The sequence below is a fragment of the Podarcis filfolensis genome (genome assembly GCF_964270895.1).
Source record: "Podarcis filfolensis genome assembly, chromosome: 3".
In the NCBI taxonomy this organism is placed as follows: domain Eukaryota; kingdom Metazoa; phylum Chordata; class Lepidosauria; order Squamata; family Lacertidae; genus Podarcis; species Podarcis filfolensis.
The window spans coordinates 43,567,954-43,640,042 of NC_139606.1; the positions used below are offsets into that span (position 1 = coordinate 43,567,954).

The following is a 72,089-nucleotide window of genomic DNA, read 5'->3' on the forward strand; positions in this document are numbered from 1 at the left end:
AGATGCTTATGGACTAGCTAGAGTTCTTGGCCAAAGAGACCTTTGCCTGATACTGCATTTTAGTGTCGAAAAGCCATTTGTTCTTATTTTGGGACATGTTTCTTCTATTGCTCTCGCTGAGGGATGGGGGGGGGGGAGGCTTTCTCATGCACATTATAATTAACTTGCCTATATACATAATCCTTCCATTTTCCAAGGTGGAGGAACCTTCGTAACTCAGTCAGTAGAGCGTGAGACTCTTAAATCTCAGGGTTGTGGGTTTGAGCCCCATGTTGGACAAAAGATTTCTGCATTGGACTAGATGATCCTCATGGTCCTTGCCAACTCTACAATTATGTATTAACATACAAGTCTGAAAGTCAACAGTCAAAAAAGCTTTTCAAACTAAGTAAGGTTGCTGCAAACATTCCCGTGATGAATGCCACTAAAGTAGCAACAGGTTTCCAACCAGTTATCTCAGATCTGCAACAGCAGCAGCCCAAGATCGTGTTGTATTGTGCAAGATTTTGTGTAATTAAGCCAATTGCACAGCGCAGGGAAGCAATATCAAGCTGGTTAGCAATTGAGTTGGAACTATGATGAGCTGTAATTATACTGGCTGGATAGAAAATAGCTAGCTGGCCTTTGCTTTGAATGGAGAATGTGATGAGTACCACTTAGACCAGATGGAAACACAATGGATCGCTCATCTTTGTGTCTTTCAGTTGGGAACCATGCACAATTAAGCCAAGTCTCTGTGCCTTTAAAATAAGATAAATGTGCAATAATGCTCAGATCCAGACTTAACATGAGGAGTAATTAGCATTTTGACAATCCTAGCCATGAGAAAACTGTGTGCCTGATTCGTAGATTTGTCCTATAAGCACACAGTCTTAGTTTAGGGGAAGTTGAAATAGCTATAGAAAAAACAAAAAGGGTTTACACATCCCTAAAACCAGGAGAAGGGCAGAAAGTCTTGCTTTGTTTTTCTTAATGATATTGTTATCTTGCCTCCATGATACCACAAGATACCCTAAAGAAATGCTGGTGGAATGAGAATTCAGAAATCTGGGCAGGCGTTTAAAAATCTGTGAGGTTTGAAAAATGTTATGGAAGTAGAAAAATTAGACATGAGATCTAAAAAGGAATCTCCCGGGGACACCACATGACAATTTCATAGTTTCAGATTCAAATAAACATAATTTTACTTTGAATAAATAACAGTTTAATTACACTGAAGAAATAAAATATGGTATGGTAGTAATACATTGGTAATATTACAGAAGTACTATTCCGCTATAGGTAGTTTAATGGTAGAAGCTACTTTTAATGACAGTCTTACCAGTACACTTGTGTACAAAGTAATATACAAGTTGCCAACAGAAACATTGCAGCAGTTGCAAGGATGTTACCAGCTCAAACAAACATCTAACAATACAATATACTTCAAAGTGAAAAGTAATAATGTTAGATTTACAGACATTAAAAGAGATAGGCTCTCCACTCGGAAACAATAAAAATAAAAAGCTACAGAAATCCAATTTTGCAATTTCATATTATCACAAGGAAAGACTTTCCTTTCTCCGACATTGCATCCCTGGAACATTTTGAGATGTCACAGCAACTTAATTGTTCTATTCTACAAGTACAGACTTGATTATTATTATTCTTTTAGGCCACTGCTTGTATAGCTGACATTTTAAATGTTTTTAATTTTATTTACATACATTCAACCCTATATCACCACAAGAAAGGATTTATTTATGATACAAGAGGCATTTTAATCAGTGCAAGAAAAAGAAATCCATAAGTGATTGCACGGCATTGAGGAGGTAATATACAAATATACATCAAGACTGCTGAGAATCTAATATGCACATAATACAAATGGTCTCTGGTACAGATATACACAACATTTAAAGTTAATAAATACATAGAACTGTTAAACCACAGAGCTACTCATTTCATGAGAGTGGGTATGTGAGTAGTGAAACAGTGTGAAGATAAGCTGCCAGGCTATTCCCAAGGGAATGTGAACAATTGAAAATGGCATTATCTGCAGCAAGGGTGGGAATCTATGACCCTTTCAAATCCTGCTGTACAACAGATCCCATCATCTCTGACCACTGGGCATGATGGCCAGGACTGAAAGGACTCCAACAGCAGCTGGGAGGCTGTAGGTTCCTCATCACTGATCTAAAGGAAGCTTTATTTTCAAAATAAGCTTTCCTCAATGACAAAAACTGCCTGTCCATGCTGCCTAAGAATAGGGCAATTGCTTTAGTGGCTCAGACTAAAACCCATGGAGTCTATTGCTCTGTCTCCAGCAAGAGACCAGCTAGATGTCTCTAGAAGTTACAAGCAGGGCTTAACAGGTGTTGGTCATCCCTGTTGCTTGTGCTGAGCATCTGGTTGGCTGAGATTACGCATATTCAAAATTGGTTGATCTATTTAGGCCAGGTGGGAACCAGTGGCTCCAACAGATGTTGTTGGCCGTGCTGGCTAGGGCCAATTCCTACCCTTGATTTAGGCAGTGGTGAGCTGTGAAAATTGCAGCCGGTGACCAAGACGAGCAGGGGTGTCATGCTTTGGGTACCTGCTGAAGGCATTTGAGGGAAGGGGTAGCTTGCACAGCACCATGCAGGTGGCTGCTGGCGAATGGCCAGCAGTGCCAGGCACAGCTATGAGTCAATGTCATCAGTGGCACTTCTAACCATGTGGAGTTCCTCCACATGGCTCCGCTGCCTCCACCAGACACACCATGCAAAAGCTGCAGGGCTCCTTCCCTTCCTGGTTACCATTCAGAGGTGGCACCCATCTACTGCTTTCTGGTTGTTGCTGAATTTAGGTATCTATAGCGAAATGAAACCTCTGTGCCAAGGGTCACAGGTATTGTATCTCCCCAAACAGGATTAGGAAAAACACCACCATCACCTGCGATGATTCTTCATGTACATAAGTACTTCCAGACATAGACGTGGAGGCATGCATGTACAGAAGCAGCCTGCACTGGAATAGAATCCTCTTTGCATAAGAGCTCTGTGTACACCCTGGAATGTGCACAGAACTCTGACCATTCCATCGGCAATGCTTGCTTTTCTCAGCCTAGAAAGATACTTTAAAGTGCGTCCCCAAAAGGACGTACTGGCCACAATATGCTTTAAGGGTCCCAGATAACAGTGATGCAGAATCATTTTAAAAACACTCGCCATAATAAAAGGTGTCGCACCAGTCCCCAGAAGTGACAGAAGTGTCTATACATACTTTTAGTTCCAATAAATAGAAATAATAATGTGTTGGTTGGGAGAGGGTGGCATTTGACTAGCTTGTTTCCTGGCACCCACTGGGAGGGATCAGAGTTGAGTTTATACCTTCCCTTGGCTGAATGAACTTTCCTTCCCTAAGCAGCTTCCCAGCCTTAAGAACTACTATTCTAAAACATGGCTTAAGTGCAGCTAATTTATGCAGCGTATCTAGCAGCAGTTGCATTTTTGCGCTCATTTTGTAGGGACATCACCACCAGCTCGGTTGAAAAATGTTGTTAGGACAATACACACAGCTAGAAGCACTTTTCTTTAAACTCACATATGGGAATGAAATATACTGATGAATACATACTATTTCACAGAATGTTGTTTCTTATTATATCAAGAAGCACCATGTTTAGTGCCAAGACAGCCCCTTTGTCCCGTAGTTTGTTTTTTTAATTACATAGAAGTTAAGATCTTGTACATAAACAGAAACCCATACAGTGTGCATTAAAACCACAAGAATAGTTTCAAAAATGGCTCTTAAAGTTATCTTTTTTTCTTCTCCTCTGGGTTTTCTTTCCTCCCAAACTGTTTCAGATTGAAGATGTATTGTCAAAGGAAGAAAGTAGTTACAAACTACAGCCCATCATAGACCCAGCACCTGCACACCGAAGAATCCCTACAGCACAGGAGCCTATTTTATCTCCCCCTTCAGTATGTACACACAAGCAATTGAATGGGCTATGCTATTATGGGGGAGGGCCCTCACATTCTTTAACCAATCAGAAAGACAAGGTGCTGTATGGGGATATGGAGAGATAGCACAAGTCTCCAGTTCCACAGAAAGGCCTGCCACATGGGACTGCTTGAATGTACATGCTGCAGGGGAGGGGAAAATGAGGCTTATGCCCCAGAGAAACCTCTGATCATGTGCTGCATCCATGGTGGCCTGCACTGAGCTCAGAATATTCAGTAAACATTATCTGGAGGTACCCAAGTAGTTACCAGAATTATCTTTTCATTTCCTGTTTTTTAAATAGAGGACGATAAAAGTTTTCCACCGCTACTGAAAGTTACACACCCTGATCAAGTGTGCTATTTCAAGTGTGTGTGTGGGAAGTTTCAATGCACATATGGAGGATGCTTGCTTGCAAGGACTTGCGAATTTGCTTCAGTGGAGGGGGCAGCTCTGCAAATGAAATAAGTAACAAATGCACAGCTGCCCTCTTGGCAGAAGTCGTGGCATATCCCTCTTGTGCATGTCTTGAAGCAAACCAGAAATAATCCAGTCCCTTTTGATTGCCAAGCTACACCTCTCAGGAACATGCGTAGAATAGAACAGATCTGTTCTACACCAAGTCCAACATTTTGTACAGTATTTTGACATAGTTATGAACAAATAAGGTTTGCATTTTTATCATCATCATCTTGCCTTTTAGCAACTTGCCTGGTGGTTTTGGCAAGCTGTTCCCCTGGATGGAACTGTTTTATTGCACAGGGCCCAGAAGCTCTTTCTGATATTTTGAATTACCACGCCTCCATTGAATTGCATTGACTGTTTTGATGAATTTGTTACTTCTGGTTTGCTACTCTGTTTGATATTATAATGATTACAATGCTTGTTGCTTTTTAACGCTACTGCGATTATTGTGAGCTGTTTTGAGCTCAACACTGTTGCTGGAGAAGAATGCAAACATCAAATCAAATAGAATTCGTTCTGTAGGTGACCACCTAACTTACAATGCTGAACCAATGAACATGTTAAAACCTCCACCGCTGTGGCCCCTAGATTGTCCAGAAAGGACTGTGGCACTTCAGATGAAAAAGCTTGCCCACTCCATAGAGGTGGCAGAGCCATTTCTGGTGTAACACTTTCATTTCTGGAAAAGAACTAGTGTGAGCAGTGGTAAAATGTCAAGCACTTCACTCAGGAATGATAGCTCTCTTCTTTGCTAGATCCCCTTTAGTCATAGAACTTAAAAGCAGCATGCCACAAACTAGTATCTCTCTCCCTGTTCTATAGTCCTGTGCTTCCTTCTTTCTAATAGATTGGGGCTTCCAAGAATCACTGAGCCACCGCAGGCTAGGAATTCCCTACTGTACAATGTTACTAAAGAACTCCCAAGCTGTGAGTGAGGAGGTGTTTCCTTGCTTTCATTGCTAGATGCTCCTGAAACTTGTTCTTGTACCTCTTTCCCCATCTTACATCGAAATCATACTGATATCTAGTATAGGCAGGCTTTCCCCATATACTCTCTTTCCGAAAGGAGCCGTATTCTAGTAAAACTCTTCAGATGTGGAGCAGGGAGGAAGAAGACTAGAGATGGAGAAGTTTTTCATATCAGAACTGCTCTTTGATAACTTGCTCAGCTCCCAACCCTGAATAGGGTTGCCTTTCCTCTCTTGAGCATCAAAGGATCAACTTGTATGGTTTCTAAAAGCAAACGATTTGCCCTAGTCAGCTTCCAAAGTCATGTTACTCGGGATCTTTAGTTCTCGGCAGGCTACATTCTAGCTACAGCTTCAGTTTCACTTTACATTCTGCTAGACGATGGCATTAAGTTTGCATGTTCCTGGTTTTTAATTATTTCAGTGTCTATTTTATCTACTGTTGACTGGCCCCCACAGCTCTTCGTGATCTGCCTTCACGCAGATGTGTGACAGCACTAGATTCACACAATGCTGTCCATCTGGTGCTTGGAACGCAAGCTACAAGTTGCAGCCCAGCAACTGGAAACCCACCCCCAATCCTCGGTGCAAGATGCAAGGATCTAAAAAAGAAAACTACCCACGTTTGGTTCCCCACACACACTCATAGGACCTGATCAAAAAGAGGAATCTTAATATAGCAGTCTGCTTCTTTGTTTGAGCTGCCTTTGCTGGATCAGAGTAACCTTCTTTTAGCAACAGGAGGCCAACTATCTTACTATAAATGTGATTTAAGGTTGCTACCTTTCAGATGGTTGGCATTTCAATTTTTGTCTCCTGCATTCTTAGTTCTGGCAAAAAAAGAAGAAGCTACAAATGTGCAGCATCGAATTTGAGAGGGTTCTTAATTTTGTTGCAGTGGGGGCTTGATTCTGACACGAGTGGATGACTGTTTTAAATTTCCTTACATTTGTTCACAGAGACACTCGGCTTCCTCCAATCATTCCTGTCATTATTGTGGCATTATTCTGCCATCTTAATCAGGCTGCCAGCTACATATATTAAAATACTTCTCTTCGGTTATCATATTGGGTTGTTGTTTTCAGTATGATTTTACAAGTGTGCTCAATAGATCCTGCAAGCTCATTGCTGATTGGTTGGAAGAACTCACTTTTAGAAACAGAATTCATGTGCAAAGAATGCAGTAAGGAGTACAGAGAAAACATTTGGTCACAGTTTCTTATCTTAGTAATATTAATGTAACCACGGTTATTTAGAATACGTACACGATACACACAGCTACATAGATATTAATTAATTATATATACACATTCATTTTTTTAATCTAATACTAACACTTTATCCTCTTGTTACTGAAGACTGATGTTTTGGCATTTCAGGTTTGAAATCTATTTAAACCTGGGACATAGGAACGAAACACATTTTCAAGTATACGTCACAGTGATTGAACTTTGTACATGGAACCGAACACATGTTGTCTTCGCAAATCCAATGCCAGCAACAGACCAATGCAAAAGCAGTTGCCTATTAAAGACATCACTGCCTAATAACTTTCTTTTGGGTCATGTTGGCATTCACACAATTTCCAATAAAAAGCCAACAGTCTTATAGACAAAAGATGGCATTTTTTTGAGGGGGGGGGGAGACACACAGATCTTTTTCAGTCTGAGCCAGTGTATTTTTCCTTTTCCCCCAAAGGTATTCTATGTTCCTTTGTTTCTGTTATTTCCATATTTACACGTTTGTTTGTTTGTTTTAAAAAAACTTAATAGGGATTTCAAATGTGAGCAGAAGAAATGCAAAGCCTTTCCTTTTAAGTTCACTAAAAACCACTAAGAATGTAAAAATTTCAAAATACCTTATAGGAATTCTTCAAAATACAGGAAGTATTTTCATGGTGTGGGGGGTGGGGAGGGGTTACATCACCACATACTTTACATTACATCCACACAAGTCTACCTAATCACTTTGGTTAGACAAATATCAGTAACATACAGTAAAACATCATACATCTCACAAGACATGGTACAAAATTTCCTACAATCCAGTACTGCCGCTTTGGGTGTGGGGGAGGATGAAAACCTACTTACAGACAATTAACATAGTTCACACTAGAAAAAAACAAAAACCTATGATTACAAAATTTACTTTCTAATTAAACTGTTGTATGTTTCAATTTTCAATAAGCTTCCTAAAGTGTGTATATCTTGCTCACTGATTAATGTGATTTTTTTTGTATACTATAATAGCCATTATTAGTAAATTAGCATTTTGCCAATGGAAAAAAATCTGTTTTTAAAAACTTCAGTTGACTTCTTATTTGTAGAACTCAAAAGAGGGGGCTACGGCTCAAGACTCATAAAAACAGTCACTTAGAAATGATAAACTTAAAAAAAATGGTTACATTGGAGGAAACAAGCCATGAATTTCTCTTGCTTTCTCTTAATCTGTTCTCTTATGGTGTCGAGAGGTCTTTGTTTTACAGTGCCTCTGCAGTTGTGTCTGAGGAGACAGACATGGTCACTTTGGCAATCTTAACTGTGTTTTTAATACACCTTTCAGCAGCCTTGTGGACATTACCTGGGTTGTTAGCATGTCTGTGCTGGCAGTCAGACTCCAAGCTGTTATCAAGAGGCTGTGCAGTCCCATTGCAAGGTGGAAACATGCTCCTGAAAGCATGTCTCAGGTCCTTGCTCCTGAGAGCATAGATGATGGGATTCACGGTGGAGTTCAGCAGGCAGAGCATGCTGCAGAAGGCAAAGATAGTCTTCACGAGCTTGTTCATCTTCCCAAAGACATCATAGAGCATAATTGCAAGTAGAGGACCCCAGCAGATGATCAAAACCACAAGAATGAGGACCAAGGTTTTGGCCAACCTAATGTCCATACGTGTTTGTTCCGGCCTAGTAATCTGATGCACTTTACCATCCTCTGAAGTATGTATTATTATGCTCTTCTGAGTGCCGCGCTGGAGCATCCTAACAGCATGACTATGAGCCTTCCACAGTATGTACATATAGGCATACACAATAAAAAGCAAGAGTACAGTGGTGACCCCAATCCAGAACAACAGATAGTTCTCGTCTATTAGAGGAAATATATCTGAACAAACAGAATTGAGCATTTTGCAGTTCCAGCCCAGCAGAGGAAGGACAGCTATTACAATAGCTATGGTCCACATCACGCAGAATGCTACAACAGCCTTCGATCTGGTGACAATCCTCTTATAAGATAAGGGCCTGTGTATAGATATATACCTGTCTATTGCGGTGAGGAAAAGGCTGCCCACCGAGGCAGTGAACGAGGCTGTAACTCCACCCAGTTTGAACAGGAACACATTAGGGCTGTCTTTCCGATGGAAAACATGGAAGTCAACAAAACTGTAGACGAAGATTACACTGCCCAGGAGATCAGCTACGGCCAGGCTGCTGATGAAATGGTAGGAAGGCCTGCAGCGAAGGCTTCGGGACTGCAGGATGACAATCAAGACCAGAAGGTTTTCCAGAACAGTGAAGGTGCCCAGAGTAAGGGACAGTACTGCAATGGCCAGCTGTTGGCTAGGGTTCAGAATCATAAAGCACTCCATATCCATGAAGTTATCCCCACATTGTATATTATCCTCATTATCCTTGAAGGTGGTCAAGGTCTTGTTGTAAAAATCTGTAAGGTTGATCTGATCCTGTGGGTGCCCACCCAGGATGGCATCTTCTCCTGCAGTCATTTTTGGTCGGAAATCGCCTCGGAAAGAAGACAGAGGGAATTTCTGTGGATAGTATCCTAACTTGGAAGCCATGTCACTTTTGAAATCTTCGTACTGGATATCGCTGGAACCCATGTATAGAAGATCTGTCGTAATTGTTCTGAAGGTCGTATCTGCGAGGCCATCTAGGACTGACTTCATAACCCCAGGTGTCAGTTATGCAGGCTTGTGGGGGGGAAAGACAGGAAAAGGCAGCAATCCTAGTAGAGAGGGAAGAAGACCAAACTTAATTAGCTATATGCAAACTATGCAAATTATAGGAAAAGGGCAAAAAGTATTGTAAACAGCTTAGCTGACTAACATCCAACAATACTGCAAAGCTTATTTTACCTAATGGTGGATCTGTCTCATATTTTACATCAAGTGCACATTCATTCAGATGTAGAATGTCTAGACTGCTGGGCATGGTTATGCAATGCAATGACTGAAGGTAGAGCACGAGAAGTATTAGAGAATATATTAATTTTTATTAAATTATTATAGCTAGTTCTGCTGGATACATTTTCTAAATGGAACTTTGACGAGAGCCCCCTCAATTCCTTCATCCAAATCGATTAGACAGGGAAGTGGTATGCGAGCATGCACACCTCCAAAAATCTTGTCCAAATCCTTAAGCCACAACCAAATAAATTATCCAACAAACCAGGACTAGGTATCTGCAAGCCAGATTGCAGAAGTGGTAACATCAGATCAAGGAGGATGTTAGCATTTTTATCCTTAAAATGCTTAGTGAATTAATCACAGCAGATCACGGAGAGTTCTGTTGTATCACAATGCTGGCCAAGTTGGAAAAGGCCCAAATCACAGGGAAGAGCTCTACTGTGCAGTGTTGGGCATACATGACGATGGTAGAGAAGTATTGGGTAGGCTCACTAATGAGTGATTAATTGTGTTCAATCACTTACTCTAGCTACACCCTAGAATAAATGTGAATCACCTATGATTGGTCCACAACTTTTGATACTATTGATAGCAATGTTCTGATGCCTTATTTAGAATAGCTATAGCCCTCAAAGGACTTCAATGGTTCTATTTCATTCTTTCAGGCAAAAATCCCCAGAGGGTAGACTTGGCACATGCTTGCTGGGCATCTTGGGAGACATTTGTTCATAGTTCCACGGTGGGTAAACACTGACATGTATACTGTGCGATTTATAGCCAATGAATGAGATCATCCAGAACTTTGGAATGACATGTCACCAATACACTTGTTACAGTTGGGTCTCTACTATTCCAAACATCCAAGACCAGTTAAGCACATGAGGTCCTGCAGGCAGGGGCGGCCTGTCCTGTTTTGCTGCCTGTTATTGTTGTTGCTGTTGCTCAGGTGCTCTAAGGTGTTCTCACTCAGCCCAGCTCCAATATGGGGAATGAGCTGTGTGGGAGAAAGGTATTCAGAAGTGCCCCAAAACAGTGAAATGACACAAGGGAGGGGTTAGGTTTCACTCCCCTCTTCCACATGTCCATATTTACATTAACAGTAGACCTTTTGCACCAGCTCTATAGCAAATGGAGCGGAACAATGATTTAATCATTTTTTATCCCACCTTCTCTCCCAAAGGAGCCCAGGACAGCAAACAACAAAAGAGGAAAACAAAACAATTTTTTTAAAAAATAAATGAATGAATAAAAATTCTTAGCAGTCACATATTGTTATAGCTAATAATTTCACAGTTTCCAGAAAGAGTGATCAAAATGCCTGGAAAGTTTAAAAAATTCCTCCTGGATGTTAATAATGAGGATGACATATGTACCTCTAGGGCCGGGGGTGGTGGAGATGTATTGAAAAAAATGGAGAACTATACTGAGAAGGCCCAGCTATGGGTCAGAACCAAGTGGTCTGTGCCCAGCAGTGGCATACCAACTGGGCCTCCCCAGCAATCATAGGGCCTGAGATTGTTTATACTGAGGGAGGTACTTTTTGAGGTACTTGGCTCCCAAGGTGTTTAGGGTTTAGTAAGCTAGTACTAACACCTTGAATTGGACAGGAAGCCCAATCAAACCAACAAGGTACATTCTGATTTACCTGCAGCTTCCAGACCATCTCCAAGGGCAGCCCCATGTGCAAGTGCCTAACTGTAGTTCAGTCCTGGCACCATTCTTAAAAGATCTAGTGAGAAAGGGTGTTTGGTCACAGAACATGGCAAAGAAGACAGGCCAGCCAAGATGGGGGAGATCCTTTATTGGATCTCATGACACCTTAATTTTTACTGGAAAACATCCATGGGGGACTCCATGTTTTATGAAAACAGTGTGGAAAGGGGTGGAACTAACCACCATATCGTGTTCCCATGTAATCTGATGCTGCTATTAGTCCTGCGGCAGAACACATACACTTCATGGGGTAATTTAAATGGGGAAAGTAGTATCAGGGTAAGGTTAACCTCCCTTTCCCTTTACTGTCTCTGCTTGCTCTCATTTGGGATTATCCTTTGGATGCATTTAGGCAAAAATGAAAATGTTAGGAAATCCAATTACAAATGTCCTATGTCTTGTCAAATTTGAGAGGCAAGAACACAGTCTTCTACTTTATCGTCCCAAGGTTTAGGAACTGTCACCCCATTGATGTACTTGTGACTCTTCGCCTGCTTTTCGGGTGGAGGCAAGTAAGACTCATTTGCTCTAACAAGCATTTTTTATTGTATTGCGTTGTGGTTCTACTGTTTTAAATTGGTATTTTATGGTTGTTGTAAATGTCATTGTAATTTTAACTCTCATTTTTACTGTGGTTTTATTGATGTTTTATGTTTGGACTATGAGCTGCCTTCAGCAAATTGTTTAAAACAAGATAAAAAAAATTTAAATAAATAAACATCAAAGCAACAAAACATGGATTAATATTATTGGGGGGGGGGACGGGGAGCTGAGAAGAACAGAAGCAAATTACTTGTGCTTCATTTCCAGATACAGTAATTTGCGATGCGCTCCATAGATCTGCCAGTAAACAAAATAGGGAATTTGCCTTTAATTGCCAAGAGTATATATAAAAATAGCTAATCCATTCAATGTCATGGGCTGGATGCACAGGAGTGGTGGGAGGCACCAGCTGGGGTGATAGCCTGTAGCTTATTCGAATCAATATGTGGAAGTCTGGTAGCAGATACCCCTTAGTCTGTTTTTGCCTGTGTTCTTGGGTCACCTTTGCTCATTTCCTCAATCTTCCTTCTCCTTAACGTACACTTTCCTTGGATTCCTCTTTCTCTGTCAGTCCTTACTCTACCTACCAAAGTCTCTGGGCTTTCTTACACTTCATACAGCTAACTCCTTTCTCTGGATCCTGTGTAATGTCTTAATCCCAACAAAACTGGCAACTTCCCTTCCCTTTGCTGCAGTGCAAATTTTATGACAGATATTTGTCAGGGTAAGGTACTATTTATTTATTATTATTTATTACATTTGTATACCGCCCTACACCTGTCAATCTCAGGGCAGTTGGAGTGGGAAAACATTTTCAGCCCAAGGGCAGCATTTCCTCAAGGGCAACATTCTGGGGAGGCGGGGTAAGGCAAAAGTGGGTGGGGCCTGAGCCAAAATGTGGGTGGAGCAAAGGTTGTGCTTCTTACCCTTTGCATGGTAGGCTATATTCCAGCTGTACACGCACCTCTTTAAACGTCCTCTAGGCAAGCAAGGAGCATTAACATAGTTCAAGGACACATACCAACCATGCAAAAGTACTTGAGGAAGAGTCAGATCAGAGCCAGGAAGGGGTGTGGCCTGGAGAGAGGGGTGTGGCCTGAGGAGGAAACGGAGGAGGCGTGGCTTGTGGAGAATTCCGGGAGCCAGAAGGGCTACATTCCGCCTCCAGGCCCAAAGCTCCCTAGCCCCATAAGGAGGTTGTGGACTCTCCTTCCTTGGAAGTTTTTAAGCAGAGGTTGGCTGGCCCTCTGTCATGGGTACTTTAGTTGAGATTCCTGCATTGCAGAGGGTTGGACTAGATGACCCTCAGGCTCCCTTCCAACTCTACAATTCTATAATTCTAAGGCATGGGGGGGGGGAAAGATTGTGTGGGTCCTAAAGCAATATGGACATACATTTGGAAGATGCAAATGGAATAGTACCACCTGTCATTTTGACAGAAAGTTATTTTAAAATCTATACAACATGACAGTGGATTCAACGGAGAATAAAGAAAAATCAGGGTAGAAAACAGTAAGTGTTGCTAATGATGAGCAGGGAAGTCCTGCATATGACTTAGTGCTGGCTCAGCAAATCTTGGTTCATAATTAAGTCTTCCAAAATATAGAGATGGAAGCGTCTCAGAAATACTGTTATGGATAGACTCTGCTAAGATGGACACTTCAGCTGGTTATCACTCTGTATTTTTATTATGCTGTTGCTAACTGCATTTTGTATTATTCCAATTGTTTGTATTTTAATTCAATTGATGAGAAAGCACTTTTTACAGCTTTGTTTCTTGAGAAGCTAGAATGTTCACAAACATGCCATGTCATCACAGGAGCTCAGCCATTTGGTGCTGGAGCATTCATCACTACAAGAACAAAGTAACATATTTTTTTCAAAAAAAGCTCTGTACCATTGGTGTCCTTGCATAAAGTGCCAGGGGCTTTTGATCCAGTAGACGGTATCTTCTAATGGAGGAGGCGACGCCATTTTTGCCGATTCTGCCTCCTAGCAACAGCACTAGGCATGTCAATTGGATTCTACCCAAAGTCTGCTTTTTATGACACAAAATCCTGATAATGTGAACGGAAGCAGAAATAAACCCTTTTTAAACCTAAGTAAACTTTTAAAAGAGCAGATTTAAAATATGTGAGACTGAATTTGGAATCAATGTAGCATTTATCCACATATGTTCGTGACAGATTATACAGGTGATCAAACTTAATTCCCTGACTGCTATAATTTATAGCCATTCTTGAAGCAAAATGTATCAATATTTCATGTAGTGCAGAAATGCTAGAAAACAAATAGTTTTCTGGTGACTTAAACTGCCACACAGTTAAAAACAAAAAGCAAAAATAACCTCACTCATTTATAATACAGGCAGAGTGTTGTACATAATGTTTCAATTAACCATTTAAAAATTTATAGAAGTGACTTTACTTAAATATGTTTATTTCTATAACACAAGGGATTGCTATTTAAATCATTCAGTAGCAGACAGTTAGGAAAGTGTTTTTTAAACATTTTTCAATTTTTCATGAAGCCTAAGTATTCAGTGATAAGCTGCAGTGAGTATGATTTGTTAGTCTACTCAGAATAAATACCTCTTTCCCCACCTTTGAAGCACAAGAGTGTGTGAGATCGTATGTTTATTGAAAATGCTAATAAGACACTCTTATGTTTTAACAAACGTTCAGCAAAGTACTACTCTGTATGCATATGCTTTGCCAGAACCATAGTTAATGGGATCATGAAAAGCAAATCCCACCCTGCATTTCAATTCCCCCCCACACCCGTGCATTTAGATTTTTACAGTAATTTCCAAGTTATTGTATTTGCAGACAGAAATTCATTTGCAAGTACCAGGGAGTTCATTAGAACAGAGTTTAGACTTTGGAGGATGCTGCTGACATTAATTTTGTTTTGTTTGCTGTTGGGACTATCATAATTGCAAATCACTAGCAATGTGTATAAATGCACCTATTAAAATAGGAGGGAAAGTTTATTAAAGCCGGATCAAAACAAATTATACAATGAATTTGGGGGTTTGTTATTAATATAAATTAGGTACATATGCCTTTAAACTATGATATGTGAAGAATATAAGACCAACCCATTACTGGACTTGGGGATCCTTCAAAATACTTTTTAAAAAATAAATCATTTCTTAGTGCTTTCTTCATGCAAGCATACTCAAGTGCTAGTAGCGCTTCATCCTATCTCAAACTTGATGACAACAAGAAGGGGGCATCAAGGGGAAACCTGACATTTGTCACTTCAAACAAACAAACAACAAGCATAGCCTTCAAATAATTAAAGAAATAAAATAAACAAAGGGGGTTACATCCAGAAGTTCTCCTCTCTGAGCAGAATACCCTTTTTCCAACAAAGAAAAGATACTTACACAATAAAAAGGGAAATGAAATCTAGCAGGCATTGTGTATCTCTTGCCCAAGTCTACTTAGCGATACAAGCTTCCACCATTTGCGCTCAACAATGCCTTTCACTAGCTCTTGGGCAAAGGTTTGCAGAACAGCTTCAGCGCCAGAATTTCTTCTGCTTGCACATTTCTGGATCCAGCCCAAGCCTTACAAAATGGTGAGCCTTTGCTGTTGAGATGGGAAGCTTATGTTGACAGCTTTTTTGAAAAAAAGGATGCCTGAACTCTTAAGCATTTTGACCAGTACAGCATTGAAAAGTGCTCCAAACTCTAAAGCAGAGAGAGACAGAAAACTTAAAATGTGAGATTAGAAGAAATGAAAGATTTGGGGGGGGGGGGGGTGCATGGAAAAGTGAGAGTGTGATATGCAACTTTAAAAAATGTAACACTGTCAGCATTCTTACTTCTATGTGTGGAGAGGAAGAGTGCAGTAGACGGACAGAACAATGTGAACTAAAATGTATGCAAAACAGAAATTTTCATGATTGCCTTAAACACCACAGTTGTTATCAATAGTAAGCTGCATGGCTGCCCAAATAGCATTGGCTGGGAGAGGCTCAGAGGTAGGTTAAGGCAGCATGACCAGTTCAGTGCTGCTGAAATGTGAAAGACTGAAGTCCTCCCCTGGAGAGGCTAAAGGGTCCTGTGTAGATCAATCAAGGCTTGTTCCTGCATGCCTCACATCCTGCAAACTTCCAAACGTTGAAATGGATCTCTCCCGCACTTCACAAAATCAGCCCTCAAGTTAACTATCATGTGGTTGTGCAGGAAGATTCTCTTGGGTACTCTGTAAATAATTTGTGAACAATTCAAATTTGATGATCCCTGGCCAAATTTAATGATCTCTGGAGCCACTTCCCAATGCAGGGTGTAGTCATCCTGGCCTATTCATTTGGAGATCAGGAACAGGCTGTAGATTCAGCCCTCCAGTTTTCCTTGCCATCTCTTAAGTGCAGATTCCCTTCTTTCCTCAGCCCTATTCAGATGGACAAATCTAGAAATGCAACATGCCAGCAGAGTGTGGATGACTGTAGACTATACTGTATTTATGTTTAGAGATCAACATTTACAGCTAACTTGATAAACGGAGGTGAAGAGTTGAAAATATTTATCAAATGCCTATATTTACATGGTTGTTTAATGCACATGTATATTATCTAATTAATCTTTGACCTGCTATTAATTTATTAGTCTAATTACTTGGAAATTAGAAGACTGTATTACCGGTAATCTGGGGGAGGTAGTTTCAGATGGACTGTGTTTGCATTTAGATGAGGGAGGTGAGGAGTTTGTTCCTCCCTTTCTTTTTTAAAGCATCAGGACACCAACCAGGTCGCTGCTCCCTTTGAAAACAGGAGCTAGAATGCCCCATGGGAACAATTCTAAATAATGACAAAGTATAAAGTGCCTGAATTACTGACAGGCAGCTTTTGAAGGCACAGAAAAGCATTTTCATGAAAAGAAAACACCTGTAGCAGGTGTTGCTTTGTGTACCATATCTGCTGGGTTTCTTTAGGAGCTGACAACCATTTTGGTCTAGCGGTTACATTTTTAATTTTGAGACCACCATGGAGGGGGTGTGGCATAATATAAAATTAGAGAGACAACCACCCCTGGTAATCTTATGCCCAACATGGGAAGTCAGCTTTTTCCTGTGTGGGCTGACACAGAAGACAATTATTTTGTAAACCACCTGGTAATCATTGGATGAAGGGCAGAATAGACATTTCATAAATAATAATAACTCAGTGTGAGTTCTCTTATCCAGGAGTAGCTTGGGTGTCTCTTATCATCCTATAGTGGACGATAGCAATGTTTTATGGATGGGTTTCCCCCCTCTTTTATGGTCTTATTTTCTAAATTATGCCAAAAAGGCTGAATAAATTAAATGAGTAAAATTGTGGTAGAATGTGTGGCTTAAAAGAATCACCCATATGTGCTCTCTGCCACCTAAAACTCAGTGTCACTACCTAAGAATACTGGGTTTTTTGCACCAAGTTTTCCTATCATTACCTTTTAGCATTTAGTATATATTGGTGGCTTACCCACTTACCTGGGAGTAAGCCCCATTAAACTCAGTTGGACTTACTTTTGAGTGTGCACACATAAGATTGCACTCTTAAGTGCTTGGTCATGTCTTTCTTACCTTTTTCTGGTATGAACACCCACAGGCAATGGCATAATTCATCAGATGTATTATTTAAATATGGTACCATTATATATTATTTAGTGCGTTTTTGTTCTGCCCTTCATTCAAAGAGTTCAAGGCAGGATGCCTGTCCCTTAAAGATCTCCAGTGTTATTCTTCCATAATCTAGTGTCAAGTCTTTCTTTTTCAAAGAGAATCAAGCAGAGAAACTTTTCCTGAATATAGGCTTGCAACTGAAGATAACAATTCATGTATCTAAAGGGAATTGTACCCAACAAAAGTCTAAATAAGCTGTAATAAAATTTGCCATGAGTCACTTTGCTGTTATAGACCTATAAAATCAACTAGATAATCTGGGGAAATTTTACTTATGGTACCTAACTCTACAAAGCATCACAGAATGGATATGGGCTTTTTCACGATTATCCCTGCAGTGACTCATAAGATTAAACACTGTTATTACTTATTTTCTGCATTTCTTTTTCACATGGGGAAAGTATAGAGCATTTGGACACACACACACACACACACACCCCGTGTGTGTTATGTGGGGGGGGTGTGTGTGTGTGTGTACAAACTCATTCAAAATACTAGGGTCTTATTTAAATCTCTTACAACTGCTTATAGTACTGGGGAATGAAGGCTTAGTCAAAAACTGGAGGTTTTCTGATTTAGAAACTGTTCTGTCTTGAAGTTTTGTCTTCACTTATAGACCTGTCCTTTCACATCACATTTGACACTGTTAAATGTGACCTTAGAAAGTCTGGTGCAAAACAATTACAAGCAACAAGCATGCACTTAAAAGTTGAAGTGGTGTAGCAATAAAACTGCTAGCACATTTGCAAAGCTAAGCAGGGTCTGGTATGGTTTCAAATTGGATGAGAGAACGTGTGTTGAGATTCCTGCATTACACGGGGTTGGACTAGATTATGGGTAGGCAAACTAAGGCCCGGGGGCTGGATCTGGCCCAATCGCCTTCTAAATCCGGCCCACAGATGGTCCAAGAATCAGTGTGTTTTTACATGAGTTGAATGTGTCCTTTTATTTAAAATGCATCTCTGGGTTATCTGTGGGGCCTGCCTGGTGTTTTTACATGAGTAGAATGTGTGCTTTTATTTAAAATGCATCTCTGGGTTATTGTGGGGCATAGGAATTTGTTAATCCCCCCCCCCAAAAAATATAGTCCGGCCCCCCACAAGGTCTGAGGGACAGTGGACCAGCCCCCTGCTGAAAAAGTTTGCTGACCCCTAGACCAGATGATCCTTGTGGTCCCTTACAACTCCACAATTCTGTATCAGCTCTGTGTAAGGATAGAACACTGGTCCTGAGGTTGTGCACTCTGATGCTCCCAGAGAGCATGGTTGAAGTTAATAGTGGGATTATGGGAATAGAAATGCCCACCCACACAAAGTTAATCAAAGTAAGACTGCCTAAGAATGCCCTAATATTAGTCACAAAACATCTGTTTATTATTATTGGGGTGGGGGGAACTCTTTCAACAAAATTTAAAGCAGTGGTGAAGTCTCAAGCTTCAGCTATTTGCTTTATCTCTGACTAAAAAAGTTTGACTGACATTTTAAAAGTTGCTAACATATTTGTTGTACAAATTTACTGAGCACCAAAGTTGGTAGAAGTGAGTTCCACAGATTTTGTGCTGATGCAAACAAAGAAACAAAAAATATTCCAGGCAAAAATGAAGCAGGCCCGTTTTTTTCCAGCAAAAGTAAATAAATGTATATAAATGTAAAAAAAACTCACCACGTTTGTAGAAGCTGCACTGAGACCATTAAAAAAAACCTCTCTGCTATAGCTGTATATTTTAAAATAAAAAGGTGGGGTTTTACTGGCTTTAAAACTGAAAAAAGGTTTTTTATTATTATTTAGTACATGTATATCAGGAACGTCCAACTCCCAAGAGACTGTGATCTACTCACAGAATAAAAAACTAGCAGTGATCTACCCCTTTTTTGGGTGGGGGGTTCAGGTCAAAGTTATTGAGCATTTTTTAGGGAGGAAGGTCAAAGTTGTTGACCTTTTCGGGGGGGGGGGTTCATGTCAAAGTTGTCAATCAGGAAACAAATGACCTCACAGCGAAAACTATGTCTTCCGTTCTAGCGATCATGCGCGAATGGAGGATGGGCTGAGGGGGTGGGGCCGGGTCCTTTTTTCCCATGCAAAGGAAAAATCGACCACGATCGACCAACACCTCCCAGGAATCGACCAGTTGATTGCGGTCGACCAGTTGGACATCCCTGCTGTATATCTTGGAAGTCTTGATGGTGTACTTGTTGAGTTCCATAATGGAAGACAAGTGGGGTGTAAATGTACTAAAGAATAATACTTTTTAAAAACTCAGGTACCAAATATCTGAAGACTAGTGATATCAGTATGTTAGTATGAATCTCAGTGCTACATAGTCTGTTCCATAATGTGGATTTGTCTGTTCAGATCGAGGGCAACACAGTTGATGGGGAGAAGCAAGTAGAAAGGATCCCCCCCCCAATTAAATCAAAATGTTGATGGCTATCTAATGAGAACTGATAAAGTAAAAAGACAGCACCTGGCTAGACAGAATTTAGTCCAACAGTTGTAGTAAGGTTTAGAGGTATGAAAGCCTGGGGGAAACCCAGAAAAGAATAATGGGGCAATGGCTTTTCTCCCGTTTTTGCTTTTTTCCCTTTTTTTAAAAAAAATGTTTATTAATAAAAAAATGTCTAAAGCAAAGCGTAAATATATCTATGTCCTCAAAATGATTTTAAAAACTTTTTAACAGAAAGTATGTATAGTATCAGGTCATTACAATTCCTGAACATTGGGGACAAGCAAGTCCTGAGTTGTACACTAAGAGTACAACTTCTAAATTCTGGAGCAAGATGCATTTCTTCCTCTTGCAGGGCACTGCCATTGTCACAAGAGAAGGAAGGATTCCGTGCTTGTGGTCTTCCTCTTGTTGGCATAGCTGGTGGATCTGTTTCTCTCTTTTTGACTAGGCCTTAAAGGACTGGGAGACAGTACAAAGCAATTAATTTTGTTGCCATCTACTTCATGCTGCTGTAAATCTGTTGGATGCAAGATTCAAAAGCAGAAATGTAAGTGATCATAGCACTATTTCTGCATTTGACTGGATTACAAAACAAGCAGCACGCTTAGGGCTTGATGCTGGAAAGGGACTTTCAAATGTTGCAGACTGCAGAACATCCTCAAGTATTTGGCCAAGGAATGTAGTCTGAGATTCTGCCAAGCATATTCGTCCTGCAACATGGCGGCAAGGCCTTTGCACAACACAGCCTCCCAAATCTCCTTGCTTCTTACCTACTTTAGGTTCCTCCATCTTCTTCTGCATTATGTTAAAGAAAATGATCTATGTTTGGAAATACTAACACTAAATCAAAAAATAAACAAAAATGTGAAAAGGTAGGAAACTTTTTGAAATTGGGCAAACCTTCAGTTTTCAGTAATTCATGATAAATATGATGACAGTTATGAAGAAACAGAAATGGATAATGCTAGCTTAAAAAAAGACGCTGATTGAATTTCATGCAGTGGTCATTCAGTATTGTTTTCCCTCCCCTCCCCTCCTTTTATGAAAATGAATGATTTATGTCTGCTTGATACTGTGAAGGACTGGAAAGAGACAAAATAATTTGCAGAATAAATAATAATTTGTTTTACTATAACACTGTTGGTTTATATTTTTCTTGGGTTTTTGCCTGTACCTCGTAAACTGACAAAATCAAAGAGATTCTAGCTTCCTTAGTGCTCATCAACTTGTAGCTACTTTTGTAACAAAAAAATGTAAAGAATAAATTCAATTTGTAATCACTGTCTGAATTAACTGTACTTTTAATGTACCAGACAGGATCATTCTATGGCAAACCAAGTTATACATGATGCATTTTATGTTCGTCAAGTAATGAAGTGACCTTTGATATGTAGTGCTTTAATGAAATATTCAATTTTTAAAGAAATTTCTGCAAAATTTGCTTTCTTCCAGAAAAAAGATCCCCCATGGTTTCAAAAATTCCAGATATTTTACATCTTTAATCAAGCTGTTGAAGGAAAGAAAGAGGGAAGATTCTTGAGCTAGCTTAAAGTAGGTTGACAGGCGACTTTAAAAAGAGCACTTTTTAATTGAATTTTATAAAGAATACAGCGTATTTGAAGGTTTTTGAGGATATGTCTTCTCGTTTATTTATTTAGATCTAAGCTATATCCTATCTCAGGGGCTCAAGGGGGTTACAATATCTTGCAAATATTAAAAATGTAATATAAAAAGACACAAGACAAGTAATATGGAAAGATGGTAATGATCGAAAGTTGAACCTTTGACCCAACTAAACATGCTTAAAGATTAGAGTTAAAGCTTGAGGGAAACCATAAACCACTGTATTTCATTCATGTATAATTATATTTAAGAAATGACCCTTTTTCTGGACAATAATGTTTGGAGTATGGATATGGATTTCATCAGACAGTACAAATGAGATGCTGGAGGCCTAAGGTAATGTTGCAGATGAAGTAGTGAATTGTTTTATGTAGGAGGAAAGGAAGAGCCAGCATGATGGATGGTGGCAGGGTTATGGACGGAAGAAGAGGCAAGAAACACATCATGAATTTTGGAAACAACAGCCATTTTCTACCAAAAATAAAACTGAGGTAAAAAGTATTGACTACATGCCTTATTTTAAGCGTATACTTCAGAAGTCCATTTGTAGAATGGTTAACATATTTGATATAAAGTATCAGCAAAACTATAATGAGTATCATTGATTTCCCAGCCAGATTTGACATGGAGAGAAATATTTTCAATGTAATAGGTTTGCAGTGTACCAGTGTTTTTTCAAAGGGTGTGGTGTGTCGCACTGGTTTTGCAGGAGAGGGTGGCAAATATAATGGGAAGATTCAAAGGCAATCAATATTATATTTGGGAATGAGTCATGTTCCTACAAAGCTATTGTTTTATACTATCTGGATGTCCCGTGATCATATTATAAAGTGACTGTGTTCTGTGATATAACTCAAGCACTGCCGGGAGTTGTTTCTTGTTGTTTTCCACTGCATTTCTGATCAATTAAAAATTCAGCTGTGGTGCGAGCAAGTTTTCATTCTGAAACTGTGGCCTAGAAAAAAGTTTGAGAACCACTGCAGTATACTGTCAAATGATAAATGCAGATTGGTCTGATGAGAGGCGTGAAATGGAATCTGATGTAATAGTACCAAGAAAAAGCTGAGAAATAATTGTCAGTTTTCTCAAAGAAAGAGCTGATTTTGAAAGAGCACAAACTACTCATTAAGGAAATTGTTGGTGTTTTATGATTTTGGAGACAATCCAGAACTCAATCCACAATGGGAAGTTAAATTATTCATAGAATGATTAAATATACAAGTTTATATGTGAGACATGAATGGGCCATGAGGCAATACTGTAATGTAAAAGTTTCATAGACCCAATATCAACTCTGAAAAGGGTTTTGGGACAATATTTCAAGCCACATACCCTAGTGCACGTCTGTCAAAGAGGCAGTTGCCACAGATGCCATCTTATCCAAACCTCTTCACCTCTTTTGCTTCTAGACTGGCAAGTGTAGGGACAGGTGCCACCTCTTTGGTAACTGGATTTAACCCAAGAACCTCCAGTTTCGGTCTCGTTTTTTTAGACTACAAGTACTGATGAACGCAACTGCAAACGCATTTTCTTAACATTAAACTGATGGAGGAAATCATTGATGCATTATCATGCTTGGTAAAACTCTGCTGTTAAGAAAGAAAGAAAACATACTCTCTGTCATCAGCTTAAGTGGTGAACACTTCTCAAGATGATGTTTTATGCCTCTCTTCAAAGCTGAATTCAAGTTAAGTAGGTATTCAGATACATACCCTAAGGGAAACAAATAGCTGGTGAAACAGATACTTCCTAGCGTTTCAAGATATCACACCAGATTGTTGGGCCATGCAGCATACATTGAAAACGTGCAGATGCTTCTGCTTATGTAAAAAGAAAGAATTATAGTGGATAATACTATTCAGAACAACAAAACGTGGGTGATGTCACATCTGCAAGCCTCAACAGCAAAAAAAATATGTTTAATGTAAAAATGCATTTCCATATGCTAAAGGGAGTAGATTAACTCACTCTGCACACATATAAACAACAACTATTATGTAAGCTCACTTGAGCAATGAAAAGCTTACAGATATTGAGGTAGTTCTTGGTATCAGAAAATGAAAATTGTTTATGCTGAAGTGCAAACAATGAAGCTCAGAAATATCCAATGTGTTTTAATACATGCCAGAGACACGCCATGTGGAATATCTATCATATGTGAAATTCATACAAAAAGGCTTTCTGAAAAGAGGGGATACAGAAGTAGGGATGGGGTGGAAGGGCTCCACTGAGATTATACTAATATGTTTAATTTGCTCTCCGCACACCAAGTTGGATCCAGAGCTGCTCTTCTGCAAGTGGAAAATCTCATTCTGTCCACATGAGGGACTGAGATCCCGAAGCAGGTTCCCCTGGATTGAGTGGAAGAGGGTTCTCTCTACCCCTGGGGCCCATGCCCTCACTCCCAAGCTGTTCTGTATGGGGAAATGCAGAGGGAAGATCTTTGCATCTGCAAATATCACCTTCTTCCCTTTTCTAGCTCATGGTGGATACAGTAGATCTAACCTATCTGCACACTATGTTAAAAACAGGCAGACGTGACTAAAAATAATGATTCCGTACTTATTTAACATAGTCATCAAGGGGAGAAAAGCTTTGCAAGCTTTCCTAAAATGCAGGTGTGAAAATTTACTCCAGCTGGGCTAAAATAAGATTTTTATAGTGTTACTTAATCAGCATCGTCTACTCAAGTCTTTCTAGTAAACATGACTAACTCAATACAAATGATTGCTTCAGATAAGGTCATATCTAGATCATGTAAAATATTACAGCTTTGGTACGGCCTTTTCCTCGTATATTTTCCATGAATAAAATTGATATACAGAAGTACCTAATTTGTTCATTATCAACAGACGGGTCTGTGCTGGGGGGGGGGGCAGCCAGATATTCTTGCCCAGGGTCTTGGATGGCTAAGCTGGACCAGCTGCTTTTTGTTTGAGGTTATAACTTTATTCTTATACGACTCCCACCCCAGGCCTCAGGCAAGCTCTGCAGGGGCCTGCCAAGAGATCCGATGCCAGAAGATCCGATGCAAAAGACAACAGGGTTCATTAATTGTTGCGTAGGAAGGGGGATTTAGGTAGGTGCTGCACATTTGGAGTTTCCTACATAATCAATAGAGATGTCTGGATCTCTACTATATCTGGTTGGCCTGCAATAGGGTAACATACTAGAAAAACATGGACTTGGTCCATTTGGGAATGTAGCAAAATAAAGGCTACTTTTATTACATAGAAAGAAACAGAAGGCTATGCTACAATTTGTAACTGTATTCTTTCAATTCAAGAAAAAAGTTTACAAAATGTTCTTCCAGATTACAAACCTAGACTTGTAATCAATTCCATAGACTTGATTCCCAAATAAGTCCATGCAAATAGATGTGTTTAGCTTTTGGATTTCGGTAACAATATCACTTCACATATTTTATTCTATTGAGATCAAGCGTTCTTTGAAACACAACTATATACACACAACTATAACCCCAAATGCACACTGAGAGAGCAATTCTGTTCTTGTCTACTTAGAAGCAAGTCCCCCTGAGTTCACTTGAGCTTACTCCCAGGTAAGTCATTATAGGACTGCAGCCTTACAGTACATGCCTAACTACGTCTACTCAGCTATGAGTTGCATTGAGTCCAGTGAAGGTTATTTCCAGGTGAGTATAGGACTGCAGCCTTAGCAAACTCTTAGTTCTAACATCAAATGTGCCAGCAGTATAAGAACAGAACAGCTTAAATTTTATCACAGCTTCTGTTCAAATTTATTAACATAATATCATTTTAGGCCTGCTTTGGCAAAACTGCTCTGAACTAGACGTTTAGTCCCCTACAAGTAAGAAAACAAGAGCAGCATTGTTGCAATTAAGGGCCAATTTCTCTCTGTCTTCTGTGTCCATTTGTACGGTTGCTTTAATCCTGGACGAGTCCCAGTGTTAGGATTGTTGGCAGCAGTTGACCGTACAATGCCCGAGTTTCAAAAAAGGTAAAATATTCAACTTTTCACAATGAATACATAGGAATTTTTTTTGGGATGACTTTTTTTTGGGGGGGGGGATGCAACTCTGAAATATGGAGGAATTGCTCCAAATGGCATCCTTCTGAAAGTGAACGTTTTTGAAAACTAATAATATAGCCACGAACAAAGGAGAGTCGGAAAAAGGCCCACACCTTAACAAGAGACAAAAATGAATTCTGAAGATGCTTTGAAGTATGATTGATTTGGTGGAGAAAATTCATAGAATCAGTTGCTTTGAAAAGGACATGAATCTTTTAGGGTATTATAAAAAAACCCCACCTTTCCCCATAAGAAATTAGTGAGATGCGTGGGAGTGAGTGGATGAAATAGAATTGTACAGTTGAAGGGGGGGTTAACTCTAAAATTCTTAGCTATTTTATATTTATTTTTTAAGAATTCATTTATATCACCCCTTTCCTTCATCAGTGAACCAGGTTTCCCATCCAGGCACTGACCAGATCCAGACCTGCTTCACTTCAGAAAGGGTGACAGCCTTTAGACCATATCTATGTATGATATGCTGTTTTATATGCTGTCTAGGATTTTGCTTCATTTTAATCTCTTGACTAAACTTCTTCAGTGACAAACAGAGACTAGTACTCAAAGTTTCAGTTATGAAAGCAGCACTGAAAATTTCTATTCGATCTCACAGTCTCTGAGCTTTCTTAATCAAAACTACAGTATGTTTATATATGAAAGTAGGAAGAATTTGATTAGAAATTTGAATTCAGAAACACAACGGCAAAGTTTGCCCAGGACACATCATCCATTTAGCAAAGTATAAAAAAAAAAACTTGCAAGGATGTCCTTTATGCAATGGAACCAATGTAATTATTTAAAGAACAACAGCTAATAAAGTCAAAGACATCACACTCTTGCAGGGCAATACGCTGCATTTTTATTTGAAATTGAATTTATTCCCAAGCAAACATGTTTAGGAGCGCAGGTGACATCCAATGTTGGTCATACTCAAGAGTAGACCCACTGAAATCAATTAATGCACTTAAATTCCTTGATTCTATAGGTATAAACTGAGTATGATTAATGTTGGATATTACTCATGATCTTGGATTTTTTCCAGGTTTGTTATTTTTCCATTACTTTCCAATTTGAGGTGTTACAGGAGGCTGATGATGTATATTAATAGAAAACATATCTTACATTCCTTGAAGACTTCTCTCTTTTGCAGTGCTCATTAGTTTTGAAATTAAATTATTGGTTTTATAAATTCAGCTCAAGATCATTTTATTCAGGTAAGTTCTATATTTCATCCCAATATATTCTAAAAGGTGACTCTGTGTGTGTTTTTGCTGCAAAGCCAATTTTGAGTTAATGCAATTTTACATGTGCATATTTGGCTTAAACTAATTAGACACTCCTGCTTTCTCTCTCATTGTAAATTTACACTTGCTGCATAACATGACCTATCACCATAATGACTGCTATTTCTTCTTCTTCTTCTTACTGAGTAGAAGAGGCAACATCTCTGTAATTTCTATTATGTGCAGTCTGTGTAAAAATAAGCTCCGCTAATTGCTGCAGTGTTAACCATCTTATTACTTAAAATGCATTTTTTTAAAATGCTACTCTGGCTGGGTTCTTTAGGCCAAACAACAACAGCAATAATACCAGCAGACAGAGAGGTGCTTGTTCTTTAAGGCAAGGAAGAACAATAACACTAGAGGAACATACAGGAAGAGTGAGAACGACCCACCACCATATTTAAGCCTTTAAAATCATAATCATCATAATACAAATAAAACTTTGCATCATTATGGCTTAGCATGTACAAATAAACCTCCAAAGAGACCCCCCCAAAAAAAATCTGATTAATTGAATTTATTTTCCTAGATGTTTTCAAAGTAACCACACAATAGCAACCAAGCCATATTGCATGCTGAAGGCATATTTTTTCCTTAAAAGTAAAATTCATAGCATTCTTCAAAGCAAGATAATAGCACTTATCATCTAATGTTGTTATATAGTTAAATATATATATATATTAGTAAAGTGATGTCAGAAATCACCGTTTCACCCAAGGCTTGAGACATACCTCGCCCTGGAAGCTTTTCACTGTAGCTTGTACTTTTGATAGAAGCCCACCCAAAGAAGAGTTTGTTTGTCAAAATACCTGACGCTTAACACCAAAGATTTAACCATTTCTTACTTGCTGTAGATAATTCTACTAGATTGGATGGTGGGGAGGAATCATCAAATATTTAGAGGCTATTGGATGCTCAGTGTTTTGTTTATACCTCACTGAGCATCTCTGCATCCAGGATAACCACCAGTGTACAAAAAAAACAAAACCTCTATAGTTGCCTTTTCCTGCTGTTTAGAACCTTAACTGTTGGGAGTTGGGGCGGGAGGGAAGGGGAGAGGCGAGAGAAGAGATAATACAGGAAAAATCAATAAGAATGTCTTCCATTATTAATCACCAAAGGGTTAGGATTAAAGACGAAACCCTCTATGTCAGACAAAGTCCTATGGGAACCTAGAGGTTGACTGCTCTGAAAGGTTCTGTATGGAGAAGAATGAATGCATATTAGCCATAAAACTACCAGTCTTTAGCTTCTACAAAGCTGCCTCTTGTCAGATCTCACATCCCTCCACCCCCCTGTGCCCCCCCATCCCCGTTAAGATCATATCCATTAACAGAAGAAATGAACCCGGAGAAAATATATTTTCCATTCACTCAATCTTGCCTCATTACATAGTCACTCTGCCCTGATCTCTTCTGGATCAGATCAATTATACCTGTAACACGAAGGAAATAAGAGAGCAGTGCACCATTTGCCATATGCAAAGGACCTTTATTAACACAACACAGCATCTGCAAATTTCTGGTTGCTTTTAAGAATCCATTGATTTTGATTATGGCTCTTGTATCCAGCAATGGTGCTATCACACAATGGAACGACAAATAAGACACGCCAAAATCTAGCAAAGCCACCTGAACACCGCTTTGCAGTTTTAACCTCAAATGGGTGAAGCGCAACAAAGTCTAGGCTGAGATCTCAGGTTCAGTGTCCACAAATGACTCTCCTTTAATGCACTAATTCATTCAATGACTGTTAATTGAGGTCACCTTCTGCCTTTTTATGCTCCTGTATAATTCCAGACTGGTTATTTTCTTTCCCTAACAAAGGGCATTAGAGTGGACATTTATATTCTGGGGCCGCAAATACATAAATAAAAACTTTCCTGGTTCATCAGGTGCTGTGGATTTCATACAAGCCCCAATGAATTGTTATGATTTTCCGTTTCAGACCATTTTTTAAACAGATGCCTACACTGATCCTATGTAGGAAAATTGCCCAGTTTGAGAGTGCAGAGCATTTATGCATCTGGTACTATACCTGAATTGCTGTAGGCGGCTCTCAAAAGAATCATAGTTACAACAATACAGATACTATACAAACAATAATTAGAAAGAGGTTGAGTGGGATATATGTATATAAACATATGCGCGCTCTCTCTCTCTCTCTCTCTCTCTCTCTCTCTCTCTCTCTCTCTCTCTCACACACACACACACACACACAGTGAGCTACCTATCTGTGACACATAAACTACTTGATCTTCCTAAAGTAAAGCTTTCCAAAAATCCATCCCCTGGGGAAACAGATCACGCATTAATTGGCATTTCGGAGAATGCTACTTGGCGGCAACTTCCACCGATTCGTCTGCTGATGACCGGGATCCAAAGGTGCAGTCCGGACAGAGGAATCAGTGGAGATTTTGCTCTGAGTACTGAACTCTCAAGGGCTTGCGTCTACCCAGAGGAACACCTTGAAACCGGCACCTTGAGGCGAGTCCAGCGAGGTCCTCGCCTTTCAAGGAGCTCGCCCTGAAATTCGGAGCACCGCGCGACTCCACGCGCAACTATCCTGGGCGGACGGGTCTGAGTTCCAGGCGGGGTTCTCCATTCAGCCCTGCGCGCGCGGCGAAGCGGGCAGCAACACGGCGCCCCCCGCTCCCCCTGGCTGACCTATAGCCATTGCCCTCCCGGGTCTCCTTGCCCAAAGAGCAGCTGCCCCCCCCCACGTCCTTACCTTTCCCCACGTTCACATGGCCCCGTCTCTCGCAGCTCCCTCGGGTGAGGGGAGGCGGCGCGGCGGGGGTGGTCCGGAGAGCGCGCGCTGGGTCTTCGCGCCTCGCGCACCCTTCGCGGTGGAGGCGCGCTGCTGCTCCAAGGCTGACCCTCGGCGGGCAGCGAGCGGAGCTAGCTTTTCCGCCCGGCGGCACTGACTGAGGGGAGGGGAGCGGAGGGCTGGACGGGGAGGGGTGGGGGAAGAGAAGGCGGCGCGAAGGTAGGAGGAAAGGGAGAGGAGAGGGGAGCAGCTCCGCGTTCCTCTCGGCCCCTCAGGTCTGGCGCCGGCCTCGGTCTCCCGCGCCGCTCGCCATGTGCTTCTCTTCTGCGCTGCTCCTGGAGCTCTGAGAGGAAAAGGAACTGTGCCCAGCGCCCTCCCCGAAGCCCCGTCCTCCTCCTCCTCGGCTGCTGCGGCTTGTTGCCCGACGTCTCCCCTCCTCAACAGCTTGCCTCGCCGCACACCCCTTCTTTCCCTCCTGGTCCCATTTATGAAGCTCAGTTGCCATCACGTGTTAATGTGCCTTTGTCCTGTCGCTGGCAGCAGCGGCAGCAGAAGCGCGGCAACAGTAACTAGCGCGGAGGGAGGGAGGCAGGCAGGCAAGGAGGGAGGGAGGGAAGGAAGGACGGCGTGGGGGGGGGGGGGACCAAGCAAGAGCGCCAAACTTCGCGAGTGCGACGCATGAGGCGGGCAGGGAGGCGCGCTGAGTTGTGCGCGCGCGTGTGGAGGGACGGCGGGGCGAGAAAGCAGGGCTCTTTCCTGGGACTGCGCAGGGGGAGTGGGGGTCAGTGGAGTGCTGAGGGACACGCTGCTGTTCCTGCTAAGGGGCAGAAGTCCCCTGTGGGGAGAGGTGGCCGGCGAGGGCATTCGTGCCTCGGCTGCTCTCCTTGGAAAGCAAAGCGTGCGCTCGTTTCGCCCGCGCTCGCACCCTCGGGAGGCCGTTTCGATGGCTGGCACGGGCGCAAAGATACCGGTTGCTGCCGCTGCGTGCGTTGGTTGGCGAAGGCGGAATGGACGGGGGCAAGGGGGCTTCGAAGCCGCGCTCGTGAGCGCCGGAGGGGGTCGGCGCAGTGGGGCGCCCCGGCGCAGCTCGTGGGGCGCGGGGTACAGCAGGCGGGCTGAGGCGGGAGAAATAGAGCCGCGCGGGACCGGGCTGCCCTCCGGCTCGAGGCACCAAGGGCGCTGGAGGGGCGGAGAGTTGAAGGAAAGTTAAGCTGCGAGGGAGGCCTTTCACGAGAGACCTGCTTTATTTCAATCTGGAAAGGTGACCTGAGGCTCCTCGTGCCGAGGGCGAGACCTCTGCTCGGAGCCACCGGCAACAGCCTAGCAACGACTCCGGCCCCCTCCTCTCCTCCTTTGCCCAGCCGCTCTCCCCACCCATCCAGTGAGGGGCTTTGCATTATTCATACTAATTTGACTCCCCTCATCATCTCGGCAGGTTTCTCTTTGGAATTACAGATTATGATTTTTCTCTCCCAGCCCCTGCACAACACGGCTGGCTCCTCAGGGAGCGCGTTTTCCCGCCCTGCCCGGCCACCCCTCGAGGCGAGGTTATTCGCGGCCCTCTTACCCACCCCATAAACAAACAAATCAGGCTCGGTGGGTTTTCTGACCCCACCATTGCTCAGTTTTCTGACTGGGATGATATGCCCGGGAGAGGACCCGGCTCCTTTCCTCTCCCAGCGCCTTCTGGGAGCGCACGAGCAGGCTGTTGCAGCAGCCGGAGCAAGGAGGGGCGCGGGAAAGGCGCGAAGGAAAGCCGCCGGGCGCAGTGGCCGCCGCCGGGCCTCTGCTGCTCTCCATGTGCGCAGATCTGGCTGCCCTTCTTCGCGAGGGGGCGAGAGGAGCGCGGAGTAGGTGGTGGTGTTTTTATGTTTGTCTCCGGCAGCGTCTCTCCCCCCCCCCTTCTCCACCCCCATTTCAGTGATCAATACTACAGCTATAACTGCAACGCATTTAGACTGAATCCTCCTCCCACACTCTGGCGCATATTCCAGTCCCGTATGATCTGTTATGCAGGGAATAGACTGGGAAGCACGTGACAGGCCGTATTTATATGGTGCTTCTAGAGTTCTCCGTGCAAAACATTTTGCAGGCAGATTTCAATAATTCTTTTCAATAACCTGGCAAGGCTGTATCATTTTTCTCATATTAGTGACAGCATTCGGTCCACACACTTCTTTAAGTGTCGCCTTAAAACATCTCTGTTTTCCCTGGCCTGCTGAGATTTTAATATGCAATGCAATTGGTATGCATGTTTTCTTGGAGGTAACTCCCACTGTGTTCAGTAGGGCTTATTCCCAATAAGCCTCCTCCGTTGTCTTTCCTTACCTCCTCCTTCCTTCCATTTATTTAAACAACACGCTGGCATTGTCATGGTTCATTCTGTTTTACACTGGGCAGCATCTTGCTTTCTCCAATGGCCTTAAGAAATAACAAAATCATATTATGTCAGAGGCACGTTTTGGAAGAAGACTTCCAGGTCTGCAGCTCAGGTCTCTTAGTATTAGCATTATGCTGCACTAGCTCTTAATGTAATTTGCATTGTTGAAGGGAAGCGAGCGCAGACAACCAGTAGCCACTGGGAACCCAATGGAACCAACACAGAGCTTTTGAAATGAAGAAAATAAATACATGGAATGTTATAAATGCTGCAGTGCTTTTCTCATGCATGCCATTCTATAATCATGGCAATATTACACAATGATTTAATGAGTAATAATGCTAAACAGTGTTAAATAAATATTGGATTTGCGGTCTGGTCGCATGGATCTATCTGACCTATCACTAGAGTGCCTGGAATTGCTATGAGGGCACAAGGCTGTATTGGGGAATTCCAAGTCTGGGTAGCTCAGTTGGTTAGAGCATGGTGCTGATAATGACAAAGTTGCAGGTTCAATTCCTGTATGGAACACAATACAATCATACGTCTTGTTACATTTGCTTCAGGTTAAATCTTTTCAGGTTGCGTCCCGGAAGTACCGGAAAGGGTTACTTCTGTGTTTTGCCACTTGCGCATGCACAGATGCTCAAAATGACCTCACATGCATGCACAGAAGCAGCGAATTGCGACCCGCAGACGCGGGTTGCGTTCTGCTCATGTTGCAAACGGGACTCCAGAAAGGATTCTGTTCGCAGCCAGAGGTACCACTGTAATTAGTTGGTTCTGCCTGTCGTTGGCTCTGGCGCCACCTACTGTTCACCTCCCTGCCTTCCACCTTACCAGACACCACTAGCGGCAAGTTGCACAGATGCCTAGATGAGTAATGTACCAGGACAGACAAAGAAGAGAGAGCAGTTCTTCACACAGAGCATAGCTGAACTATGGAATTCACTCCCGCAGCAGTCAGGGATGGCCACCAACTTGGATGGCTTTAGACAAATTCATAGAGGTTGAGACTAACTGGCTCTTCTCTGCCTCCATGGTCGGATATAGTATGCTTCTGAATACCTGTTGCTGGAAATTGCAGGAGCGGAAAGTGCTGTTCTGTTCAGGTCCTGCCTGTGGGCTTCCCAAAGGCATCTGCCTGCCCACTGAACGGGATGCTGGACTAGATGGGCCACTAGCCTGATCCAGTGAAAACTATTGTTACATTCTTAATGGCAAGAGTGCTTGAAGCCACTGTTGTACCACTGTAAATATGCACATCACTGTGTCAGAGATATAAATGTGGGTTGCATTGAATGGAACTTCCACCCTGAGACCTGCAGGTATCGGGTGGTACATAAATTTATTAAATAATGCTAATGATAGACGGCTTTCAATGGTACCCTAGACGATATCATTAATCTAGCAATTTCTTTTTCACTGATAAATTTCAAGAAATGTGCCCCAGCAGCAGTAAATTTTGTGGAAGGGCAAACAAAGAGAAAGTTGGCTAAGTTTTTCCTATTCCAATTGGGGATTCATATTATAAAATCATTATTATTAATCATTCATATTTATAACATTGAGGTCAAGGAGAATTTGGCACTTACTACAGCAGCCAGAAACGTATCCTTTTGCATGAAATGGTTGCCCTCTGAAAACAACTACGTTCTCAAAGAAGAAAGAGACCAAAACTGCCTGTTCTGCCTCCCCCTCCCTTTTAATACATTAACACCTTTGAGATTGACAGCAATTCAGAATCAAGAAGACTAACTGTGCTGGAGACTTCCTAGTACTGACTCTGAGATGCTTGCTAAGTCTATTTGATCCTAGCTTTCTACATGTATTTCTTACCCACCAAGCCTCTTGCTGACGGTAATCCAATTATTAAAAGTGCAATGAAGAGAGAAGCATATTTATTTTAGAAATGGCTTCGCTACCTGGAGGAAAGAGGAGCATTACCTCATTTGTGCCCAAGAAGAGTATCTGCTGTATATCTGAAAATTCAGTGAAGCTGCTGTCTAAACAAACAAACACCCTTCATTTTATACTGCAGTAAATCATAACAGATTTCCTTGGTTTTTACGTTTCTTTTCCTAAAGGGACCAGTTTGTTTTCACCTGCGGGGTTTGTTGTTGTTGTTGTTAATTTAATTTAAAACCTGTTAGGCTCTGCTTGCCTCACCAAAGGCCACCTTTCCCCCTTCCTAAGGTAAAACATGCTCTGTGTAAATGCCAACAGACCAGAACCAGCCCACAGAATGCTCTAGGGTGCTTCTCTCCTTCGCTGGCCCACCCTCCACTATGTTTACTGCTTGTTAAACAGGCTTAGCCTCAACTAGTAGAACAGATTCCAACAGCAGGATAATTATCTCCCCCCCCCGCACTTCTAAATAACGATACATCAACAAAGGGCTTTTCAATGCAGAAATCTATCATCTCAGCAGTTTCTCCCCCCTTAACAGCTGAATTTGTTTATTAGTTTAGCATAACACAGTCACAGGAGATAATTCTAAAAGAGGCAAAGTATTACTGTTAGCACATTGAAAGCATAAGTCAACTCCTAGGAGGCAAGGTCTCCGGTTTCCCCAATAAAACATTTGAGCACCCCCCCCCTCAAGTTAATAGGCACTGCCATTCAAATGGTATGCATGTACCACATTGTGTGCTCGATTGGCACCCCCGATTGAGAAAAAATAGTCCTTCAGGTAGGAAAGATTGAACCCTGTGGCCTGGGACAGCTTTGCATTGTCTCTTCCTCAACTGCTGAAACTTGGCCACTGAGTTCAAGCTCCACATTGGTAGCTGGTTTGTTTTCAGGAATCTGTGCAGCTGCCCTGCAGGGCTCTTAACACAGGCCTGCAGCAGTGTTTTTCCTAGGCTAAGAAAAGAGAAGAAGCGAGGAGGCTGGAAGCTTGGTTGTACCTAACCGGGGAAGTGCACAATGCCTGAATACAGTACACTTTTGCAGCAGTGCAGATAGTTGTGCTGTTCCAACACCAGTCTGGGGGTTACTGTATGCCAGTACTCATTCATTTCATTTCAACACCAGTCCGGGGGTTACTATATGTCAGTACTCATGCAATGTAAGAGTTAACATTGGTGCAGACACAACCCTTGTGGTTCTCAGCACCAGACCCTTCCTTACCTATATTGAGCGTCCTGTGCATACTTCCTCAGAAGCAAATCATTCTTCTCAAGGAGATTAGTTTGCAAATAAATGTCCCTAGGATTAGTGTTTAGTTGGTTTATTCCAATCATTATTATTCAGGCTACCAACTTCTAAGACTAGTGAGTGCACATTGTAGCCATCAGTTAAAGTGTATGTCATATACTCTTAAAAGTTCCACTTCCCGAAGTATTCATGCTACTACTGATCCAGTGGTAGAAGCCATTGGGGAGTTATATATAGAGAAACTAGTTGTCATATACATGAAGAGATTCTTCCAAGTCAACTGAATGGAACAATGTTTTTCAGTGCTCCATTTGCCAGCAAACACAAGCTCTGCTGAATCTAGCCAGAGTTTGGACCCCGGGATGAATGTCCTTTGAAGGAAAATTACTAGGAATACTTTGCTTCATTAAACAGTGAACAGTTAGCTTCTTCAGTATCTGGGCTGACAACTGCAACTGTCATGGCAACAGACAGCAAGAGACGGTGAGATATGTGTTGGTTCTAGGTAGTCTACTTTTCCCTTTGTACATTTGCCCTGTAACACTTTTCTTCCTGGTACTGATTTCATGTGGGAATGTAGGTGAGAATGCCTTGCACCTCACTCCCAGACACCTTTTCATGACAGGTTGGTTTCCCCTCTAGCTCCTTCCCAAAGAAAATCCATTAGGCAGTTCTCCAGCACTTAAGGTAAAGGTAAAGGGACCCCTGACCATTAGGTCCAGTCGTGACTGACTCTGGGGTTGCGGCGCTCATCTCGCTTTATTGGCCAAGGGAGCCAGCGTACAGCTTCTGGGTCATGTGGCCAGCATGACTAAGCCGCTTCTGGCGAACCAGAGCAGCGCACGGAAACGCCGTTTACCTTCCTGCCAGAGCAGTACCTATTTATCTACTTGCACTTTGACATGCTTTCGAACTGCTAGGTCGGCAGGAGCAGAGACCGAGCAACGGGAGCTCACCCCGTCGCGGGGATTCAAACCGCCGACCTTCTGATCGGCAAGCCCTAGGCTCTGTGCACTTGCCCCCGCTCAAATGAACATGGCAGAGTAATGCTTTTGTGAACCTTCCCTGGGGATTGCAATAAGAAACATTCTCAACAAACTCTGCCCAGTGGCATTGTGTTTTCCATGCTCACAATGCAGTGCTCAGAACCCCTTCTGAGAAACCGGTTGGGTCTACTGAGAATTTGCCACAATCCTAAGCATGCATGCTTGGAATCAATGGGACTTCTGAATAAATATGCTTAGGACTGGAGAAGCTGCTTTTGCTTAATGTCTGAAAATCAGAAATAATCCTACCATACACTTTCTTCCTCCTAGTCTTTTGTCTCTTTAGAATCTGGACTCTTTGTTTCTTGTTCCTGCTTCAGTACTATATTCTTGGGTGTTATCTTGAACAGCGTTTTGCAATAGAAAGAGTTGGAACAAGCCATTACCAAACAGATCTGTTGAGAGCTAACTCTGCTGTCATCCATTGTGCCAGAAGCACACCCGCAAAATGAAGAAGGAAAAAAGAGTGACCCCACGTTGCCCTGATGAATAATTTAATTGCCTAACTTAATTGCACAAAGAGCTGGACAATAAGGAACCATTTGCATTTTGTAAAGTGTTTTGAAGTGCTCCGTGCTGCCTTGCACAAGTTTAATTTTTGTTGAAAGTGCTCCATTAATTTGCTGAACTGAGATAAATACCCAACCAGTGTTTCAGAGGGATTTCTTGTGCCATTCCAACCTACCCAATGCTCCTCAGATTGTGGGTGGGGAGGGATGTAGTTCAAGGTTGAAATCCACAAAGCACCTGCTATTCATATTCTTTTCAGCAGGGTTGGTAACAAAAGCAGCACATACCGAGGTGGATTGCCTACATATCTAGTGGTTTGAGTACTGTTGCTGTCACAAAGGTGCCAATTAGGCTGGCGATTTTTGTAATGTGGATATCAGTTTATTAGGACAAAGGCTGAGATAGTAAACTCACAGGAAAAGGAATAGCTATCATATGTTAATGACTTCCTACCGCTACTGACCTGAAACAAATTAAAACCAGTGATGCAGGCATTAAAGCCTTTCTTTCCTATCATTAACTATACCCTGAAGCTATCCCGTCCCCCCAATATTCCTCTCTCCTGTCTTCTTTTTCTGCTTTGTCCTTTTAAATTGGACCTGAGTGACAGTACACCAATTTAGCCGCAATTCTTGATAATTTGGGTTGTGCATTCACTGAAACCAAGATGAGTAAGACATGGAGTATAGTTAACTGATTTTTTTTTTTAATCTATTCTTGGCAGAACTGTTAATAGGTAAGCTGATCCAATTGTGTTGGGAATAATCATCTGTCAATGTATTTATTGTATTTAGTTATTACTTTTTAAATGGGTGGCATTAGAGGTTACGAGTGGCTTGTTTTGTTTTTTGCTTTTGCTGTTTTGATGGTGAGGCTAATCCTTTCTTCTCTTCTTTTTACCGCTCTCCTCAAATGCCCCATTCTTTGACACAGGGGAAAGTATATCTGAAGGCAAGTGACAGACAGAGGAATTAGGATTGGTTCTTATAACAATGAAAAGGTTACCACTTGGAACATTTTTATTTGGAATATTTCAGAGGGTGCCTGATTCTGAGGGGGAAACTGTTGTCAAATTTTCTCTCTGAGGCAGTGCTGCCTCAGCTCCTCTTCATTCCCTCCATGTTCCATGAGTTTCAATATATATAGGGGAAAACAGTATTCAGTACAGTGGTACCTCAATTTAAGAACAGTCTGGTTTAAGAACGATTTAGTTTACGAACTCCACAAAACCAGAAATAGTGTCTTGGTTTGAGAACTTTACCTCGGTCTAAGAACGGAATCCGAATGGTGGAAGGGCACTGGTGGCAGGAGGCCTCATTAGGGAAAGTGTGCCTTGGTTTCAGAATGTTTTCGGTTTAAGAACAGACTTCCAGAATGGATTAAGTTCGTAAACCGAGGTACCACTGTACAGGCAGCGACTGATTTACGCACGTCCAAGTGATGCACAACTGTGAGTGCACATTGCAGTGACGGGGAAGTGGGCAGGGCAGGCTTATGCATGCACTGCTAATGTACATGGAGGTCAGGAACGTAACCGCAGGGCAAAGCAGTCACTGCCTGTATAAAGTCTGTGTTCAATGTTCATGAAAAACTGATTTTCTATATGTTTTCTATTTTGGAATCTGTGAGTGCGGTTGGTAGGGAGAGCCCCTACACTGTTCTTTTACGAGCCTTTTAAAGAACAGAAACTTCTGCACTGTGGCCAAAGCCAATTGAACTGCTTTTAAAGGTATCTTAAGTTGTATCTTAAATCGGAGTATCGGTGTGACTCACCCTGGGGACTGTTCCAGGAGATTAAAAATTGCACAGGCTACTGGCTAGTCAGAGCTACTCCTTTAACAAAGCATGCAGTAGAGAACACTTTCTCTCCCATATTCCTTATGCATTAAGCAAACCAAAAAAAGGGACAATAAAATTAGGTCCCTTTTCACTAGATCACCATCAATTCAAACCTTGAGGAACAAAAAAATGACACAAGGTGCAAAATTGGTTATGAGGGAGAGAAAGGGACTGCTGCACCAAGAGTCAGGCCTTTGTGACCTCGGTGTGCGTGTGATGATTTCAGACCTAATTTGTGCATTCTCCTAACACAAAAGAAGTTCCTGCAGCTCCTAAGTGATCTTTCAATGCAGAGGGAACACCCTCATTAGTTTTTTTCACCTTCTCACCTGCCTTCATTAAGGCATACCCTTCACAATCCCAATTGAACAGCAGGGGACATTATGAGCTGACTGAGAAGCGGTTTTCCTCCCCTTTGTTAACATGTGTTTCTCCCCTCCATCACTGAGCACCAGAGAAGAAGGCTGCGTGTAGATCATCTTTTCATAGAATTTGTACAGCAAAAAATCCCCCTCCCCCAGAATGTATCTAAACTGCGCCTCATGACTACATAAACATCAGTATCAAGAAATTTCCCAAATGGGTTTGGGGAGCTGTGAATTCTTCATTTTCTGAAGCAAACTTAAGACATGTTTATCAATTCAAAGGTATGGATATAGATCACTCAAAACCACAAAAAAGGGAAAAAATGTATCCTGCAACTAAAACAACAACTCTAATGTAGATTTATTTTGTTATAAATATGCACACACCATGGTTTCATTTCTGTTGGTTATTCTTCACATTTGCTTTCCTTGTTCTTTGTATGCATGAAGACAACCCTCAATACCAATTTCTCAGATGGAAATAATTTGTATCTGTCTCTCTTCCACACACCTTAGCTGAGCTAGCACCTTGAGTTGTTGCTGCATGGATGAAAATTACCTGGTTTATGGCAAATGCATGTGCCACAATGGCCTTAGTCCATTGTCAGGCTGCGAAACAATAAACTTGATTATGTTCACTATAATAGTTTTTAGTTATTTATGTTATTGTTGACATGATCAATTATGCCAATGAACAAATATGGACTGAGAACAGAATAACAGAGTGAAGCAGTTAGCAAGCAAAAGCCCCAGAAGTTAACAGGAAATAAGGCTTTATGAAGTGTGGCAGGGGGGCACACTCCAGTCCCCGCTAGAGGACCAAGGGTTCACCCCCTGCCTTCCAGGAAGAATATTATGGCAAGGGGAAGACCTGGCCAGAGAAGGAGCAGCTGCAGGAATTTTTTCTTTCTCTTTTGAAACCAAAACAACAACAACCAATTGCCCTGAGACTGCAAAGCAGAAGGGAGCTCCATCTATTAGCCTAAGGGCTATTGGCTTGTGTGAGAGAGAGTGTTTGTTTGGGGTGTTTTTGTTTTGTATTATTACAACCGATTACAAGTCACCTTGAGAATTATTTGATGGAAAGGCAGGTTATCAAAACAAAATAAGCAATATCATTTACTATTATTGCTGTTTGTTTTACAACCTAGCGTTCCAATTCCTTTTTTTTTTTTAATGCTGACATTAGAGGACACAAGTAAGAGCTATAACAAATATAAGGGATGGATGAACCCAAGAATAGATTTAGGATGCATTTTGTGTGTGTGCAAATGCCAGCCAATGCAGAAAAACCACGAGCATGTTGACATCATGACAGACATCATCTTTAACCAGATGACAGGTCAGTGGCAGCTGCATATACCTTGTAACATCAAGTTTTGATCTTGGGCATGATTTGGCTCCTACAAATGGATACTGTACAGCAACAGTGGTCATCTTGCTAGGACCACAAGATTGAATTGGATGCGCTCTGCTATTTTTGATGATGCAGCTCTTAGGCATCTCACATCTGCTGGTTATCCTTACAGGTCACCTTGGTTACCAGATAATCTTTAAGGTATGAAACATTAAGGCAAGAGATGCTGGTAGAATTCTTTTTACAGAATGATGGCCTTGCTTATCTTTTATTTGCTTTATGAGAGTATACAGACGAAGAAGGTAATTTTGGCTTTGGCTATTAATCATGCAAAGAAATGGGCATGGAAAATATTTCAGTGCGTTTGAAGTCTGACTGAGGAGGACAGTTTGAAAACACCATTAGAGTATTCCATTGCTCGTTGCTTGATTATTCCTTTCTGCCTTCTTTTGTGGAGGAAAGAAAACCCAGAAGAGTTTTGCTGCCAAATGGTCCCCAAAACAGTTCTCAAAAGTCAAATGAGCCCTTTGTGTATCTTGGTCTGTCTCACACCAAATCCTGATTCTATTTAGACCTGCTCCTCACAAGAATCATTCTTGGCCGTCATGGCTGACTAAGGACAGAGGGATAAATTTGGGTCAGTGTTTCGTAGGATGTTGGGAGATGCTTACTGCACTGAGAAGTATGTCAGTCAATCAGACAACTATAGCTGGAGGCAAGGGATCAATCTAATTACTGGTTGCTCTCTAACCTAGTTCCTAGGAAAGGTTATTGAGAGGACAATGGCTCCAGCTTTGCTTCTTTCATTCCAGGCTCAGGCTCTTATAGGGAGTAGCTTGTTCAGTAAGGCAGAGCCACAACAATAGCCTCCAGGCAGCAGCTGTGCTGCCACTTACCAGAAGAAGGAGGGTGAGGAGCGAAGCATTGAAAAGGCACCTGATGGAGTGCCAAATCATAGAATCATAGAGTTGGAAGGGATTCTGTGGACCACCTGGTCCAATCCCCTGCAATGCAGGAATATGCAGCTATCCAATGCGGGAATTGAACTTGTGACTTTTGGAATTATCAGCACCATCCTCTAACCAACTGAGCTATCCAGGGGTGTATGAGCTCCACTGGTGCATCCGCACAGCCCCAGCCTTGCCAGCACTTTGCCTCTCTGCCTCCCAGTAAGCCAGGAGGCTATTGCTGCAGCCCTGCAACATCCCATTGACCTAGTGCAGGGAGAGGGACTTTTAAGGTGTTGTTGGATTACAGTTGCCATCACCCTTCCACACTGGCTAAGCTAACTGGAGCAGATGGGAGTCTGAGTCCAACAGCACCCTGCCCCTGATGTAGCAGTGCATGATGACGAACAAGGGAGGCCTACCCTTGATTTTGTACTAGCGGTTTTACTACTCTGTAGCTCACCAAAGGGTAGTGCCACCAATCGCCTATTGTGATTTGCCAGGTTTTTGACCATCTCCTTTTGCCTGCCTCAGATGGCAAAAAGAGGTTTCTTTTGCCCTTTCTTTAATGGGCTGTGGGTTTAGTTTGGCTTGGTGGGCTGCAAGGTTACTGGAATTGCCATGAGTCTGCTTTTGCAGAGTGAGGTGCTGGGTGATTGCTATTCCACCCCAGGATTCTTGGTTATCTCTAAAGTTATTGGTGTGTTAGGAAGGAATATAGGTAGGACAAGTGGGACCTGCAACAAAACATGCAATAGAGTCTTGCCTCCTAATGAAAATGTTACTCTGCAGGGTCCTAGCCAGCCAGCCAGCCATGCTTTCCTCCAGAATACTATAAACTATTAGTACGGGGTGTGTGTGTCAATTTCATGGAACTCCTTCCAGTTGAAGTTAGACAGGCTCCCTCCCTACTGAACTTCTAGCACCTCAGGAGACTTTTTATTTTAATTGTAGTTTGATTTTATCATTTTAACTTATTTTTATTTTTTGTATCTTTGGATTACAAGACTTAAGTTGCATAAACATTGTTTAAACAAATAAATACAAATATAAATGATGTGTGAATAAATCCTTTGGGTTTACAGAAGAATGAGATTAACAATAATGGTATAGCACTCTGAAGTCCTTGAGTAGAAAGTACAGAAAAAAGCAGGATATTTTGCTGCTGCTGCTGCTTTTGTTATGATTTCGTTCAGTCTTCCAGTGTTGCTCTGTGAAGAATCATTGTCAAGGCCAAATTATATGAAGGTGCGCTAGTCTAATAAGCACAGCTTGTCTGTACAACTGCATAGAAAATAGACCCCCTCCTCCTCCTCCTCCTCCCTGAAAAGGCTCTTTCCCCCCATTATGTCAGGCGGGGGAAACATGACCTTTCACAGTCAATCTTCAGCACTCTTCAACTGTGTACAATTACATTACAGGCTCAGTACATTTTTGACTGCATGCAAATACACAATGTGGGTGAGAATTATATACAAAGAACCTCACTCACTATTGCTTTCATAAAAACCCACTACTGTAATTTAAATTGTGACACTTTGGATGGGGAGGCTCTCAAAACAGTGGCACCGATGCTCCTGGAGTCACTGGTCATGTGGAGGGACAGGGTGACATTCTTTCTTTTGTAGGTACATGGGACTACCTTATAGTGAGTCAGGCCATTGGTCTACGTAACTCGGTATTGTGTCTCCTGATGGGCAGCTGCTCTCCAAGGTTGCAGACAGGAGTCTTTCGCAGTTCTTCCTGGAGATGCTGAGGACCTGGGACCAGATGCTTTACCAAGACACTTACTATTTTATTTTATTTTTACTTTTGAAGTCTAGGTTTCTCAGGAGTAGGTCAGTGCTCTTTGAAAGCAAGATTTCTGCTCTCAACCTTCTCCTTGTTTAGGATAGCACCATCTAAGGCAGTCTTCTCTAATCTGGTGATTTCCAGATGTTTCTGACTACAACTCACATTGTCCCTGTACACTGGTTCTGCTGGAAGGAGCAGAATGGAGTTAGGCACACAGAAAGCTGTCTAATAGTGTGATCTATCAACTGACTGGCAGTGGCTTTCCAGGTCTCTCCCAGACCCACTTGTAGATGTTCGGAATGGAACCTCTGGGAACTTTCATATAAATAGCAGATGTTTTGCCACTGGGCCACAGTCTTTTCTCCCAAGCAGTGGTCCAAAACATCTGGAAAGTACCAGGTTGGTGAAGCCTGCTATCAGGTAAAATTTGGGGGGAATGTTATGCACATTCAAAAGTCATTGACACTCAGGGGTCCCAACTTGCCTTCTGGCTCATCCATGACTGAAAGTGCTTTGCTTGGGCTAGATCAAGGGTGAGGAATCTTTTACAGCTCAAGGGCCACATTCCCTTCTAGGCAACCTTGCAGGGGCCACATGCCAGTGGTGGACAGAAGCAAAGGTGGGTGGAGCAACAAATGTTAATTTACACCTCCCCTACTCTCTCTGTCCCTCATCCAGGCAACCAAGAAGCATGATCAGCGTTCAAGAACAGATTCCAGCAGGGCAGAAACACTCAGTTGCCCACATAGCAGGGCTGGTACTCACTAGGTGTGGCCTGGAGAGAAGAGGTATGGCCTGGGGGTGGTCACAAAGACCAGAAAGATTCCTGGAAAAAGCACATTCACCCCCAGAGCTTGAGGTTCCTCATCCCTGGATTAGGTGTTTGTGGGCAGCTAATGTGGCACAACTGTGGAGAAACTTCTGAGACTGAACGTGGTAATCCCTGCTTGACCTTAGTGTTCATTGAACAGCCTTGGGTGTCACTCATGCTGCCAAGCCATCCTTATAATTGCTTGGCACAAGCAGAAACTGCCTGGACTAGTGCTCAAGGGGCAAAATCTGCAGTGCTACAGCCATGCCACATACCATGTTTCTCTCGCACATCAAAAAGGCTTGTGATCATGTTAAGAGCTACTACCTATGCAGAGCTGCGGAGTGAAAAATTGTGCTGGGTGTGTGTCTGGTTGAGTGCTGCATCACAAATTTAGCTCAGTATTGTTCTTTTCCTCTCCCTAGAGCCAGGAGAGCTACTGAGCCCTTAATGGGCCCAAGATAGAAATGGAGAGACTGGCTTAACTCTGCCCTGATTAAATGTAGGGCAAGTGATGCAGACTTTGCGGCATGCCCAGCTTGATAGAAGCTACAAATGTAGTCTGCCTGTCTTCCTTCTGTCTTATAGGCTCATGGCCCCAAGAGAGATACCCAAGACTGGCTGCTACCACATCAACCTCTGTGCATGATGTACTCTGTCTCCTGTCTACCTTAAAAGATACTGACTCACACAGACAAGAGGATGCACCTGTGCTTTATGGGCTGAATGTGTCCTGGCATTTCCAAAACACACATCCTCCTGCAGTCTCTGCTTGCACATTCTGCCTTGACTTGTCATCACTGTGTTGAAGCTTACGAGTAGACATCTGCAGGAAACGGTACACAGCTGCGTACAAGAAACCCACAAGAAACATGGGAAGATTGAGCTGCCCCCTCGCATTCAAATGTGTAGCTAAACATGACACTGTCATCCCTACCATGTATCATGGTGAATGGCCGCACAGATCTTGCACTGCAGAGATCTCAGGAGGAAAGGAAGGATAAAAAACATTGTAGGATGAGGTGGAGGGGGGGCGGGTGGAGGTAAGTTAAGGGCAGAGCCATAGCTCAGTGGTAGAATATCTTCTTTGCATGCTGAAGGTCCCAAGTTCAATCCGCATCAGCTCCAGGTAGGGCTGGGAATTGCATTTTTTAATTTATTTTGTTCATTAAATTTGTATGCTGCTTTTCATCCGCAGATCTCAGGGCAGTTCACAACATAAAAATATGATAAAAAGCACAAAATGCAAAAAAAGGCAGCTTCCGTATTTCCAAGTAGGGGGGAACCCAGTGGCATTTTCAGCCGATGTGTGCATTGTGTTGAGGGAATGTATTTCTCTCTTGTGAAAGTAGAACACTGATTTCAAGCCCAGCAGACCAGTGCTTTCAAAAGTTAATTAGAAAACTCTTACACCGGGGAGGGGAGATAAGCATACAGTGCGGAATTCAGTGTAGCGCCAATACCTCTGCTGGCCAAATGGACAGGGCCGGCCCAAGACATTTCAGCACCTGAGGCGAACAATAAAATGGTGGGGCCTCCCCTGCCAGCGAAGAAGGGGTGGTGAGTGAAGATGTACGTCAGGAGCAAGAGGGAATAAAGACCTTCATCTTATGGAGGAAAGCCCCATTAATCTAGCAGGTAACCTTGCACTGGCTTCAGAGAGAGCCTTGGATTAATTGAATACAGGTATATTTAGAAACAGATCATCACAGTTTCTCAGTAGACCCTACTATCAGCAGTTCAGATGATTCCACCCAGTTCATGGACCCACCTATCATTTTGACCCGACTCAAATTGATTGGGATAGCTGAAATACATACAACAAAAAAATCAAAGTTTGAGAGTAGCACAGATGTTGTAAAGGTGTGTTGATCTGTCATGGAACAGCCCTGTATTCAGATCACGTTGCTGGTTGCGAAGGAGCCCCCATTACAGTTCAGTGCCCCCAAAAATGTAGGTCTGCCACTGTCGGCACCCCCAGCACTTTCAACATTCCACCAGCCATGGAGGATGATAGCCTTAAAAAAAACCTCCCACACATATTTTAACTTTTGTAGGTTGTGCTGACACCAGAATGTACTCTCGTTTTGTTTCTTTTGCCAAAATACTTAATCTAAACTGGCCAAGTTAACAAAGATTTTGTCCAGGATACGTATAGCAAAGTCAAGGTTGGAATAAAGGGCCCAATATACTCATTTTATGGAACTAATGCATAAATACAACATACTTGCCAGCAATAAAAACATATAAAGTGATGCAAGAGAATAAGTTTTCTTGTTTCTATTATGAGTAGGACACATAATAACAATAAATTATGAAGTTTTCTAGCCATGAATGCCAAAAATGCTGGCCATGCTTTATTTACACTAGCTAATTTCACAGAAATAAGACTTTAAAAAGAAGAAGAAAAGGCATTTGGGTGGTGAGGGAGAACTGATTGGAACAAATTCAACATCTATCTGCAATGTTTACAGCACAAACTTATAAATGTCTACCAAAATGTAATTCCTGTTGAGTTGTAAGCAGATACAGAATTACAGCCTTAATGATTTACAAAGCAGAAAAGGCAGTGGAAGCAAAAGGTTTTGACTGGAAATAACCCCAAGCACATTCTTACAGCAACGGTTTGTGTCCATCTTCTGGGCCTATGGCACTAAAGGCTTTTAACACTCCTTGGACAGAGCACAAGAAAACAGATTTGGGTTAATCAGTATGCTAAGAATGCCATAGAGCAGAACAGAGCTTCAGTTATAATGGCCTCTGCTGGAGAGCGATTATCTGAGAGCACCTCTCTGTGGAGCATGTGCCAATCGTGCTCTGCAGAGCAGAATGACCACACATGCTAAAAGGCAGCAGGCAAGGCAGGACCTTTGCTCGTTTCTGAGTGTTTAAGACCGACCGGCTCTGTATTAATCAGAAGGCAATGGGGCCTTATCATATGGTTCTGCATAGGGTCTCCGTGTATTTTAATCAAATACTTAAAATATCTAGTGAAAGGCAACACCAACAAAGGGATGTACTGAATAACTCAGCAGATCAATAATAAGAGGCCCACATGCTGATCTTAAAAATGTACAATGGGCCAAACATTCAGCATCACACAGGCCAATAATTTTGACCAGCTAATGTATACTAAGATGCTTGCCACTGTGCATTTGAGGGGAGAAGCTGGCTGTTTTCAGGATGTACAAGGCATGAAATAGTGTTTAGAGATCTGTGTATTTACCCATGAAAATGTAGTGCTATCAGTTAACAGAAGCTGCCCAGTTATTTTCTGCACACCTAGTTTTCTAGGGAATTATCAGAAGCCGGGAGGAAGCAGTTTTGTTGTTGTTGCAGATCCCTTCAGATCATCTCACAGCTTTTATTTAGAAATCATTAGCATATCTTTATACCGAACTCTTTGTTTTGCCTTTTTCACTCTCCGCCTCCTAAAATTGCTTAAAAACCTTTGTGCTTCTTTGTATTATGTGACTTTGAGATAAATTAATTGCACAACCAGGAAAACAGTTGAGACATATAAATATAGGATATTTAAGGAGGAGAGGGGGTTAAGCACCCCCATGAGCATGCAGATTCCGGAACGCCTCAAGCAGAGAGGCAGAAGGGATCAAAAAGCACCAACGCCAAAGTGTATGTAAGACAAGGAGTCTGTTTAATGAAGCAGGAACAGTCACTCTAGGCTCCAAGCAGAGGTCTAGGTTCAGTAGGTTCAGTAACATATTTTGCTATATAAGCCAACCATTTTGTGGATGGATAAATTTTATAATGTAATCAGTATTCAGCAGCAGCCGCAAGAGCTTCATGGGACACTTCCGGACTGTCGTTTTTTTCAGGTGAGATTCAACTACGTAATGGCAAATTCAGGTTGTGTAGTTAAAGCTGATTTCTAGCTCTTGGGCAACCTACCAAAGAACCAGGTTCTTTAGGATAAAGAATACATTGGTTTGATGCAACGTCAAATAATAATAATAATAATAATAATAATAATAATAATAATAATAATTTTTTATTTATACCCCGACCTCCCCAGCCAAGGCTGGGCTCAAATCTGGATGAATGCTCAACAGAAAGGTTGTCTGGAAGCACCCACAGTTCTGATTCATATGGGTAATAAGATTACTGATGGGAGCAGGGAGAGAGATCTGGTAAAAATTGCATTGATTTCCCCCCATGCCCATCATTGTAACAAAGTGTCTCTAGAGGACACGCCTGTTTTGCTCTGTATTTTCTCTGTGGATGTCATGACTTGAAAGCTCTACTTCTCCTTGGGAGAGTGAATTCTATAGAATTTAACATGCACTCTGGGAAGAAGTCAGGTTTTTTTGGGGGGGGTTGTTTGTTTTTTGTCTGCTCTGATTCTTCCGACATTTAGCTTCATTCCATGTTCATGAATTCTAGTATTATGAGACAAGGACAAAACCTTTACTCCATGCTTTCTCCATGCTGTGTATAATTTGATATACTTCTATCATGTTGCCTTTTTCTCCAAACTTAAAAGCCTCAAATGCTACAATGATTCCTTATAGGGAAGTTGCTGCATCCCTTCATCAGACCTTGATTGTGACTTTTCTGAACTTTTCCCAACTTTACAATATCCTTTTTGCAGCGAGATGACCAGAACCGACCACAGTACTCCAAGTGTGGTCACACCACAGCTTCATATAGCAGCATTATTATTTTGGCAGTTTTATTTTCAGTTCATTTCCTAACGATCCGTAGCATGGAATTTGCCTTTTTTACAGCAGCCACACACTGGGTCAACACTATCATCAAACTTTTCACTATGCCCCCAAGTTCTCTCTCCTGGTGAGCTGCTATGAGTGAATATGTGAAATGAATATTTTTAATGCCCTGACATGCATCACTTTACCCTTGTTTACACTGAATTGCATTTGCCATTTTTTTACCGGTTCACTCAGTTGGGAGAGGTCCTTTAAGATAAGAGCTCTTTGCAATCTTGTTTTGCTTTGTTTGGCTGACTCATTGCTCACCCCTAACGCTAGATGATTTATGAGCAAATTAAAAAGCACAGATCCGAATAACTCTCCACATTCTACAACTCTCCACTGGGAGAACTGCCCATTTAGTCCTACTCTCTGCTTCCTGTTCCTTGACACATTCCTGATCCCAAGAAGACCTTTCCTCTTATTCCATGACTGTCAAACTTACTCAGGTAAGTTTGGTATTTTGTTGAAGGCTTTTGATGATGTCATGTGTGGAGCAGGTAAGGGCGAGTCTTGAAAGGAACAACTGAGAATTGAAAGTTAACTCCTAATTGTTCCTTTGCATGCTCCCACTGCACAAGGACTGATGGGTTGTGGGAACACACTTTATTCTATGAAGGGGAAGCAGCTTCTATTCAATACAAACCGCTTTTTCCTCCCAAAGCTGCTCCTTGAACCTCTGAAAAACAGAGGTTCAAAGAGCAGCACGAGGCTGCTTGTAAAAGGGCTTTCAAAGACCCTGTGCTGCACTTTGAAGTCCTGGCAATTGGAGCTTCAAAGCACAGCTTTGTTGGGTGCCATAGTGATGCCCAGTGATTGACAAGTTCATGGGCTTGTCCACCTTTCAAATTTGACCCAGCAGGGTAGGAAATAAAGATCCGGCCCTGCAACCAGAAAACGCTCCCCACCCCTGCTCTATACCCTCATCCACATTTTTTATTTTTTATTAAAAAAACCCATGACAACCTTGAATAGCACAGGGCCTAGGACAAAACCTCCACCCTCTTAGGCTAGGCATGCATAGAATTGCACTGCAAGTCTGCTTTTGGAGCCAGTCATAGGACAAGTATTTTATTTAGAGAAGTACAGAATATTGCTGGTGGTTTTCTGGAGCTTTATGCACCTTGATAATAAACATTATGGGAATTAGATAAAGGGTTTGGTATGAGAGTGGTTATTAAAAACAATAAAGACTGGGGAGAGGGGTGTTCCCTGGAAACAGGCAAATGCTCATTTGAAAGACTTAGAGTTATTGGAACTATTTGTTTGGATTTTAAAACAGTAGCAGAACATGGAAGCTGCCTTTCATAGTCCTGCCTGAAACCCTGGAGAGCTGTTGCCAGTCAGTATAGAGAAGCTAGATGGTAACATGGACTGATTCTGCACAAGGTGGCATCCCATGTTCCTAATGTCACAGGCGCACGGCTCTTGCAAGTAAGTATTACCCAGATGGAAACCAATTGCTTTCATTCTATTAACAGAAAGACAATTTTCCTTCCCATTAACTTCCCAAAAAACCTAAAAGTACTTTGAATACTGTAAGCGACTTGAGTGAACAAACAGTACTAGGAATTGTGGAACACACAATATTCTAATTTTCAATAGCCTGGGTGTTTATGCCTGGAAACAAAAACAAACTCGTTGATAATGGTTCTTTCAGGACAGCTGGCGAAGTGCAAAACAAAAACGGAACCTCATCTTAATAATTTGGCTAATATCACTAATCTTTTCAGGGGCTGGGATTGTGTCCTTTCAGCTCCAGTCTGGCTTGGACTACGGCTTCCAAAGGATTTGAAGTTCCTCATCTGAATCACCTTAGCCTTGTCTTGTTTGCTCCTCCACAACCAACCGACTTTCCTGTTACTTCATCCTCCCTGGTTTTCTAGTCTTGTCCCTCTAGTCCACAAGTGAGGAGCCTTTCCTCAGCCCATGCAACCTTCTCTAGGGGCTGTGTGCTAGCAGTGATTGGGGCCAGATGCAGACATGGGGGGCTGCCAACCTAAACATTTTGATTGGCTAAGCAAATGAGATTGGCAGAAGCATCTAGGATGCTGTGCAGCCAGTGAAGAATGTATTAATAATGACTGTCAGTGCTAGGAGGAAGACTGGACTATGTATGGCCTTGGAGGTTTTGAGGGGCTCAGAATCGTAGGAGGATGTTGCACCATGCTTTGCCCAACAGATGAACCTCCACTGCCCTGAGGATAAAAATTAAACCTGAAGGGAAGCATTTATGTTGTTGTGCATGGCTTATTATAGCATTATTATTATAATCACAATTCCTCTAAAACCAAGCACCAGTGGGGGAACAAAAAGACAAAACTGAAGGGTAATGGAAGTTCTGCATCCTCTGTAGAGAACAGGGCGAGGCTTCCTTGTATTAATAGGTTAATGAGGTCCAGCAATTGTCCATTATAATCAAGTTTCTCAAACAAACCAGAGAGATGATGTAATGGATGTTGGCCCCTGCATTTAGGTCATAGATTTCCTATAGTGTATAACTTCCGCAAAGAGCAAAACATTAGCTTAATTGTCTGCAGAGTATAACATTCCGGTGGCTCACTTGGGACCTCATTGCCAGTGCACTGCTAACACGTATGGGGAGATACTTGTTGCTCCAAGGACTAACAACCCAAATGTTTACACAATGCTTGGCAAGCTGACATATTTCTGTAGGGCAGTCAGCTAAAACTGCTCCATTTAACCAGAGTGAATAGCTTAAACTTCGAACAGTGTGTATGTTGTGGGGAGTACATTTTGTATGGAAAGCTGGTTTACATTTATATTTAAGTTATCACCTCCATATAGGGGCAAGTTACTGGTCAATCTCAGGAGTGCTTCCTCCTGGAATTTCTAGAGGACAGTTGCTTACAGTTCCTGAGAAGAGGCTCCGGAGCATGAGACAGATTATCTTTCCCTGCCCTCCCCCAGAGAGTTGGAAGCAATTTAAAGGAGAGATTGGTGCTTGTGAAGTGTGCACTCAATTCCATATTCGCCTTGGATAAATGGGGCCATTAGAAAAGTGTTTGTGCATGTGTGTACACCAAGTGAAGCAGTGTACCTCTCAGACAACGCTCTTTGAAAATGCTGTTTTGTCTCCAGCCTGTGTGCTTCTGCTGTATGGATTCAGTGCACAAATGACACAACTAGTGCAGCTGTAGATAGATAGGTAGATAGATGATAGATAGATAGATATAGATAGATAGATAGATAGATATAGATAGATAGATGATAGATAGATAGATAGATAGATAGATAGATGATATAGATAGATAGATGATAGATAGATGATGATGATAGATAGATGATAGATAGATAGATGATTAGATAGATAGATAGATAGATAGATAGATGATAGATAGATGATGATGATGATAGATAGATGATAGATAGATAGATGATTAGATAGATAGATGATAGATAGATAGATAGATAGATAGATAGATGATAGATAGATAGATAGATGATAGATAGATATTCTCCACAAAGAATCCAGAGATTAGGCTGATCAGCATTCCAGGGGCCACAGGCAGCCCCCAGCCTCAATTTTAAGTAGTCTGCCCCCCCATTTCACAGGAATACCTTTGCTTCATATTTTTCAGAGTTATTTTAAATGCATTTTCCCTCTTCCAATAGTTTCAGAACAATTGGAAGGGGCAGTATTTGATTTGACAGAAATAAATTGATGGTTTAAAAACTTCTTTCTTTCTTTTTTTGGCTTAGGGAAAAGAAAATCACCTCCCCCCCCCCTCCACAGCTGTCTGAGAATAAATTGGTAGGCTTCTGCCATGTGCGTGTGTCGCACACTAAAGTAAAAAAAGGAATTACTTGTCACTTGCTTTCCAGAACAGTAGCTAGCTGTATTAGCCTGTTGCAAATTAATGATCATTATCATATTCCTTCTCTGCATCTAAGACTAGCCCCAGCAAACCAAGCGGTGCTAACTTCTGAGTAGACCTGCATAGGATGGGGAATTTAATCCTAACTCAAAGCAGGGCGATCTTTATTCCAGATTAGTTAATCCAGAACACTTTTATCTGTGTAGCTGCTGGCAAGTGGCCCCAGAAAGAGAGCATGTGGCCCTTTCAGGATGAAGAAATTGTTCACACCTGGATTAGACCTTCTGAACCAGCTCTATGCTTCATTCAACTCTGCCTCTACCATGCTGATTTATCTAGAGGCCAAAAGTCTTAAACCAGCGCTCATTTTCTGATGTTGATTTCTATAATGTATCCACATGTTAATTTAACTACTGCTTTACACTGAGTTTGGGCTAAAAAAGGAGAAATAGCCATAATTCCCAAGAAAGAAAAGAAGAAGAATTGATCAGAAGAAGAATCAATTTGAAAAGAGAGTATTGTCACTCTAATCTCATGATTATTGGGAGAGCTGAGTTCCTTTCCTCCCCAGCCCCTCATGGAAAACTTCAGAAGACTGATCTCTGGGCAAAACATTGGCATACTTATCTCATGTACAGAGTCCTAGCAAGTGCAAAGAAACAAACCATCTGCCTATGCAGTTCCATCAATTGTATGTCACAAAAAAGCAACAACCCATTAACTATCCTTTGGATGATGTGTTGAGGAAATAAGCTGCTAGAATTTAAATGCAAGACCAGTTCAGTGAGAGTGCAGGAGGATCTTAACTCAAAATTAGATAATCTACAGTACCTGTTCTGTCCTCACCACCTATGTATATACCAGTGACTGGTGTGTCTCAAATCTGCATCTACAATTGAAGTCTATCAAGCAAATGTACATATTGGACTGGTTGAATACCCTTTCCTTCCCCCACCTTCAGGACTGAACATAGCAGTGTTGCTAGTAAAAGCTGACAGGGCATGTATGTGTGGATTTCCTTCCAATTAACTATGCTTATGACTGCAGCCTGACTTTGAAAGGTTGGAAATCGTACTATGTGGGGGATAGAATCGTTACGGCTTACTAAAATAATGATTCTTGCATAGGGATGAGCAACGATGTCAACTGTGGTTTCTCTCAGTTTCCCATTTTTTCAATCTTAAATTCAATTTTCCACATTAGTTTGTGATTTTCTTATACTAAAAAAGAGTCCTGATGAAAATTCACCAGCATATTAGGGCACATGTAGTGTGCAATTTTCCTAAACAGATACATTTTTGCAAAGCATTTCCCCTTATTAAAGTGAATTTTGGCACATTGTTTTCCCGAAGTATGCATTTATGGGCACACTTTAGTATATGGACTTTTTGCACACATTAATCGGCTGGAGAACCACATTGCAAAATTTAGAGAAGTGTAATGGTTGTGTTTTGATTTGCATATTGTTTTGAAAAGGGCAAATTGAAAAGGGTAGGTTCACTTTTTAATGTGAACTGAAGGGGATTCTCCCACTGCCATCCATCAGTCTTGCATACCAAGGAAGGAGCTGTATCTAAGCAAAGAGTTGTTACGTGGTTGTATTTTTAAATGGAAAAGGACATCTTCTAAAATCAAGAAAAGATGTTCATGCCACTATTTTCCTCCCTATGGAAAGGAAGAATTCTCTCATATAGTAATAGAATTTCAAATTTGGGAGGGTTTTAAAAGTCATCTAGTCCAACTCTCTGCTCAACATAGGATCTACTGTGCAGGATGCAACCACACCATGTCCAAGTGCTGCCCAGTATCTGCTTCAATACCTCCAGCAAAGGTATTTAAAGTATATAATGTAAAACACACACATATTTTCATCTGACAAATGAGGAACATGGAGAGGGTGAATAGGGAGGGAAATGCACTAAGACTTACCCTGTACCACCATGAAGGTCAGTTCCCATTACTACCTCTGGCAAAACATATATTTTGGGTCTCCATATTACAATGTCATGAGGGTCATGTGAGCACTCCATCATGGGCTCATATCTCAAAAGGATGTACCATCACCCAGCGTTAGAGCTGGCCTAAAGCACTCAGTAATCTTAGCAGGAGGATGCAAAAAAGGTGAACACACAGCTGAGCCACAGGCCCTGCCTTAGAGGACAATATCAGACCAAAGTCTATATCTAGTGTTCCCCCCCAAAAGCTGACTAGATGCCCCCAGGGCACTCACAAGTAGATTATGCAGGTGGTGGCCTTCCTCTGTGACATGCAAAGAGACAGTATTATGTAGTGGTTAGATAAATCCTGGCCCTTTCTTATCCATCAGCAGCTCTGTGTGAAGATCTGCTTCAAGTTGATCAAAGTAGATGAAAGGTAGACGTGTCTTCCTTACAAATATGTAAAAACAAGGAGGTCATCCATGCATTTTGCAATAACATGCTTGCAATTTTTGAGTTCCAGTTGCAGTCAGCGTTGGCGTTTGCAGGGGAGTGTGAGCGAGAGCTCATTTCCTTTTTGTGGGCTCCTCACAAGACTCTGGTTTGGCCACCAGGAGAAGAGAATGCTGGACCAGGTGGGCCTTTGGTCTGACCCAGCAGGGCTCTTTCTGTGCTCTTGTGTTTGTCTTGGATCTACCATCAGACAGCTTTATTGGGCGTCCCTGAGTACAAGAATCAGTGTCATTCTCTCTGCTTTCCCCACACTCTTCATGATTTTCAGTGGCCGTTTGAGCTTGAGAATATGACACCATGTTGCAAATCTCTTGAGCAGAAGCAATGTGCATTCTGGGTACTGTCGCAAAATATCACGACACTGTAGCCATGCCAGTTAGGCCTGACTGTTTCCTTTGGGGGTCGGTGGAAACATATAACGAAGGGGGCCATGTGAATAAAATTCATCTGTGTTTAAATAGCAACGCGTTGTCTTGCTTTCTATAAACAGCTCTCAGTGGGAACCAAGGGATTAGGCCCCTTAATATGAAGCGCTCAGGACTTCCTGGATTAGCCCATTCCATTAACAGTCTTGGCCGTTCTGCCTTTGGCTGACTGAAGGTCTTTTGAAAACAGAAACCACCAGTAATTTTTTTCCACGGGGCTGCTGCCAAGGCCAATTGGTCTAAAATTTCTCCTCGCCCTGTACCACCCCTAAACATTTACATTTTCCTTGGCTCTGTTATTTTGCACGCCTCCTTTATAAAGGGAAGAAAAATACCAGTTTCGGAAACAAGAGCTCACAGTAGTTTTAAAATCCAGCTGGGTGACCCGCTCTGAGCACATTCTGCTGATGCAGGCAGGCTAATAACAGAGTTTTGCAATGCAGCTGTGCCCTCTCCTGCCTCTTTGTGTCAGCTCCACAGCCACCAGCTTACAGATTAGAGGAGCCAGGCAGAGTCCCATTTTCAACACATTTCGCATGAGAACATTTCTACCTCTCTCAAAATATATTTGCCGGCTAAGAACAGAAGATGCTAACAAGGAAAGAAAATACGGGACAGTACTCCTTACGTGTTCTTGGATCTCCCAGTCACAAAAGTTGTGGTCTGAGTAGCAGAGTAGCAAAATACCATATTTTGCCATGCTCATTAAAAAAATGATTGACTCAGCAGGGTCTTCACTAAGGTCAGGAAGAATTAATTGAGAACTACAAGTGGTTTATGTAGTACAGCTACGTTCAAGTGACTCAGTTAACACTTGAATCTGGAATCCTGGGGTTTGCATCACAGAATGCCCATGTATCTCAAGTATATACCCCATTCACTTCACTAAACAGAGCGCCTACCACCACAAATCTATGATAGCAGGGCTGCCCCCTCCATGAGGAAGGGAAGCAATGGAAAAGCCCTGGTGGGTAAGAGAGCATGAAGTGCACAACTGAGCCCCTATATCTGAAACAGATTCTGAATCCAGGTAATTGCCTCCAACAACGCAGCGAGACCCAAAAGAATTGGCATTATGAGCTGTGGAGCAGCTTTTAGGAAACTCCTGACTTTGGATGCAGAAGAGTCAGGGCCACCCTACCATTAGGCAGATGACTTGGGCAGCTGGTTTTGGGTGTCATGAAAGGCTAGCCATTTGTTGTTTCATTTATTGTTGTGTTTTTTTAATGTCATGGAGAGGAAGAGGCATGTGTAGGATTGTCTACCTCAGAAGACAAAACAACTTGGCTGGCATTGGGTACTACGGACTCTGGCAGGAGGGCGAAGGGCATCTGCTGATGCACCTCAGGCAGCAAAATGTCTTGGGCTGGCCTCGTAGGGAACCATGCTTTTGGTCCTTCATTCACAAAAACTACTGGATGGCTGAAAGCAAGTCACCATGTCTCATCCAACCATATTATGCATGGCTATGTTGGTGATAAATTGGGGTGATCTGCATATATTTCACTGAGGTTTGCCACCAAGTGCACATTCCACAGGGAGATTTAGTGCATCACAGTTGCTCAACAAGTTTACACATATTTCCCCTCCAATATTTATTGAGCTTTTCACCATAGATGGTCAAAAAGCAGTTTACAATATGGTCTTTTTTAAAAAGTACAGGTGAAATGTAAGTTCTATAAATAGGCCTAGCACAGCTTACTTAAAATATGATGTGGGTGCTTTCAAACATCTGTTCATCAATTTAATATTTTACCTACAGGTGATAGATGAAGTGGCTCCTGGGAGGGAGGGAAGGTAGATTATATGTACCTCTTGTCTATAGTTATATCTGCAGATATCTATAGTAATCTGCCTAGAGCAGGAAACAAATCTAAATGAATAAAAAAGCCAGATCTATTAAGCAGTATCTTTAGTTTGTAAAAAATGAGAGTGAAATACAAAAGTTCAGAAGAAAATATCACTCCTAAAGGCCCTGGTAATGTCAACTCATCACTGTGTCTGAAGACCCTAACTCAGGTGGGGCTTGCAAGGAAAAGTCTTGCCAGTGATTGCCTGCTCCTGTATTCACTTTTCTGAGACTCAGGGCAAATGGATAGACAGATAATTACAAATATTGACTGGCAGAAAGGTGAACATCTAGATAACAGCACCTGAGGGGGGTTTAAATGGTCCCAAAATTGTTACAGGTTGCCTGAAGGCAACGCACGAGGACAAAATGCACAATCAAAAGGAACTATTTTTATCCAAAGGCAATTTTTATTTCCTGCTATTACGCTCAAAAGCGGAGTATTTTGTTTTATTGTCTGCATCAAAGTAAGGCCCAAAGGGTGCTGAGAGATTGATGCTCCTTTGTATCAGACAGACTCTACACAAATACAAAAACATTATATCTTAATGGTTTGTCTTTTTTATTGTATTCTTAACATAAATTACCTGCAATCTCAAGGATCCTGGAAAAAAACACACACGAGGTTGTTTGTCCATGTTGCTCTTCAAGAAGGTAAAAGGTTCTGTACAAATGAAAGGAAAATGTTCTCTCTGCTTATATGTCCTGTTTCCATGACAGATGGTAGATTTTGTCAACTTCTTGTGTTTTCTGATTGTTTACAGGTCCAGCAGCATCCCAGTGACCTCCAAGCTATCATACTGTGCTTTGTGTCTTCAACCTAATCATGTTCAGAATTCAACCATCTACAAAGTTGTATATCAAACAATGGACTATGTAGTACATATCATATGTAAGTTCACCGAACCACTGCATCTAGTTGACCTTATTTATTTATATGCACACCCCTATATTACTGCACTGTAAAGGTCTTTATATTGAAGGTCTTCAGATTAATGACCTGCCACATTTCCTTTCTTTCCTTACAGTAACCCATTGGGTTTTATCATTTCACATCAATTGCTTAATGAAGGACTGTATACAATTGAATAGTTTTGTGGAACCAGAAGAGCCACTGATAAGAACAGAATTATTAACCTAGATAAGTTTAATGATTTTCATAATTATTTTCTCTTTAATTGTCCCCTTTTATGAAATCTAACTAGTCAGATGGAATGTAATCATACAGCAAAAACTGCTGTTAATAATTTGTAATCTATTTTTAATAATGATACAAATCTATATGACTCAGTCTTCTCAGGGTGCTTGTGAAATGAACATCTGCAATACAGTGGTACCTCAGGTTACAAACACTTCAGGTTACAAATGCTTCAGGTTACAGACTCTGCTAACCCAGAAATACTACCTCAGGTTAAGAACTTTACCTCAGGATGAGAACAGAAATTGTGCGGCGGCAGCAGGAGGCCCCATTAGCTAAAGTGGTACCTCAGGTTAAGAACAGTTTCAGGTTAAGAACGGACCTCCATAATGAATTAAGTTCTTAACCTGAGGTACCACTGTACTCTTTTCTTTCTCACAAGCAAAAGAGAAAAATTAATTATGGGGCTAGCTAGTCTGTCTCCCCCCACCTGCAGGCCTTAAAAAAAGATAAAATCCATCTGGGCCTGGGGATTTATTTTGTTTCATTAGCTATCTTTTTTGTTTGTTTGCTTCATTTTATTTTTAAGTATTTATGTTTTCAATCCTAGAGCAGGAAACAGAGGCAGGAGGATCCCAGCCAGCAACAGCTATCAAGAGTGTCCTTCCCACAGAGCCAATGATTTGGTGTCCCCAAAAGCTGTGATTTCTTTGAAGCATTCTGAATCCAACTGCAACAGGACAGGATGCTTGGCAAACTCTGAAATTTGATGCAGTGTGAGGATGTGGAAATTGCATGTTCGAAACAAACTTTCTTTCAGAAATGTATTTATCAAATTTACCTTAAAGGTATTATAAGAAAGGAAGGAAGGAACTGTTCCATTTCTTTTACTATTTGAATGTATAAAAGCAAAAAATTCAAGGGCCATGACAGCTTTTACATTCAACTGAAAGCTGTATAATGAAGACTTGTTCTTTTTGTGTGAAAGTTACCTTAGGAATTGATGCATCTTTAAACTAGGTACTGTATTGGAGAGGATGGGGTGGTTGGGTTTGCTTTTGAAGCCCATAAGCATTCTTTTGGATTCTCCATACAAACTGAACTATGAAAAATGTCTAGAAGTAACCACATGCAGAAAACCCTGCATAACTAGATGAATAGATATACATATCAATTGTGCGTTATGGTAAGTGTCTTATGCAAGTTAACATTTTGTATGCATAATATCCTCCTTGAAAACTGAGACCTCTAAACTAAGTGCCACCTCTCCCATTGAATAATTCTGTAAGGCAGAAATGGAACCCACAAAAGCAGAAAATTCATGTACAAGTCCCTGAAGACATTTCAGCATCTTCTAAAGTGGTCACGTACAATATAGTCAGCCAAAGGAGTCAGGGAAGGGGGCAATACATTCGACATTTCTTTGCACTGATTTCTCATTTAGCCTTGGTGGGTTAGGGCAGCTACTTTGTACGGCTTACAAGACATATTTCTTCCAGATGGCTCTTGGTTGAACTCTTTCTGTTGCTGCTAAATTTGATTATTAGGTTCTGCTGACATTTTTGTTTTCTTTGTATTTCATATTATTGATTATAAATGGCTTTGAAGAGCTAGGGAAGGTGGTATCTACACACTTTAATAAAATAAATAAATAAAAGAATGCACCTTCCCTCCCACCCAATGCATTTGCAAAAACTTATTTTCACACAAAAACCTATGCGCTAGCTCCAGAAATTAGGAACCTAGGAAGCTGCCTTATCCTGACCATGGAGACATTCAGCTCAGTATTGTCTACACTGACCAGAGCGGTAGCTCTCTGAGGTTTCAGACAGAGTCTTTCCCAACCCTGGAGATGCCAGGGATTGAATCTGATACCTTCTGCATGCAAAGCAGGTGCTCTGCTACTGAGCAATGGTCCTGTGGTTGCTTCCAATGCTGTTCTGAGTAACATTCTCACCTGAGAAGTCACATGCAAGGAAACAATGGTCTGTTGCTTCTCACAGTAGACTCAACCAAGCTGGGTGATACATCCATGGAAGAAGCTACATTGTTGGCTTCACTCATTGATGACACAGGTTCAAAATGTACTGAGAGTGCATGGGATGGGATAAAAACACACCGCTTCCCTTAGTTTCTGAGAACATGAGATCTTAAGGCAGGGGTGCATTCCGGATGTTGTTGAATTCCAACTCCCATCAGCACCAGCCAGTTTGGCCAATGATCAGGGATGATGGGAGTTATAGGCCAGCAAAACCTGTAGGGCCATAGCACAGGTTCCCCTTAAGGGCTGGCTTGCATGTTGACAACCCATTGACCATAACATCAAGTGATGACCATCACATGTGCGAATTATTCATCACAGGTTAATCACTACAGACTGAACCTTTTTATCATGTCTTAATTCAGAAGCAATGCTTTCTAGCAGTCAGAAATCAAGTGTAATTAAGTTGCACACAGTACATGAATGCATGAACCAAACCAAAGAGTAAAGCATCATTGCAATCATACATACCTCGGCAAACTGTTATTTACTCATTGTAGATATGAACTCATTACGTTCATGTGCACATACTGGGTTTCCGATAAGAACTTCCTGTTGAAAATAGGACCTTTCCTGGCACTTCCTGTGTGGATATTTCACACACAAACACACACCCTTTCCTCCAGCATTGTAATTTCTCTGCCACCCCATAAAGCTTCTTTTGCTACATCTGTGACTCTCGGGCACAACACTGACCTTTCACTGTACATACCTTGGCTGACTTTGATTTAGAGTAACCTTTTGACGGCTTTCCTATCCCCCTGCTAGGAAAGGAGTACTACAGAGCAGTGGAAGATGTGGTGGCATGAGGAATGACTTGCACTATCACTTCTGTTGCAGAGAAGTAGCTGGTTCAGGAAGAAATCCTTCTAGCAAGCTGTCCACAAAGAGATCAGCATTTATTTTCCTTTCAGTTCTTACTCCATATAAGGGATTTTCATTTTTACTTGCTAACTTTTTGGGATGGCATGTGGCAATGATTAGACTAGGAGAGCGACTGTTTTCCTGGACTCCGGACAAGTTTGCAAATCAATAATGTATCTGTGAAAGGTCACATCCAGAATTGCTCATTTGTCTCATGGGTGATCAGTGGCTTGGCTAAACTTATACGATACCATTTCCATAAAAGTGGGTAGCAGCAATTTGAAGGAGACAGTAGAGGGCATTGATCATCTTGCAACTTGGGTAACTGAGTCAATATTATTTATATACTTACTTACTTACTTACTTACTTACTTACTTACTTACTTACTTACTTACTATGTTTCTATATCACCTTTCTGCCAAAGCACTCAATGTGCTTCAAAGTTATGGCTTGCAATCTAGAATGCACAACACAAAAGGGAAGATAGGAAGGGCAGAAGAAAATAATACACTCTCCGGGGCATTCTGGGACAATACATGGTGGAAGCCAAGAGCGGATGCCGAAATCAGCTCTGAAACTACTGCAACGGCTAAGAAAGTTAATCCACTCCCCAAAGAAGCATTGAATGGATAGGAACTGGTATGATTCTGAGTCATGAACAATAAACCTATTTGTATCCATTCACCACATAGCATAGTGCCTGCCCAATTTCAGGGAGATTGATTATAGGACACCATATGAGATGCAATTAAGAATGGCTGACATCTAATAAGCATCACGTTATTTTCAATTACAGGTGAACCTGAGTTTTGCCACCTATAGCATGGGAGTTTTGCACCCAAATATAAAGAAGTTTGCAGGTTTTATAGCATGGTCAGGGAACCATGGTCTGCTGTCTGAATGCAGCCCTCCAGGCCTCTTTGTCTGACCCTTGTGGCTCTCTTGGGATCACACATGCACCCTAACCACCCGGTTACTGGCCCAGCTCTCTCCTCCTTGTTTTAGAAATTAACTACTGAATGAAGGACAAGATGTGCATGAGGGACAAGAGGCACCCTTGGCTGACCTGATGCAAGTGTGGTTGGCAGCCTCCCTCTTTCTGCTGAGGGCAGCCCTCTGGGTCAGGACCTGCTAGCTGTTCCCAAAGGTGTTAGGCTTTGGGTCCACGTTCCATCAGATTTTGTGTGCTCATTGTTCTGCTGCCCATTGTAATTCCTACAGAGCCCGCCCCCATGGTTCTGATACATGCTGGGCAGGATGATCTCTGGGCAGGGTTGAGAGAAAGAGGGATGAATGCAGCCCTTCCATGGGGGCAGCCCTGGACCAAATGGAGCAAGGACCATCTTTGGGCCTTCCGCAGCTTCAGATTTTGACAGCCTTGGTGGGTCGGTGTTGGCTTTCTTTATTGCAACTGCTGCCCATTCTACAACTTTGATGCACCATGTATTTATTTATTTGATACCTGCAGTGCAGGGGGTTGGGCTAGATGACCATTGGGCTTCCCTTCCAACTCTAAAATTCTATGATTCCCCTAGAATTGCTTTCCCTGCCCCCCACCCCCCAATGAAAGGGGGAAACCCACAACAGATTTAGTGGGAGCATGGGGCACACACAGGCAGAGGAGAGGGAGGGGAAGTTCCATTACATAGCCAAAAATGCCTGTGCTTGTAAAACTGTTTAGTTGATTACAGTCCATTTAGCTTACGGAGTATGTACTCATTTATATTTTATATTATTTTATTGTAGGCAGCTTCACTAACTTTTTCTTGTGAAGTGATTTATGAATATGCAATTTTTTAAGAAAATAAAAAATAAAAATTCAGTTATGGTACACCTGCCCTGAATGTTGAAGGAATTCATTTCCAGGAGAACGGCACTATGTTATTTCCTGGATATACCAAATAGTACTTACCAGCTAATAATGCAAGTTTTAAATAATGCAAAAGGGGTGAAATTCCACCATGATGATTGTCTGGCCAGGACTTTTGAGATCCCAAACTCAAAAAATAGCTGAAATATTTGTATGTCTATAAGCAGTGCTATTGGTGCCGGAACTCACCATGAACACCTCCCTCGTTCTCTTAAATGGCAATGGCGCCCACTTGAGAGCTGCCAGAACTGAGTTCTGGTGAGTTCCAGGTGGAAAAAAAAAATACCTGTCTATAAGAAAAATATATACAATTCTGAGGGGAAAGTATATCTTATTTCTATTGGGAATCAAAGCTAAAATTAATAAGCTATATTTAAAAAACCTAATTTAATTAAAACATAAGTGCTCCCCATCTGGTGTTATTTGTACAAAGTTGGGGATAGACAGAGTGATTGTGCAATTAATCTGTGTTTCCATTACATTTTCTATCCACGACATGCTGGTCAACATATATTTTATATTAGATTTGTTACTTTCATTCTCAGCCTCTTTAATGTTTTAAGTTAACATTTAAACAACTGACAAACCTCATTGTGTGATAGAAAGAATATAATAATGGGTAATATGCATTCCAGAAATCTTTGCTGACACCTACGAGACCTTTGCTCCGTTTACTTCAGCGGAGGGCATAGCTCAATGTATGCAAATAGAAACATGCATGTAGGTGTTAGCCCTCCATTAACGCTACTAACAAAGGCTGCTCACTCAGATACTCCCTGTGCATAACATGAAACCTTTGATCAGGGTCAATGTATTTTTAAATCGATTAATCAGATAATTAGTGTTCTGCCAGCCAGCTTGCTTGTAGCTGTGACTTGTTTCTCTTTGCCTGCCTTCTGTTGAATCCTGCTTGCAAAGTGCAAAATATCTGAACGGCTATCAGCATTAGTATCTCATTAGGACTCTGCGAGCTATTTATCAGTGCAAATGCAAATGCAATCATTGCTTTAGTGTTCAGTGCCATTTGCCTGAAAGTTCTGGTAAATACAGATAAGGTGAGGTTTACTATGGTGCTTTTTTTTTTGGTAGGCCTTTTAAGCATCCCAAATTAAAACTGTAATAGCCAGGCGCTTTCCAGGTGATCCAGAGGCAAAACCAGTTCCAAGCCTGTTGTCTCTGATTTGGAAACACCAGGGAACAGCTGTAACCAGCACAATTGAATAGAATAAGGTGCTGCCTGCTACTGCTGCACAAAATCAGCAGCAGCAGTGTGACACTGTTGCTGTATTGACGTGCAATGCCTTATCTTGGTTCATTTTGATATGAGTTGTCACCCTTTTTAGAAACTGGACAGCATAAGCTGTAAATGAACATAGCACATGTCAGCTTCTCCCAATAATACCAGCACTATATAAAAGGCGGTGACTGAGGACCTAAACTACTTCACAGTAGAAATGTGGACCACTGGGGTTGTAGATTGATTGGCAGCAAAGCCCAGCTCAAACCAGTTTGTGAGAGTGGCATTTCAGATCACAGGGTGTCACTTGTCTTCATTTTTCCCTCTGTGATGCCCTGTTCAGTTCCAAAAAGATGCTTTTAGATACCCTCCCTCTTAATTTATATCATGTCCTTTCCATAGCTGTCAACTTACAGATTTGAAAATAAGGGATCAGCAGCCTCGAAAATAAGGGATCAGCAGCCAAAATAAGGGATTTTGCTTTGCTTATACAGAAATCTGGCACTGATGGAGCCATGCTGCTTTTGCTGCCACTGACTGTGTTTTGCAGGGGGTTGGACTAGATGATCCTAAGGGTCTACAACTCTGACCAAAGAAGAGTGGCAGACCAAACTGATGAACGACGTCGAGATGGCAAAGCTTACAGGCAGAATTAGAAACCAGGAAGAGGACCTCTTTAATAAAGAATGGGGAAAGTTTCTAATTTAGTTGAAAAGCTATTGTAAAGAGTTACATACATTGGTAGGATTGACAGAAAACTTGTAGTAAAAATTTGAACTATGGAAATTTGAACTATAAAAATAGAGTTATGAAAGGGATGCAGAGGGGGAAATCACTACATTAAGATGCTGCACTGGTTGGAGGGTATGCCAAGCAGCACGTCGGGGCTGCCGTCCATTGGCCCTTCCCCACCCGAGGGGGGGGGGAGGGAGAGAGACTCTCACCCTGTTGCGGAGATTTGAACAGCCGACCTTCTGATCGGCAAGCCCTAGGCTCAGTGGTCTAGACCACAGTGCCACCTGCGTCCATATGGAGTACATTGCAGTAATCCAACCTGCAGGGTACCAGGTCAGGGACAGCAGTGCTCAGGCTACCTTGGTCCAGAAAGGGTTAAACAATAAAAGAAGAAATGGAATAGAAAAAAATAAAAAGATCAGCAAGGTAAAGCTGTTTCCATACCTGTCTGGCCCAATTCAGTACTGGATTCACTCTTCTAAGCTGTAAGCATCAAAAGTACAGGTTGCAGAGTGGTACAATTATTTACACAGAGATGCTGAGAGCCTCTTGTGGGAGATCAATCTGTTATAACGCTAAAGATCTTGTTTTGGCTTCAAGGCAATAAAATGGATCAGTGAAAGCACAAAGCTCGCTATTAGAAGCCGATTAGATCATCACCACTCCATAAAAACAGAAAGAGAGGAAGAGTCTGGCAAGAGGAGGGAGGATGGCACATTAATGCAAAGAATACAAAATGTCAAAGTGCTAGGATTACTGAAATTAGGTTTGATAATTATACCACTTTAATTTATGGTTTGACTCAGATCTGGATGTCTTAGTGTGGCAAGATGACAGACTGAAGAAAGTGTTCACAAATGCCTGACTCACAATCAGTCAGCAGCACAATATATCTTCCAGTGTGATGTGTTTACAACAGAGGAGTTGTTATAAGATGTCAACTCTGAGCTCAATATGTAGATAACAGAGGTGTGCGCACATGCACACAGATGCACACACATCCCTCCATTCCTATGGAGCCAATTCAAGAAGGCTCAAGTTAATATCATGTTGGGTGCACATCCAAAGCAGATCTAAATGGTTTGGAAGCAGGTTATTTGAAGGGCTGCTTACACCCATATACATATCTGCCTGACCCTTACGACAGGCTTCAGAGGCCCTGCTTAAAGGATGCCATCAATATATGTTAGATTGGTGGACACTAGAGAAAACAGGGCCTTTTCAATGGTGGGCCCATGGGAACACCTTACCAATACATTTGGTCCCTTTTAGTTAGCTTTTAAATGGGCCTCAGAATACTTGCTGTCTTGATCTGCTTTTAGTTGAGAAACTGAGCTTAGTATTTTAATTGTTGAAACTGTGGCTGACTGTGTATTAAATTGTTTTATTTGTTCTATCTGATCAGCTATGCTGGCCTGTAGGGCATTTTAGACTTCTGGTTTAATTATAATGCATTATTTTAGTTGTATTTTACTTTTTGTATTATTTCTCAGAGCTGCATTGGGAGTGTTTGCCCTGAAACGCAGCACAGAAATATTGGAAATAATATCAACAAACAAACATGCAATGTTTCCTTAGGAGTCAAAAATCTAATTTCAGGGTTGTTGTTTTTCCATTGGCAAGGTAATAGGATTAGAATTACAAAACCTTTTGTGTTCGCTGCAGATGTCCTAGTGCATAAATGGCATCTTTGTCCAAAGATCTGGTGTATAATTCAATCCTTTTAGTTAGTAAGATATTTCAAAAGTTCATTTGGGATAGTTCTGCACCTCACTTCTCACTTAAGAGAATGCAGATGCCAGTATAAGAAGGAGGATTTAATTTTTCAGCAGTTAGTTTATACCATAATAAGGCATATCTTTTCACACACACACACACACACACAAATGACTGGCAAATTTATTCCACTATGAATACCCCAACATGGGTAATTTTAGAGGTGATTTAGCTAGGACCCCTCCTTGGGTGGTTAATTTTGGGCTCTACGTGAATAAAAAAAGGAAAGAACCTAAATGGTCTATAATCTTAGCACCTAGAGAGACATGGTCTTTCATCAGTTACAATTTGACCAAATGCTCACAATTAATTTTATGGGGTAATCCATATTTGAAGATAGGAGGCTGCCTTTTCTGTGGAAGGAATGGATTGATTATAGGCTCTATACACCTATCTGCTGAGAGGTTCAGGTGAAAAACATTTGTTGTTTCCTACATTGCTGTTTAAATATCATTGAGAAACAGTGTGGTATAATGGACTAGGACCGGGGAGAGCAGCACTGAAGCTCACTGGGTAACCTTGGGCCAGCTACTCACTCTCCGTTTAACCTACCTCACAGGGTTGTTGTGAGGATAAAATGGGAAGGAGGAAAGCTATCGATGCCACATTGAGCTCCTTGGAGGAAATGGGGTATACAAATGTAATAAATAAATAAATTGCCAGCGAGTGTTAAATGGCAATATCTTCACTTACAGCACCTGTTGCTGTGTATTTATCGACCATCTGCTTTGAACGGTTTGGCATCATCTAAACTGTTTGAGGGAATTATTTTATCTTTACAAAAAGCTAAATCCATGACTGCTGTTTATAAATACTTATTGGATCTTTGTAAAGCAGATGTTTGGGAACTTAGGGAGGTGTGGAGTAGGGAATTAGAATGCGCTATGCAATGAAAATTGTTTTAGAAGCTATATGGGACATTTCTTTCGATTTGAAATTGAAATTGATCCAGCAAAAAATTATGTTTTAGCTATACTGCACTTCACAATGTGTTTACAGGAAGACACTAAGACAGATAGATGCTGGAAATGTAATGCTGGAAATGTCTCATTGAAGCATACAATGTAGGCACGTCTAGTGATTTTTTGAGTCTGAAGTCGTTGTCTAGATCAATTTTGTATTGGTGTAATCCTTGATATTTGCAGATGTTCATGTAACAATAAACTACATTCCTTTAGTATGGGGATTAATGCCAGAAGAACAAAAATGGCTTTTGTGAGCCCTGGTGGTTGCTAAAAGACTTATTATTTGACCCAGGAAGGATAAACACTCAGCATCTGTTAACAGTGGTTTGAGGACCTCATCACCCTTGCTGCATTTGAACATATTTTCTATAAAAATCAATCTCATGTGGATGCGTATTCTGAGGGGTGTGAGGAGTGTTAGGGGAGAGGGGGACACCTCATGCTGTTTCTGGAGTAGTTTGTCCACCTTTGGTCTCCACCCTGCGCTCAGTTCGTTGGCATGTGGCAGTGGCTACACCCCAGGAAATGGCTTCAACTGGTTGTCTAAACCAGGTGAGGTTGGGCTGGCCAATTGGTCTCAAACCCTCAGTGAGTTAGAGACTTCTCCTGCATGTGAAGAAAGGCTTTGGAGGACTGAGCGGAAAAGACCAATAGTGGCTCCAATGGTCAAGAAGGTGGTTTCTGCACATGCTGTAGAGGGACGGGATGGGCAGATGGGACTCTTCAACCTGGGAAGGTAGTCCATCTAGGAAAAGAAAAGCTGACCCTTAACCTCCACGGCCTTGTGACTATACTCATTCGTGAGAAAGGCTTCAGGAGTAAATTGTGAGGAAAACGCCATAACCACTGCCTTGCAGAACATCTTCAGGAAAAGAAAAGGCTACACAAATCTGGATTGGAGTCTTCTTGGATGGTGTCTTGTACGCCTTCTTCCAGCATCTCCTGCAGCCAAGGTGGTGCCAGATGTGATGCTCTGCTTTCCATCAGTGAGGCTGGGGGAGGGGCTTCTCTTCTGGGCAGACCAGGACCTCAGGCTTGCTCCCCAGAGAGGTCACTTTGGTGCTGCTAACACAGCAAAAACAATGTGGGAGGCAGCAGCTATGAATTACTGGTCTCTACAGTCACAGTAGGTGCTGTGATTCTCCAGCAATTTGACTTCACCCACAGAGGTGCACTCCATTGTCTCTTGAGACAGACAGATGCAAACAGCAATAACCTATTTGGACATCTGGAGGACTTATATCTACATATATGATGAACTTCAGATGCATATACAGTGGTGCCTCGCAAGACAAATGCCTCGCAAGACGAAAAACGCGCAAGACGAAAGGGTTTTTCGGTTTTTGCATTGCTTCACAAGACGATTTCCCCTATGGGCTTGCTTCGCAAGACAAAAACGTCTTGCGAGTTTGTTCGCTTTTTTCTTAAAGCCGCTTGAAGAGGCGCAGTTGCGACGGACCATGCTTCGCAAGACGAAGAACATCGCAAGATGAAAAGACCCGCGGAACGAATTAATTTCGTCTTGTGAGGCACCACTGTACTGATGGTTACTGTATTCCTTAATGTAAGCTGACAGTGTGTTGATATTGGCTTTTTCTTCTTCACTTTTTTCTTTTTCCTTCTTCATTAAATTTGCTATTAAAAATTAATGTTCAGTAGTTTCTCTCTGTAACAACATGAACTGCAAACTTATGTTTGCATCTTAAGGTTGTGAGGGTATGATGCAGGACATAAGAAACTTTCAATATTTTTCTATGTGATTTACAAGAACCCCTCCTCATTAGAACTGTCGGTTGAACTGACCCAAGCAGGATGATTAAGGTCTGTGTGGAGATAAACTTTAACCAAAAGTATGCTTTATGGAGACCGAGAAGCAATAAGAGCTTTTGGGAATGGCGCAGCAATTAATTCGGAGTCGCCATCTTGCCAAAGGATTTATAGCCGGGAGAAAGAACGGATTTGTTTTCAGACTGCATTCCTAGTGAATCTCCTCAGAGGTTTTGAGAAAGGAGGCAGATTGGTGAAGATTAATGACGCTAAGACTGTTTTGATGTATGGAAGTGATGTTATAGTCTGGATATGACTACTGGATAAAAAAATATATATCCACGCAGGATTACAAACTGTTCTAACCAGCTTGCGGAGACTATCAGAGGTCACAAAGAGAAAGGAAAAATATATGAAAATAATGACAAGAGATGTGGAAAAATAATAAGAAAGGACTGGATAGTACTGTGAACATCATAAGGTTAGATTTGTGGACATTAAAACAGAAGTAAGAAGCAAGAAGTTGATTGGATCCCTTCGGAACTTGAAATATGGGTACCCGCAACAAAAATTTAAAATTCGGCTGTGTAATTTGGAATTTATGTAATTTGGTTTGATTTGATGTGATTGGTCGGTTAATAAAAAATTATTCTTATAAAAAAAAGAAACTTTCAATATTTGACAGAAGAATCCAGTTGTGCTTGTTTTATAAAGAGCAGAGAAAGGAATTCTAGTAATGAGCAAACCAGTTGACCAAAAAATAGGGGGTGCATCAATATGGTATAGATCACCCCAGCAATTTCCATGCACAATAAGAAAATTGGAATTTTATGTCCACTGAGTTCTGTTGGAGGTTATGAAACAAATGAGTTGCATGTCAGGTACTTTAGAAAGAAATCTGATGAAAAGCAAAGCCCTCAGCAAGAGCACACATCCGATTGTATCAGATTTCACAACACGATGCTTATGTTGCTGAATAGGTTCACATCTCAAACTAGAAAACATTGCTATCTTACAAATGCCACCAAGGTTGAAAAACACTCAAAACCAAACACCAGCATGGAATCTTCTTTCTGCCCAAGCTTGAATGCAGGTCCCCCCCAAGAGACAGGAAGGGTTACTGAGGGTTCATATATTTTTCTTAGCATAAGCAGATGAAGATAAGCCTAAGCATGTCAACAGTTTTAAGTTGCCATAGCCACACTGGTAATGGGTCTGGATAATAGTTTAATAAATAAGGGTGTGTTTGACTGCAATGAAACAGTTACTTTTTGCAAAGTAGTGCGACCAGAAAACATTGGGTAAAACAAAGCAATTTTGTGCAAAAGGGATTTCAAAAGCTCGTCCATAGTAGTACTTAATTCTCTACTACCATATATGTCCACTTGCCAAGTTGTCTTTAAAAACAGCAAGAGTGGAATTGATTTTTCTAGTTAGAACAGACTGTCTATAGCTCTGTATCTCTATAACAACACAACAGATAACTTACAATGGAATGCAGTAACTTTTAAGGCCACATTCTGCCCGCTCCATTTATGTGCAGTACGTTTATATTCTTATGTACATGTTTTATTTGTTTGTTCATCTATTTATTTTGCATACACAAACATCATTTTTTAGAGAAAAGATGTTAAAATACTCAAACTGTGTGAAAAAGAAGAAGTCACTTGAAGCACAATCAGTCACTGAGGGCCAAACATCTCCTACAGATGGATAATGTGCTGAAGTTTGTGTATGTGTATATATAGAGGCAAGGAGATGTTTAATGAATTCAGATCTGGCTGCCCTAGACTCCTTTGAGAGGAAGGATATAAATTTAATAAACTATAAAAATATATAGACAGACAGATTTAGGATACAAATGTAGTGAATAAATAAAGAAAAGTTGTCTTCTGTTTTCTAAAAAAGATATCAGCAGAATGCAGCCTTTTGGTACTATCCGGAACCATCAAATCAATTAGAGTTTTTCATTCGCTTTAGTGAAATGTGAAGTGCAGTCTTCAGCTGCTGGCTGAAGAAGAGAACTCTATTGCCTTGCTGTCCATTAATTGCCTGTAAAACTTGAGCTTAGAGGATGAGGAAGTGGTTTGACACATTGTCACTCATTTTTAGACAAAGCAACAGACATTGCTACATAGCGATAACTTTGAAAGTTCTGCTCTGCAGAATTTTCTGCTATTATTGTCACTTTTTATGGAAGGATAGTTTTGCACTTCTGGCCAAAGTAATATTACTATTATTTTTTGTTTGGTTTACGCAGTAGCTTTTTGCCAGAATGATCTGAAAGAATTGACTGACTGTATGTATTAGATCACTTCATGCAAGACTGTTATACAGTACAGCCATGCCAAAGTGGAAATGCAGAGCCCATCATGGTCAGCAAAACAATATTGAATGGCTTGTGCACAAGTGATAAATGACAAAGTTTCCCCATGTCTTCTAAAGTAATGTGTTGTATATTGATAGATTGTCTTCTAGATGCTTGAGAGAGATTCCTAAAGTACTTTCAAATAGCCCATACAAAGCAGGGTAAGAAAAATGGCAGAAAGGGCTAG

General features: G+C 41.6%; 1 protein-coding gene across 2 annotated transcripts; it reads right to left on the bottom strand.

The window, feature by feature from the left end:
* Positions 1–1,282: 1,282 nt before the first annotated feature.
* On the bottom strand, positions 1,283–30,419 carry CNR1 (cannabinoid receptor 1). Of its 2 annotated transcripts, none has more exons than XM_083608403.1 (2): positions 29,604–30,419; positions 1,283–9,359 (listed from the first exon to the last, which is right to left on the bottom strand). In XM_083608403.1, the coding sequence occupies exon 2, from the start codon at positions 9,298–9,300 to the stop codon at positions 7,879–7,881; it is 1,422 nt and encodes a 473-aa protein (XP_083464529.1). In that variant the 5' UTR covers positions 9,301–9,359; positions 29,604–30,419; the 3' UTR covers positions 1,283–7,878. The 2 variants fall into 2 exon arrangements, with proteins under 2 accessions (XP_083464529.1, XP_083464530.1); XM_083608404.1 differs by lacking the exon at positions 29,604–30,419 and adding an exon at positions 13,694–13,836.
* Positions 30,420–72,089: the final 41,670 nt, after the last annotated feature.

Bases quoted from the DNA above. Each gene is read 5' to 3' on its own strand.
- CNR1 (XM_083608403.1), bottom strand. From the start codon at position 9,300: ATGAAGTCAGTCCTAGATGGCCTCGCAGATACGACCTTCAGAACAATT.